Raw genomic sequence first — 62,921 nt, forward strand, 5'->3', positions numbered from 1 at the left:
ATTTGAACTGTCGGTAATCTTGCCGAATCTACAAGTGGATTGGTATATATAGAATGCGCAAGCGTCAATAATGTCATTTCACAGTTTTTGTTTCCAGATTGTGCACTCATTTCAATCTTAAACTCAGCTACCTTTTGGAGTTCGTGCAAATCCATTGATATCCGTACCAGCAGAGCAGTCACTTGGAGGTAGGGATGGGAATACCGGTTACTCACCAGTCGCGTTACATAAGCGACCGCTCCAAAATACCGCGATTTTGTAACTGTGGTTACAGGTAACAAAACAGTAGGCGATTGCAACTAAGTTGAGTACCAGCGACGGAGGAACGAAGGAAACGAGAACGTTGGGATACCTAGACTATTTGTGGACTGTCCTGTTGAAAGATAATAATTTATTGTTCAGTGAGTTTCTACGTAATTCTAGAAGAACGTATGCAAGCATAACAAAATCATAAAACCATAAAAATTTTTTGGTGGCTCAGAATAACAACAAAGGTTAGAATCTTCGAAGGGCACCTCATTAAAAACAGATAGTGTAAACTCCAGTGGAAATATACCATCATCGGATAATGTAGGTATTACGTGAAAGAAATTATATCTATGTTTATCTGGAATTTCATTGGCAAATTATCTGAATATTATAAACTGATAGATACTCATTTCAAGGTAAGGTTCAATTGTTGAAAGTAATCTCGAATTTACATTTGCTGCAACCAATTTTTATCGAAGAAATAATCAAAAAATATAAAAAAAAACATCGAAAATATTGAAAATCATGAATCGAATTGTTTTGTTCTAATTCTGAAAGATACTATAGGCACTAAAAACACAATGGCATATAACGGCAGAAATGATTTTTTTCGGCAACCGTCCGGGAAGTGCTCACTTCCTGGACGCTTTTTCTCTGAGAAAGTAGCATTTCCCGGCCTAGTCCGGAAAGTACGTACTTCCCGGACTAGGCCGGAAAAGAATCATAGAATCCATAGCAACCGAGATAACGGCTGACAGTTCATATGAAATTAGTTGTCAAAAATTTGCATGTTTTTTGATCGCAATCGCAATAAAATATGGAAAGCAGCAGCAATAGTGTTATTTTACATGGTTGCCGAAAAAATATTGTACGCAACACGCCCGAAAATGGTTTTTTTGGACTCACAGACTTCCAGGACTCGCTTACGCTCGTCCTGGAATTTTGTCTATTCGTCCAAAAAAACCCTATTTTCCGGACTTGTTACGTAAATTACTATTACGAAGTTACAGGTAAAAGTATTTCTCCTCATTGAACATGGCGCAAATGAACGTAAAAAATTATAAAAGCACTCACAACAGGAGTTTTTGAGCGATCATAAATGAATTTAGTTTTGTGAAAGGCACTGGCGTACTATTTTTTTTACAAATATGAAAGTCAATGCCAGTACGCACAACACTGTAGTTGCTGAAGACGTCACAGTATATGAACTATATAATATGGTTCCTATACTGTGAAGACGTGGTATTCAACGTGAAACCTTAATGGAATTCTTAAAGGAATTCATATTTACCAAACCTCGTTCAAATATCCCAAACCGTTTCGATGTTATTATTCGAAGTCCGGTGCCGGTACGCCGTAACTATCGTTACTTTGGAACCGGTTACTTTACGTTTGTAGAACGCGCGACTACGTTACTCAAAAATACCGTTCCAAAATCGCGGTATTAAAATACCGTCCCATCCCTACTAGGAGGGAGGCAGGGTTCCTAGGCTTTCGCCTCGGGTGCCAAAAGTCAAGGGCGGCATTTCAAGCTTGAACAACAAAAACCACATGTGCAGAAATTCAAAGTACTGAATGAGGTTCAAATCGGTCAGATACAACAGGAAGGAATACCGACAAATTTAATTGACATCAAAGCTATCGAATTATGCATAATACTCATAAATATCCAGATGTCGCGTAAGCCCCTCATAGTGCTGTTTACAAGTTTTTGACACTAAAAAAACAGATGCACTCATCAGCCTTGTAGGCGTTCGCTTTGCTAAACGTTGCTGAATTTTATTGCCTATTTGGGGCGACTTCTGAATTATTTTTCTCTTCAATTTTCCAAACAGAATGTTGATTCCTCAGAATGGAATGCAAAATATACGATAAACGATTCCATTTCACCATTTCCAACTTATCCTTCTTAAGAAATATAAGGATTTTTTTATTTCATACCTCATTCCACTATATTATATAATATTTCTGCGATTATTGTTTATGATACAATAAACTACATTATTATTATTATTTTTTAATCGTTTTGTATGTGCAAAGTGGGTGTTCACATATCCTAAATTTTTCGATTTGCTTTTTGATTTCGGGACTAAGTTAAAAAAGGTAAGCTCTATAATGTTTTATTTTTCATTCATCTTTTCTGCTCTGGGAAATACCTACGGTTTCAAAAAAAAATACAAAATATGAATATTTCTTCGATCCCATCCAACATGCGAATGAAATTTCTTGACAATTTGATGAAAACTTGAAATAGATAAACTTTTAGATTCATCTTCGAGATCCACAAACTAAAATGACCCCGATTATCCAATATTAATGTTTTGCAGTCTGCAGAGTTAACTTCTGTTAGGGCGGCAAATTGGAACTCTGCCTAGGGCGGCAGTTTCGCAAGCGACGGCCCTGAAAACGCCCGTTCAATCGACGTATCCTTTCTAAAACCTCAAAAATTGACTGGCAATCCTAATTTCCGCCATTTAATCCTTTTCAGATAGGGATAAAGGAACCTATAACTCGTATATTCCAAACAGTAGGTTAGGTTTTGTGAGTAAGAATCTCATACTGTTCGACCTTTCACAAGGTAGTTCGTACATGCTTCAACAAAAAAATTACCCCAATTTGTAGATTTGCTAATCCTTATTTCATTTTCAACGATTAGTCAAAGAAGAAATCTCAATTTTCCAGAAACGAAAATCTCTTGGATCAATTTGCGTTGAAGAATGTCCAATATCTGGGATTTGCGGTGTTTCGTCCCGAGACCGCTGGTGGACTCTTCAGTTGGGCTATCCAGCGATATGTGCCTAAGACACCCTCTCACACCATCGTAGAGAGGAGACTCTGCTGCAACGCGGCGACCCTCATAAACCGGGGCCGCACTTGGGTGTGGCGCGACACTCATATCGCCACCTTTTGGGTAGACAGAGTCACTAAAGTCCTATTAAAATTTCAATTGGGGAAATACGCAGCTAATCTGGAAATCTTTAAAAACATCATGTATTAGTGGGCGACTATTGACGATATATTCTACCCCAAAAAAAAATGTTTGTGAGACCTCTAAATCGTTCCCAGATGCAACATTTGAGTAGCAGAAGAGGAATTCAATTTGTAGCATTTGTAGGGACATTTTTTATCTTTTTTATACAACTAGAAATTCGTAATATCCCAGCATGTCGGGGTTGTTATTTTTGAGATAAATTTTGTCAGTCACAAAACAAGATTATTGAATCAGTGTCCAGTTCTCCTCAAGTGATTTAATATTTTTTGGAATTTTAGACCAACTACTACTCTCTGGTTCATGAAGAAAATTATATTAGACTGGTTTTTGAATTATCGAATGCTTCAGACAAAAAAATGCTATGTTCAGCGAAATCCTTAACACGTCTGCATTTGATATATCTCTTCCATACTCTGCGTTTGTGTCGTATCATACAACATAAATTGTTATCTCAGGCTTGGTCAGGTTAACCTTAACAAATTTAGATCTTCTGTTCTCTTGCCGACTCAATTACATTCTGATTTCCAAAATAAGACCTTCGCTGTATACTATGGAACTTTTCTCATTGACTTTCTTCTATTTTTTCCTTACAACAGTTTATCTAAATGGAGAATGTATAAAACGGTATCTTTTATTCCAAACTGATGTGATTCGAATTTTCAAATGGCAGTAGATGCTCAATATCTGCATGAAGGTCAAAATCCTTTGTCAAGAACAGATCGAGCGGGAGTATTTGATTAGGACGTAATCTTAATAGTGACATATTTTCCTCATATTGCCTCTTTTTGTCTCGAAAATTCACCCGATGAATCCAACAAATTAAGATCACAATTTGGGAGTTGCTGGTTTAAGTGATCTCCGCCACCGCTGTTTTTAGAGCAGCTGGAATTCTATAAAATTTCATATCGTCTCTTTATCCTAGCATGAAACAACCAACTACTGCACAAAATGCAAGCATTTTTACACGTAGGATATTAATTAAACAGGTTTTTCTATCATAATTCGAGGTACTGCCTGCTAAATGAACTTATGATTACCCCACGGGGCATTTAGACACAAGCGATATGGCGTCAGCTCAAAATGCCTATAGATTTTGATTTCAGAGAATAGATAGAAAAAAACAGTCCATCGTATTTCATTTTTATTACTCTGAGCACGAACCTGAATAACCATAGAACTTGAAAAATAATATGTCGTACTCAAGATGCGAACCATAGACTATTTAAACGGAGAATAGATGAGACACTAGTAGAACAAGCTTCAACGCCATCTGTTTTTGTGGAACATTACCAATTCGTGAAAAAAGCTCAATTGAAAAAGGAATCTGTATCGTAAAGCTGCCTCAAAAAGAATTCTGTAGTGCACCTTTTGAATAGGTAGGTACACCCATATACAAGAGGCAAAAAGTTTTTTGAAATTCAAATTCCAAAAGGAAATCAGAAATGGATTCGTGCAAGTTATCGATGAGTGAGGAAATTTATTTTCATGAAAATAATACCTGCAACGAACTTTCATCTGATTTTCTTTTGGAATCGAGAAATGAGGATCAATAATCAAATTCTGGATAGAATAAAAATTTATTAACTGAAATATCACCAATTGAAAATACAGATTTATTTCATAAATATCTAATCAATAAACTAATAATTGCATTGAAAACATTCTCAAAAACTAAAAATAATGAATTCAATAATACAAAATACAAAACTAAACTTATTCAATACATGAAAAATCCTAAATTCTTATAGGTAACAGAACTAATTAACTTATAATAGGGAAATAATTAATAATATAAACTATCTAGATTCTAGAATATAATATAAAATTTATGAACCAAAAATAATCAATTCATTTCTTCTTCTTCCATTTTAAATATTTTTGGAAAGCCAAATTACAAACCGCATCGAAATTTTTGTGTCTGAGATCTGTACCCTTCAGAACTTTATTGACTTTTTTAATATAAAATATAATGAAGAAAATAATAGTTTTTTTGATCAGAAAATTGGAAAAAGATACATGATTTCTGCAGAAAATTGTTTCAATATTTGGAATATTAATTTGATCAGCTAACTTTTCCAAAATTTTGAATGAGTTTAAACATAATGGTAATAAGAAAATAGTTTCAGAAATCATTTGGTGAAAAATATTCAAATAAAATTCTGAAGGATGCATCATAGTACAATTTGCATAGGTTTTTTTTCTTATTAAAATATTTGTGTTCGAGATTACACTGGACGTTAACATATTTGAGCAGACATCGCAATTCAATTTGGATATTATTTTTCGTCCTATATATCCTGCAACGTAAGGGGTAGCGAAATCTAATTTTTTGTTGAATACTTGTGCCTCCATTGCAGGATATATAGGAGGAATGGTATTGTAAATTATTTCATCAGTCCTTCTGTTTGCGGTGATGAACTCTTTGAGGTTGTCAAGGGCCCCGCAAGTTTCATCCTCTTCGCAATTAGCATTAGGGGAATGAGGAGACATAAAATTATTTAAAATCAGGGATTTGAAAGAAGTAATAAATGAAGAACATGTAGGATTTATGTTTCTCACTCCATGGCTTCTTATCAGTGAAAAAAAATTTTCTAAGGGGTCTTGATTGAAAGATCTTGTTGCCATGTGTTTGAAACCAATAGATTTCAATTTATCCCATAAATATAAGAAACCATGGAGTGTGAATATGAAATTCGAAATAGAAGGGATCTTTTTCAGTGAACCAGAGGTTGTGAAGGACATCGAATTTAAAATCTGAATTGCGGATTTCCAGGTATTTACATGGGGAGATTTTGAAGTTATCATTCCCCTTAGCTGTTTACCTGCCGGGGGAATGAAAAAGCTTCCATTGACACTGTCAAAGAGTTCATCAAAAAATAGTAATAGATCAGCCGTATCACTAGCAGAAGGACTGATGTAATATGGTGAATTTACAGGTAAGTCTTTGCTTATTTCAGCCCTAGTTTTAAGTGCCACCGCCACTGTTCTGCTGAAAACTTGTGTGCAGTTTCTTACCTTCATTTTCTTAATTTTGTGTGGTAGTACGTGTTCATCAGTGAGTTTTGAACATTGGCTAAAAGCTCCCATATTTTTATCCTTTACGTATAATTCTATTATGTGTGACCAGGAGTCCATTTTTAGTTGATTATTCTGTGTGAAAACAATATCTTTATTCAACATTCCATTTCTTATACCTTTCAGTAAATGGGGGCAATCATATAGATGGACTATTTCGGTACCATCTATAAGATACCCCTGATAGATATTTTCAATGTTATTCCTCCGGCAATATTCATTTGTTTCTCGTATAAGTTTATTTATGGCCCCCCTATTAGTACCCCCCTGGTCACTTACCGTAGCTACAATATTCAAACCACACTCACGAACACGTACTACAATATCTTTTAATATGCCGGTTAATTCTATTGACGGAGTTGTACCCTCACAGAAAAAGAAACAAAGTGGTTGTTTCCACTTTCTGTGCACACCTTTCAACATAAAAACTAGAGCATGATCTGCAAAGACCGCCTTTCTATTCCCATTCCCGAAATCTACCAACCCCTCGATGAAATCTTTTTTTTTGTTGTAAGTGAGACCTGGACTCAATGAAATTTCGTCAAACATAAGGATACAAGTTTTATCCAAAGGTTTCAATTTGTCGACTGCATTCTGCAAATTTTGAATAATTGATTCATCTAAACCACAATTAAAATCTAATTTTGATAAGAGACGTCCCAATGTCTTGCGAGATGGCAAACTGAAAACTTTGGACAAAAACTTGTATCCTTTCCTGCAGTGTTTTAACGTTGTCAACGCAAATATTTTATCGTCCAGTGTGAATCTTCGTCCTTTTGGTTCCAAAACTTGATTTTTAATTTGGCATTCCAAAAATTTTTGAGTTAATTTATTCAAAGAATTGTTATTTTCCAAAATTCTTCTATTGTGTCGGCTTTTTGACTTTAAAACCATCCCCTTCGCTCGCTGTAGCTTTCTATTGAAAATTTTGAAGGATGTCCTTCTCTTGCCTTTAAACAAAAACATCATTTCAGTTTTTTTTGCATACAGCAAAACTTTATTCTAAAGACAACATTTTATCCTCTCCGAAAAGTCCGAGTAATTACATACATACAGGGTGTTCCTAAATTGAACAACAACAAACGAAAAGGGGAGATTCCTCAAGTGAGTTTAAGAAAAAAAAGTCCCATAAACATGGGGTCTCAAACGTTTCGTTTTCGAGATAAAGGGTGTTAAAACTTTAATCAATAACATGTGTTGATTATACGAATTTATCGAACCTTTATGAATCATCGCCACAGATCAGGAAAATTTCCATGAAAACTGACACTGAATTCATTCACCACAGATTACAAAGTGGCCTTCCCATCATAATTTGGATTTTCACAAGGATTTCGAGAGAATCGTTCAAAATTTTTTTTCTCGAAATCGTTGGTAGATACGACAAAACTACAAGAGACCGAAAAGTTTAGTATAAGAACAAAGCTTCTTTTTACATTTTTTCAAATTAACAGTTGCTCACCAAAAAAAAGTTCTGCAGAAGAACAGGTGGCAGTATTCCAGAAAAAATATCACCCTGTAGATCTTTTATCGAAATTGCCATGTCACATGGTGTAGATACTATGAGAAAAAAACTTGAAAAAAATTCAAACTTCAACACTCTGTATCTCGAAAACGAAACGTTTGCGACCCCATGTTTATAGGAATTTTTTTTCTTGAACTCACTTAAGGAATCTCCCCTTTTCGTTTGTACGTTCAATTTAGGAACACCCTGTATATAGACATCTGTCCTTTATTTTGAACAAGGCATCACCAATCACCAACTTAGATTTTTCAGACTTGTAATAATTCTGAATGTAATTTTTGCATGTTACCGATGTCATCTTTTAACTCGTGTTGACATATTAATTTCAATAGTGATTCTTTAAATCTCACCTTCTGACCGCTCCCTCCTGGAAACATTTCCAGCAGAATTCACACATTCTTCCTCTCTACTTATCATTTCTGAGACAGAACCAACAGATATATCCTGGATTGAATTCTCCTTCTCTAACTTAATTTTTTTTGTATTTCCATAGGTCCGGTCAGGTACGGTAACACCTCGTTTAGGACTCAACCCAAATGACGTAGAAGGTCCTATTTCATAAACGTCCTTTAGAGTTACATCATGAGATATTGTGTTTTTCGGCTCTCTAAAGAAAATGTCCTCGTGATCTGCAGTATACCCTAGAATATATTATCTATTACTTTTACAAACTTCAATAAAACCAAAGCAGAATTTTATAGACTTTTGCGTTACGCGGAATAAAGCTCCTTCAGTTAATTACCTGGCAAATCAATTGAGGGCAAAGAACCTTTTTTCAGTCTTCCATTGCTTTCCAAACAATCACCATGAAAATGGCACTGGCATATTCTTACATTATTAATTTGGTGTTTCTCCCATTCCAAAAGTTTCCTATTGCCGATGCGCTCAAGCCACAACTTTCGAATTTTCTCATCGGTAGTGATGGCATATCTACGAAAATAAAATAAATATATTCTTTTTATAGGTACTGCAAATCTTGTGTTGACGTTAAAAAGTTTTCTATTGGGTTTTGAATTCATATTTTATAATTACCTTCTTGCATCTCGATTTTCACATCCAATAACACAGCACGTCTTCACTCTTGCAGGCATATCGAAATTTATTATATTTCAAAAAGAACGTGTCAAACAACTCCTTGTGTCAGTTGACATTTCAAAGGTTTTTTGATAATAATGATTATACATTATACTTACTATTTTCATACATCTCCCCACACAAGCTGCATATAAACCTGGAGACTTTCCTCCCAATAGACCGTAACGTGTATGGGAGCCACTATTCACGAGTGATCTCCATGAATGCAACGACATCTAACTATCAAATTGAAAATAATTTTTTCGTGTATTAGTGTCCCACTCCGACAGATGGCGCGGAATGTACGAGTGGCTCATCTATTTTTTTAGTTTGTCTATGATGCGAACGGAAATATTCGAAAACGTGGAAATTATGCGGTTGCTATGATAGTATTTCGAGGTGAAAAGTACAAACAATTACTGCGTTCGGTATATGTCATACCGTTCGCACCATTCCCACCGTAAGCTGCCTAAGCGTTCGGCAAATCACACCTTTCGCACCGTCTGCACTTTTCTGCGTTCGGTAAATGTCAATCGAATGAACCGGTGTAAGATGCATAGGTATTCTATGCATCTTAAACCGGTGCTTAACCTTTCGCACCGCCTAGGTAGACGGAGAAAAGGGTGCGAACTGTGGACCATAGATTACAATAATATTAAAATCAAAATGAAGAAAAGAAGTACAGCGAAGAAATCATTCATCCATGTTCAAAGAATAGATTATAAAATTCCTTTTACTCTCTTATTCTAATTGGTTCCCTGATTGATGATACATATTTTCGATTTCTACAAACTTTTCAACTTTTTCATTAAGTGGTTCATCAACAATATCCTCAGGATTATCCTCTTCCAACTCTTTCAAGATGAACACATTATGTAGAATACATCCTGATATCACGAGGAGACAAATTAGATCTAGTCTGGCCGTCTCCAATAATTTCAATCGAAGAAATTGCTTTTTTTCTTTTCACAAAACACATTCAAAAATTCTTCGATATCAGCTCCGTAAGCTCCGTCATCGTTCGGCAAATCAAGTACGCACCTATTGCTCCGTGGTCACGTGACCTATCAACCGTTTACACCTTACACCGCACGCTCCGCACCGGTGGGCATATACCGAACGCAGTATATATTGGCTTCAGAAGAGTTGCGAAAAAGCATATCGTTGTATTTTATGATTCTAAGGGCCAGTTGCACCATTTGCCTACACATTGATTAAAATTTAAACATTGATTAATTTCTCATTTCTCTTGAGAAATCATGGAGTAATCAACGTTTAAATTTTTAATCAATGTTAAAATAGTGCAACTAGCCATAAGGCCGAACCTGACCACGAAACTTCAAAAACTCAAATGCATCTTGATTATATTCTATGGTCATACAGTAATCTGTGGTTATACTAATCTATGACAAGGAACATAGCAGTAATAACTAGGGATGGGAATACCGGTTACTCACCAGTCGCGTTACATTCGTGACCGCTCCAGAAAAATACCGCTCCGAAATACCGCGATTTTGTAACTGTGGTTACAGGTAACAAAACCGTAGGCGATTGCAACTAAGTTGAGTACCAGCGACGGAGGAACGAAGGAAACGAGATCGTTGGTATACCTAGACTATTTGTGGACTGTCCTGTTGAATAATAATTCATTGTTCATTGAGTTTCTACGTAATTTTAGAAGAACGTATGCAAGCATAACAAAATCATAAAACTATAAAAATGTTTTGGTGGCTCAGAATAACAACAAAGGTTAGAATCTTCGAAGGGCACCTCATTAAAAACAGATGGTGTAAACTCCAGTGGAAATATACCATCATCGGGTAATCTAGGTATTACGTGAAATAAATTATATCTGGAATTGCATTGGCAAATTGAATATTACAAATTGATAGAAACTTATTTCACATATAGTAATATCTAGAATCGATTTTTTGTTTACCGTTATTTTACAGAGAATTTTTAAGTATATTTGCATTTCCGATTGAGAATAAGGTTCAATTGTTGAAAGTAATCTCGGCCTAACTAATTTACATTTGCTACAATCATTAATCGAATTGTTTAGTTCTAATTCTGGAAAATACTATGGAAATCAAATATATTCCATTAGGCACTGAAAACACAATGGCAAAAACGATTTTTACGAAGTTACAGGAAGGTAAAGTAATTTCTCCTCGTTGAACATGGCGCAAATGAATGAAAAAAAAATTTAAAGCACTGACAGCAGGAGTTTTTGGGTTATCATAAATGAATTTAGTTTTGTAAAAGGCACTGGCGTACTATTTTTTTTTCCAAGTTATTAAATTCGAAGTCCGGTGCCGGTACGCCGTAACTATCGTTACTTTGGAACCGGTTACTTTACGTTTGTGGAACGCGCGACTACGTTACTCAAAAATACCGTTCCAAAATCGCGGTATTGAAATACCGTCCCATCCCTAGTAATAACAACAAATTATATTTTGTGATATTTTTAGGATTGTATTGTATTATAAAAAAAAATAAATCCTCCTAGGGATTACCTATATTCCATTTACGGCTTATTATATATTTTTATTGGAGATGGTTACACATTTATGTATTGAACCAATCAATTTTGGCGCATAATGCAAGTCGAATTAATTTACCTGGAATTCAAATGAGGACAAAAAATTTTATTTTCATTTTATGTAGTGTTATTATAATTAGCGTGGTCTTAATTGCTTTCGGTCAGAATAAGCCGGACGCAATTCAAAATATTGTCTCAACAACTCATCAACAATTTCGCCATTTCCAGGTTAATTTTTTCCTGTAATTATGCAATAGTTTTTGGATAAAATGTCTTGTTTTTAGGATAACCTTCGTGATGCTGAGGCCAAAACATTAGTGGCAGATGGTAAATACTTGAAAAGATTGGGATTCATACAATCTCCAAGATTGTATCCCAATGATATTTGGAGAAACACCTCATTACCTGTTATAGTAACAAGTGTTCGAGAGGGACAAGAAAGTCAAATTTATGGACTTATCAATAATATTGCCAGATTATTTCCTAACAATACCCTCTTAGTGTACGACTTGGGTCTCAATGTATATACCCAGAAATTTGTGAGGAAACAAAGTTTCTTATATAATAATTACTATATTTATTGAATGTTTTCAGCTGCTCAATTTTTGTAATAGCAGTAGATGTCAACTACAAAGCTTTTCATTATCTAATTTTCCATCCCATGTGGGCAAAGAAGATTCTCATGCTTATAGGCCTTTGATCATTCAAGTATGTGATATGGGAAAATTTCTCAAAAATTCTGAGCACTGTATATATTTCTTTTGATATATTCTAATTTTCAGGATGCATTACAATCTACCGGAGCCATTTTTTATATAGAATGTAATTATCGTTTCTCAAAACATACAGCAAGCGATAAAGTATTTGCTCTCTTTGAAAAACTTGTGAAAGATCCACAAAGAGCTATAGTGACATGGCCAATGAATTCCAACAATTCTGTGTCCAGTTTAACACACAAAAAGATGTTCGAGTATTTTCACACCAATGCAGAAAACTTCTTTTTTCTTCGTATGGTTTCTGCGGAAACACTGATGGCTGTTAATACAGAATTTGTGCATCAAGAGATAATGCTTCCATGGGTACAATGTGCATTGACCCAAGATTGTTTAATACCTATTGGGGCACAATCTGGTGGGTGTAGGTTTGATAAGAAGCCACTATATAGGTAAGGAATTGATTAATAAGAATTTTCTGTTTGAAAATCATAAGTCTGTGTGTGTTCTTTAGACCTCTCATAGGCATTTGATAGGTCGATCATGATGTAATGCTGATTATTTCGAAAAACATCAGTGTATTTCTTCAACTCTTCAGTATAATAATAATAATAAAGGTCTTTATTCAATGAGTACAGTGTTAAAAAACAAAGCTCAACTACATTTTTAATGAATTATATCCTGGGAATTATCTGCTTTAAGATGTTAGATCAAGTGCAAGTTGATAGAATAAAAATTATGAATAATATACTTAAAAGTATTCAAATGCAGATACTTGACAATGAATGAACAAAACAACCAAATACTTACCATTCACACACTATACTCCAATAACTTACTAACTTTTTTAAATTGCAATAGGTCTTAAAACCCTTAAAATTTCGTTTCCATAAAAGATTTCATGACAGCTTGGCAACATCAAAACAACATTCTGCAACTTGTTATTGTGCAATATGCTGCAGATTTCACTGGAAACTTTCTTTTAATACATGATAATGCTTGCCTCATATAGCGTACACAGTTGCTAGTTCCTTACATGGACAGGAAATTGAGGTTTTGCTGTGGTCAGCAATCTCCAAACCTGACTCGCATTGAACACATATGGGATATATTGTAGAAGCATGTTTTGAACCTTATGAAGGTGTTTCAAAAGTGAAATGAATGTTAGGGTCCATTTGCTGAATAAAAATAAAATTAACTAGCATTATTTTGAGGTTTCAACTACCAACTTTGCTTAAAGTATAAATACTTGCATCTGCATATTTGCTATTAGTCACTGTGGGATCGAGAACCAGGATACTAGGTTGGTATTCACAGATAATGGTGAAGTGGTATATTATCATATTTATATCAGTATGCGCGATGATATAATTTGCTTCTCTCCTCTTTCTTTCTATTCGAAGTTTATTTATTTGAGAATAGAAAGGGGGAAGCGCAATTTTTTTGGCTTTCTTCATGCATCGTTTTGTTATGCAGAATATTGTTTTTCTCAGATATTTCTTTCTATAATCGTCCATAATTTCAAATTAAAACCGTTGAATCTTTCAGGTACTCAGGTTGCCATAACTATGATGTTTCAGCACTGAATGTTGTTCTAGGAGTGAAAAATAAATTTGATTACGAGCTCTATACTTATTTAGAGAGTGACATATCATTTAGTAAAGTACCTCTTGAAAAAGCTTTATCTTTAATGAGGGAATGTGAACAGAATACTACAACAGAAACAAGATACTCTGATAATTTATTTTGAAACATTTCTATGAAATATTTTCATATGATTTCAACCATGATTTGTTATCATTAAAAATAATGATGAATGATTTTTTTCTATTTGTTTGTTCCAGAAATAATAAAATGTATAAAATTATATTGTAACTACCTTAAATATGAACTGTTGGTCATGTCTATAAAGTGTAGTATCTGTGATTTCTTTCATGTATTTTGTTAGTTGTTTGAAAAAAGATGGTAGGTTAATAAAAGTGATTTTTCCAAGATCTGATACAAAATAAGTTAAGAATATCATGAACTAAATTCTTTGAACTGCACATACTCGAAATAACTACAAACTCAAAATAGAGGCTTTCGATATACGTATATAGTTAATAGCCAAAATAATTTTTGTTGTGAATTTTTCTAGTCATAAATCTTCTTTTCATTTTGGCATTTTTCTCTGCTAGGTTTATGAAACAATATTAATGTATGTAATGACGATGACCAATTTTATTATGTGATATTTCAATTATTTCTGTGACTAGGTATTTAAATTTGTTTCCTGAACAAAATCTACTTGTGATAATTATAATATTTTTTAATAGATTATATATAAATTATCATTCCAGAAATATTTTCAATATCTTCCAGTAATAATAAGAAATACTCAAGTTTCTTCAGTTCGGTAAAATAATCTCCTTCAATTTGGTTAATGCAAAATTGTCATTTTATATTGCTTGTATGAAATGTTCTGATTTTTGTACATGGATTGCTGGTTGATAATAATTTTCTATTTAGTATTGGACTTGTTATTCAAATAATGGACAATTCAAATGCTCCAAACAGAAGATCTCTAACACCCTTCCCTAAAACTTTCAGTTTATTGGTGTAGAATCTTATATTGCATTGTATTAAAATAAAACCAAAAATTTGTATGGAATGAAACCAAATTTTTGTATTATTTTCTTCCTTATTCTCTCATTTTTTTTTAATGAAATTATTATTTTCTGCTTTTCACTTACAAAACATACATAAAAACAATCATTAAAGTTGCCTGAAGTGAAAGTGTCTTTCCAAAACACGTCAAGAATTATTATCAGCAAGATGGAGCAGGAATATCTATAAAAAAACCAGTAGCTGGGTGTATTGTTGTAGATCAAAACTGGTGGAAGCTTGTCGTAACATGAAGGTGTGTATTCCATTGGGCTTGGGGATTTCGAATTGTGAGTGTTTTTCAATATTTCATGCAGTTCTTGACTCTAGAACTAACCTTTAGACATCTACAAAAGTCTTGTGAATACTAGATCTTGATATGATGTGTGCGAGGAACAGAGATGAAAAATATAATTATGCAGTCATAAAATTTTGGAAACGAAGTCAGCATCAAAATTCTAAATTAGTATTTTGTAGGAAACAAAAGTAATCTATTCTCATTCTAATTTGCGATATTTTCACGGCAACGTTATGATCATAAATCGACAATATTGATCACTGTTGTATTCAAGGATACGATACAAATGTGATTTGAAAATTCTGAATTTTAATTAACTTTAAGCCTAACAACAAAAGCATGATAACATTTACTAACACTTTAATGCAATTGGATTTTGCGAAATGATGACAAATATTAATTATAATAATAAGTAGATATATTTCAGAGAATGTTACAGTGTCATACAGATGTTAATATGGTAACATTAAATGAAACAATGTCATATAACCAAAAACAAAACAAAAAACCGATCATCCTCACAATGCATATACTATACGCGCACAAAGTCCTCTATAGAATAAGGCTCTAAATGAATCAATAATTCCTTAATTTTTCTCTTGAACACTTTCATACTATTACACATTTTTAGGTTCTCGGGAAGTTCATTAAACAATCTAATACCCTAATAAGAACGGTGTTTCTCCGTTATTGTGAGTCTATGTATCAGATAACTGATATTGAATTTTCTCGTACCATAGTTGTGCATAGAACCGCACTGCCCATAATGTTCCAAATTCTTAAACATAAAAACTAGCACTTCGTAAATGTAGAGAGCATAAACAGTGAGAATATGGTTCCTTTTGAAGACACCTATGCATGATTGACGGTAATCCAGACCAAATATAGTTCTGATAACCCTCTTCTGAATACGAAAAATCTCCAGAGTGTTTGAGTTGACACCATAGAACATCAAACCGAACCTCATCAAGATCTCAAAGTTGGCGAAATAAAAAATCTTGAGTGAATTCACGTCTAAGTATCGACCTATTATTCTCAGACTATATGCGACAGAATTCAATTTCTTTCCCAAACCAATTATATGGTGGTGCCAATTCATGTGTTCATCTATGGAGATGCCTAAAAACTTAGTAGTCCGATCAGTGTTCAGATCTCTATTCAACAACCTCACAGTGGTATGCCAAACTGGTTGAACAGGCAAAACTTATTGATCGAGATAACCAAAAATAAATCAAACAATTATTTCATCTGTGCTTTCGAATACTATTCAATGAGAGTAATTTTCTCTTAACGTGATAATTTTTTTTTTTTAGAATGACAATTTTGACTACAAAATGCATGTTATCCTGAAAATTTGGTTTTATACGCTCCTCTTCTTTTTACTTAGGCTTTCACTTCTTGTCCAAGAAGAGGGAAGAGAGAAAAACGCGCGCTCAGTTTGATTTTCTGTTACCTTTATGCATTTTTTTTCAGCACATTGATAGTACCATCCCAAACTAAAGTCTTGTATTAAAAATCTGGAAATATTGTTAAAATAATATTCAGAGAGAGAGAGAGAGAAATTAAATTTATTGATAAATCAAATGGCTATCGACCACAGTCTTCCAGCCAGTTGCATACATTTTTGTATAACATATTATTTATAAGTATTAAAAAAATAAAAATAAATATCATCCTAGTGATTCCAAGTGTTCGAAAAGTGGCAAAGCTGGCAACTTTGCCTTTGGTGTAGTTGGTCTGCTGTAATGTTGTATCAATGGCTCCATTATATTGATATTATCTTGGTTATTGATGAATTTTTTGCTTAGTTTTTGCATTCTTTCCAGTATTGGTTCTATTCCCGTTGTCTGATATAAAAGCTGATTGGATGGATTGTGCAGTGGGTTGTTGGGATGTCTCATTTTTGTAATCTTACGTAAGCAAGTTCTTTCCGCTACCTCAATTGCATTCAGAGCTGTTTTTGTCGAATTTGAGAAGATTATATGTCCATAGTCCAATAAAGGTCTGCATATCATTTTATATATGGTACTAGCTGTTTTACTACTGATTCCTTTGTTTTTATATGTAAGAGATCTAAAATGCCCAGCTCGTGTTATCGCTTTTTTCTTTTGAAGTTTTAAGTGTGCTTTGAAGTTCAACTTGTTATCAATCTTTATGCCTAGGTATTTGCATGAATCTGTTGGAGTTATTGTGTCACTTCCAAGTTTTATATTAGGAGAGTTGGCATTGATTTTATGGTTAAAAATGACTAGTTTTGATTTCCTTGGGTTAGGTTGTATTCTCCAACGTCTCATCCATGCCACTGTTATATCCGCCAACTTCTGTAGACCTTTCATACACTCTTTCAGTGATTTGTGGTGGGATATTAAAGTTGTGTCATCAGCAAATTGGAGAACATACTGTAGACTGACGATGTCCTGGTTTCTGAAATTAGATTGTCTGTACAAGTCACTGCAGAACAAATTGTAAAGTAGAGGAGAGAGTGGTGAGCCTTGTGGTAGTCCTTGTGCTGTTGTAAATTTTTCTGAGGTTTCACCTTTGACCCGGACTTGTAATTTTCTGTCTAGAAGGAAATTGTTTATAATTTTTATCAAATAAATGGGACACTTTAAATGGAAAATTTTGGAGATAAGACCGGCGTGCCAGACACTGTCGAAAGCTCTTTGAAATAATATTCATTAACCTCAAAAGATTCCATCGATAATACTTTATTAATTATAATACAGTGGCATATCTTCACAATTCAATGTCAGGAAAAATGGGCTTAACACATTTAGCAGGTACATATTCATTAAATCATTATGAAAATATTCATTTTCAAAAATACTGTATTCTTCCTAGAATATGAAATTACACTGAATTTTAATTTATTCTTGAATTTTCTACTGAATATTAGCTGGAGAGAATGTGAAAAATGAAACAAATGATTCAAATGATCGTCAACAATGATAAAATTTTTTTGTAAATTAATATTATAAATAAATAATTTCAAGATTATAGAAAACATTGAATATCTTATCTAGCTTGATCAAAAGAGAAAGACCTGAATTCTAAGTACACAAAGATAAAACTCACTACTTTGAAAAATAATACACTATTTATACACTGTCCTTCAATTTCGGTGCTTCTGATGGACAAGTCCCATTTACAAGCTTCTTTCCATATCCATTCACTTTAACCTCAGTGCCTGTGTATTCATTGGATGATACATCGCCTAGGAAAAAGAATCTCACATAATGGCTTCTTCATTTCTTTCACGATGCCCGTGCAAAGAAATAAAGGGCTTACCTATGGAGGAATTCCAAAAGTTATTGGATGTTGTCCAGTCTTCTCTCAGAGATAGGTTGTACATTGAATAATCTGGATTTCCTGTAACCTCTTTCTCTATGTCCAAAAATTCTGGCAACGAATCAAGCAATGTTTGCTCTTCTAGTGTAGAATATGTTTCTAACAGCACAAGTCCTCTGCATCTGAAGAAAAAAATGATTAATTGAATATTTAGGTTTAAAACAATATGAAGATCAAGAAAATTTTTTGAAGATAAGTGATGGATAATAGGTAAATTATTCTAACGTAAATGAACAAATTGCAATGGCATTAAGGTGGGAATAGTTCAAAAATTTTTAGTATACATGTTTTTTCTTCCTAAAAACCAGGGAAGAATATATAATTTAGCATTGTCTCACCATAGAAAATTGGGGATAATATATTAGCCTCATTTTCTTTTGAATGGTTGAACTAATATTCAAAATTACTTGAAGGAAGTAAATTATTATATCCTAATTACCTTGGATGACTAGGTTCCTGATAAATATCCATTTGAAAATATTGATTGTTCACAAGGAAGCATCTTCTTTGCTTAAAAATTGTGAAATGACTATCATCTTTTTGGGTCAATAAATTGATGTAGTCCCTATGCGTTATTTGAGTTTTCACTTCTATGATTTGTCCACTGGGCATATTTTTTCTTCTTACAGTGTGTATGTAACTGTAATGTCCTGAAACATATGAAGTATTGTAAATTAAATCTAATAAATATATGAATGAAAATATGATTTTTTTCTCAACCCAGACGTGTCTCAGAGAGTTGCACATCATTATTCATTCCCAAAAACCTTGCTCAAGAATTTATAGTGGACTTCTCCACCGAGCACACAATGCAGAGTTGAATGGTCTAAGCTACCTACGAAAAAAAAAACCCAGGAGACTCCTAAATAAAAAAGACAGTCCAAAATTTCGCCGACCAGCGACAGAGATTACTCAGACTTTACAGTGGCCAACAAAAAGGACACCGGAAAAGAAGAACATCAATATCATTATGATATATGTGAGAGAGAAAACTGAAGTCAACCAATGAACGCCAGGAACCAAGGATACTGCTAACCAGAAATGGATTAGGAACAATGATCTACGTAAAACAATCAATCAAGTCCTATACACAGACAGCATCGATTCTACGACAACTAGAAGTAATTAGTATTGTAATAACATCGTTAAATGGCCCTCGTCGCCTTTTTTCTTGTTATACTAAACCCAGCAACCATTATCCATAACTCGGCGCGCACAACATTTAGGCCTATCTTACGGCACGATATGGCGTATTTTGCATCTTTATCCTTATAAAGTTCAGTTGGCACAAGATCTGAAGGCAGCTCACTGAAATGCGAAGAACATATATGGATTGGGTGCTTGAACAACGTTTGGATGACGATTTTTCTTCAACGACAAAATACATTTTGCACTTGATGGCTATGTAAATAAGCAAAATTGGATACCAAAGTTTGACTGATACGCGGAAAACAACGTGGTGCTAATCCTTCCTAATTCATTTTCAATCTTATCTTTCGAGAACACCTTTGACCCAATATCAAAACAAATACACACATTGAGACGAAACTACGCCCCGAGAGTAGAGCACTAAAATAATAAAAAAAATTTCTATCATACAGATCTAATGATAGTATCAGGTCGTATTTGGCCATGTTAGTTTTTGATCTGTAATATCAAATATTTCAAACATGTGTTGTTGCATACGCTCCTAAATGGAACAATAATAATTTATATTTTCAATTATAAAACCTTGCATAACTCATGCAAAGCGATATAATTATTTAAAATTGAGGCCTATTGTGAATATTTATACATATGTTTAAATTCTCCTACCTTTCTGTCCCCTTTTCCTCAACCTTATCTGATTAGGACATTTGGAAGTCAAATAATTATGAATAACCTCGAAATCTTGATAAGGTGGAAATACTGAACTTCTTGGAAGAGGTCCACGAACCAAAAACTTTCTTTTCCTCGAGTTTTTCAACAATCTGTCACCAGTATCAAGACCCACTTTTTGACAAACCGATCCTATCATTCTTCTTATTTTTCCTTCGAAATCTGTGGAATTATCTACCACATCGAAGTACGGATGACCAATCCAGGCAGCTGCTGCTTTAGAGTCCAACTCACGAGCCAGTTCAACTCCTTCAGAACGACAACTGTGTTCCTGTAGAAAAAAAAACACAAATTGAGCTTGAGGCTTACTTATAATGTTCAATAGTAGAGAATTGCATTTGTTCAATTGAATTAATAATAAATATATATAAATGTATAAATGATATAGAACTCGCTGAGGTAAACAAGGTCAAATACTTGGGACTAATACTTGATAGTGGGGTGACTTTCAGTTCACATGTAGAAAATCTGATTGCAAAGTTGAATTATATCAGATACAACATCAGACGTAACTCCAAATATTTAAACACCACTACCAAATACAAAATGTATAATTCTCTTATTGCTTCACATCTGAATTACCTTCCAGCCTTCTGGGGACAAACAACTGCCCAGATAATAAATAAACTACAAATAGCACAAAATAAAGTCATCAAGGTAAGGTACTATTTAACAAACCACCTTCATCAGACACCATGCAACTTTATAATGACATGAATCTTTTGAAAATTAAGGAGTTAGTTTACCTGGACAGTGTTAAGTTAATTTACAAAATTAAAAACAACTTAGTGGATACTGGCATTAATCTTAGATATGCCAGTGATGTGCATACCCACCATACAAGATCCAGACATAACATCTACATATTGCCAACTGCCAGAAACATTCCTAGGAGGAAAATAACTTATCAAGCTGCCACCTGGTTTAATGAATTGTCAAACAACATCAAGGGCTCAGATACTATCAAGGTGTTCACAAGTAAAGTGAAAGATCAATTGTTCCAAAGAAGACAGAATAATATTTGATTTATTGAGAAATTGTTTAGTTGTTGAAATTGTTATTGTTACTATTGCTATGTTGTATAATATGCCTGTTATGGATCACTCATGATCCCTTTGGGTTAATAAATAAATAAAAAAAAAAAAATAAATAAATAAATATAACCTATTTGAAAGAAATTTCTATGGTTGCAATATGATCTATCGTTTGATTTCTCGGGATTTGTAAAGGTAAGTCTGTGAGCTAGGTATATCTGCAATGCGTACTAATATGTATTTATTTTATTATCATCAATTCTTAGTGATACTTCAACTATTTGTGTCAAGGTTTCATACAATACATATATTTAAAATTGGCAGTTAATTTCAAATCGATCAAAATTATTGATGATGATTTATTTACCTCAGTTGAGTAAAACTCTTCGGCTCCTTTCGCTGCAGATACCATGTGGATAATTTGATGGTATCGGTTATCCCTCAACTCCACATTATTCCAGTCATTTTCCCTCATTATGGTTTCCCACTTGTCCTTGGAAATGAAGGCCGATGCATCCATTGTACCACGGTCACAAATGATGAGACAGTTTCTGGATGAACTACGTCCCAGTTCGAAAAATGTATTTTCGATTTGAATCATTGTTTTCAAGAGGTTCTCTTGAAAATGCACAGCTGAAAATAAATCAAAATGCAAATTTAAAACTGATTACGAAGAGTTAAGGGTCATTCATTACATAAGATTTTTCAAATATGCGAGACAAAAAAATCCACTTGAAAAAAAAAACAACATAGAATAAGTAAATTAAGGTCAATAGGAGAAAGCCTTTATGGAGAAGGCATTCAGTCAATGATCTGTCATTGATAGATTAATTGTTCAATGATTAAGCAATACACAAATATACTTATTAACATGCGACTTGCAGCACCAAGATATGAGACTTTTTAGACGCTCTTAACAATAAGTATTAGAAGATACAAAAAATGATAAATATTATCCCATTCTATCAATAATAATTGATTAGTAAATAATTTATTTATGAGAATTATCTATTGTCACTAGGCAATAGAGTATATAACATTATTATTTTAACAACAAGTGTATGTTTTCGCGAGGTTCTGTTTGGTGATCTTTTATTTTTGATTTTGATACATATGCGAGTGACTTTCGTTAATGTAAATAGTTACAGGTAAATAGGTACAGACTTGTATATTTTTTTTATTTTTGGATGGATGAAATATAGTAAGTTAGTAAACACAGCTTTAGTGAAACATTGACGACAATTAATCTAATTCGACAAGGGTATGTTTTTTGAGCGGTCGTCCACAAACAGATCGCTCTATCATTTGGTCATGTACTAATGACGTATTCAAGGTCAAATTCGAGCATGTCCAGCCCTAAAAACGATAACTCTCGGACGGAAAGACCTTGAAACTAGAATTTTCAGGGTAGCTTCGGATCTAGAATGTCGGTTAAATAAGTTAAGTTGGTTAATGTGTTGAATCCGATTAGGGGTTCCGTAAATATAGTCGTTCGAAATCTACCTGTTAAATTAAAAACCGTCAATTCGATCAAAATGAAATATTGCATTTAGATGTGGAAAAACAATTTCAAGTTGCATGCAAAATTTTGATGTTGATCATATCTCCAGAAGTAGACAAAATTCAATTTAAATTAAGTCCTTTTCAGAATATTCAGTTTTTTCGTATTAATACCACAAATACCACTTGTTTTCATCTTCCTTCGTGCAGGTTTTACTTATATAAGTCGGCAAATAAGCTTCAATTGCGATCCTGATCAATTCTACATTGGAAGGGGAGAGAGAAAACCTTTCAATATCAGACAAATTGAATTTTTGATTATCCATCGAGAATATGTTATTTTTCATGTTGACTGACAGGCCGATCGTCGTAATTCTTCAAATGCATTGTAGGTTTCGTATTCCACAAAATATTCTCTGAATCTGTATATACAGAGTGTTTCATGAATAACTAACTGTGCATGCTTTGAGTGCGAATACAGGATAATTTTGTTAGTCTGAATCAGTGTTGCAGATTTTCCTAGATCTATTATTCATTAAAAATAGACTTTCATTTTGTTGATCATCACCACAACACACTATCTAAGGTTAATGAGATACTTCGAACCCAATATGCCTTAAAAACGATATCCCAGCGGGCCTTTAAGTACTTGGCGGGTGAAGCTCTTTCTGATGGACCAACCTTGCCACAGAATATCTGACCTTTTCAAATTCGGTTAGCTCTCTGTTACTACATCTTCGTTTGTCTTGTTAGAACTTGTCTTCCCAATAGGCTTGAAAGAATGTTGAAAGAAGGAGAAATATATTTTTTTATTCAGTTGTGTGTCGTATATATTGGCTTTGTTATTTTGCACTGTTCATAAAATTGAGAAAAAAATTTAATTTGGTTGTTCACCCCACGGACAGGCTTAGCCTTTGTGGGAATTTTGTTTGTTTGTAGATTGTATAATATTTCTGCAAATAAATTTATTATTATTATTAGAGATACAGGGTGTTTAATGTGTTTCATCAAAAAAATTAATCCCGTATAGCTCTTGAAGGCTTCCATAAATTTTCTAAACAATTCAGTCTACGATAAAGATCAATAATCAGTTTGAATTAATAATAGCGCAGGCCTGGACTGAGAAAATTACTCTCTGAATCATACGTTAATCTATTTTACACAATAATTAAATGATTAAGTCTCCAAGTTTTAGATTTTAAAGCATGTGCTTCATATCTTATTCAGTTCAAATAAAAAATTGAGATTACAGATGTATATGATTTTTCTGCATTAAAGTATCGAATGAACTTCGATAAAATAATAATCATATCAATTGTGAACTACAAATAGAGAAAACTGGCGTGCAAGGTCCCATGATTTCGTATGCTTGGATCATTTATTGTGGGGAGAATTAGAAAATAAAATGTTCCAAAACATAATAGTTACTCAGACCTTGCTATTGAAACAAGTGTTATCTTCTTGGAAAATTCTTTTCGCTAATGTAATAATAATAATAATGTGAATAAATACTCTCTCTATTTGACACAAGCATCTCAAATTTTGTGTATTTGACTAAAATAAGATATTCAACACATTCGTCAAGAACTGTTACTGTGATATTCAATCATTCAATTCTTGTGCAAAATGGTTCAACGTATTCATAATGACTTGAAGGATATGCGATATTTAATTCTACTTAAAATGCAAATACAAACTATGGCAGTATTGCCAAAAAGGTTTATTTGATGAAATATTTGATTTAGTCTATAAGTGTACATTTGTTTTGGAAATAATTGATGTACAGAGTGTAATATCAAAAATATAATTTTCTCAGTCCGAGCTTGTGCTACTGATTAATAACAGGAACTGAATATTGGCCATTATCCAAGATCTAATCACTGATATTTTCATGGAAATCTATGATAGCGTTTGAAAGTTATATCGGTTGAAAATTTTTGATGAAATTCATAAAATATCCTATATCACATAAACAAATATATTCGAAACGATTTCCAACACTGATTAAGATTATTCAAATTGTCCTGCGTTAGCACTAAAAGATTGAACACTTATTAAAAAAACACCCTGTATGTTCACGAAACAGTGTTCAATCAATCAATGGTTTTTTTTAATGCTCTTAATTTTAGCGTTAATGATGTTAGGACGAAAATAACCGAGCTTTAAACTTTACATTGCAACTCTTACATACCATCGCCCTTATATTTCGAAGGTTTGTCCAATTTGCTTAGTTTATGACGATATTCCATTGCTGTACAAAATTATATAAAAAAAAATTGAGAAAAAAATAATAATAAAAATTAATGTTAATGTCACAAAAAAATCGACCAGTCTGGATTGGCTTTATTATATACAAAATTATCACAAAAAAGTTAATTTCCAGTTACTTTTTACTTCCTTTGTGCTTATCCGAAGTATAACACTTGTTCAAGGATTAAGTACTAACATTCTTGTTTATAAGACATTTTTTAGCATGTTACCACCTGTTATAACATACCTAAAAGATCGATCGTTCTCCGAAGACATCGATCTATTATTTTTCCACGAAGGACAAAATTGGACTAGGAGTTCAGTAATATTTTCGTTCGAAATTTTGTTTTCCTGATAGTTCCAATTCAAGAAGAACATCAAAAAAATATACCCAATTTTCGTAACCACAAAAGAGATAAGGTTGAGATTTTGCGTATATTTATAATAAATAATTCAAAGCTTCGTGCCAACTTTCCTGTTGATAGCATCATCGAACCATATAAAATTGAAGCAGAATACCAATAAAATATTCATATTGAAATTTAAATTACTTATCGCTTACAGCCCCGATGAGGTTGAGATTTTGGTTGTATGAAATAACCATTTGGAGCTTCGTGTAAAAAATCGTGTTGATAACGTCATCAAAATCATTGAAAACTCAGGCAGCCCAATAACCCATTAATTCCCTTAAAATATATACTACTAGAGATTTTGCAAGAAAATATAAAGAACGTATTGACCGCGTCACCAGAATTATAAAAATAGAAAATTCAAGCATCTAAAACAAATTGATACGAGAAGTCAAGAGCTTTTGGTAGCCAGTTTTTTTTACACGAGTTTTCTATATCTTGATTTTCAATAATTCATTCAGTTAAATGAGTTACGGCATGTACTTTTTGTTTTTATTTGAAAAAACTTTAAGCTGTTTGTTATTGATTTTCAATAACAAAAATATTATTTCGTTTGATCATTTGTCTAAAAACTTCGAATCTATTTAGAAGTAAACTGAAATATTCCTATAGAATTGTATGATGTGAATTTTTAGTCTACGCTTCGACTAGTGAACGATAAAAAAATTCTGTCTGTTAGTATTTTGAAACGTCACTAAACAATTTTAAGCAACTAATTAAATTTTTGTTACAAAAAATCGTTATACTGTGTCCCAAATTCCATCCTCACTTAAAGCATATCGAAAACTATAAGAGAAAAAATCTACAAGACACCCGAGCTATTTTTTCGAAATAATCAGATACCAGAAAGGAGATCATATAGAGATATCTTGATTCGTTCTGAAAAATTCGTTTCTGAAAAATGAATGATTTAATTCGCTATATCTTAGTTTCTGTTCAAGATATTCATAAAATTCTACCACTTTTTTTTCAGTAATTTTAGGGTTTTTATGATAGTCATAAAATATCATTGAAAATAATTACGTTTTAGAGAAAAACTCAATATCTTCGAAACAGATGACATTGATGATGAAAAACCGATAACGGAATAGTTTTCGACAAATTTGCGGAAAAAAAATTTCGTTGAAAAACATAGGGTGTCCCATTCAAGAAACACCAACTGTGTTCCATATCTCTGAAACGATAAACCATAACAATTATTGAAAAAAAAACTTTTAAAATTTTTTTTAATATCTGTAACAGAAACTAAGATATAGCGAAATATTTGAAACAGTCATTTTTCAGAAACCTGCTTTCCGATTTCAGATTTATTCGAAAAAAGAGCTCGGGGTTCCTTGAAGATTTTTACTCTAAGTCTAATAGTTCTAGAGATGCTTTCAATGAGCATAGAATTTGCGACACCCTGTACTTTTTATTTTTATTTGAAAAAATGTCAAGCCTTTTGTTATTGATTCTCAGCAACAAAAATATGATTTCGTTTGATAATTTGTTAAAAACTTCGAATCTTTTTAGAAGTAAACAAATTGAAATATTTCTATAGAATTGTATGATGTGGATTTTTAGTCTACGCTTCGAATAGTGAATGAAAATTCTATCCTAGTATTAGTATTAGAACATCATTAGATAATTTTAAATACGAATTATTGGGATAAAAAGAATTAAAAAAATTAGTTAAATATGAATTGATTTATAAATGTTATTATAGTATTAAAGAATATTTGATGGATAATAGCTTCCTGGTTGGATAGATTAGAAATAGTTTTTATAATTTTGTATAATACCGACTTGTCTCATACATATTTTGTTATGTCTCAAGAGATCAATAAAATTTTTATTATATCATTATTACTATTATTAATTAAATCATTGTTCTCTCTTATGTTCTCATTATTTTAACAATATCAGGGCTTCAATTCGTTCGAGTTCAAATTATGGAAATTTAAGGAAGTAGTTGAATTTTAACAATCTATTACGAGAAAGATAGCTTAACCTTGATCAAATCCGAAATTTAGCAAACGAACTGAAAAATGAAGACGCAGTTTGCATTGCGTTCTATTTAAACTGAAGCCGCAAATCAATACCTAGAAGTTAGCAAGTAATTTGAGCAAGGAATATTGTCATTCATTCCTTCCAATGGAAGGAAATTTAAGTTGGCAGACATGCAAGGCAATTCATTTGATTTCCTAATCGAATGACACGCAGTATAAGCCGTATTGTATTCAATTGAAGACCAATATTAAGCAGTTCGATCTGGAAAATTTAGTTAAAATAGATTAGATATATCATTAATATGATACAATTGTTGTATCATGAATATTAAACATCGTTAAAACCGCCATTGCCATTTTGTTCCGTTTGGAATTTTGTGAAACTGTTCGGTATCAGATATATAACTAGTTCAAGGTTAAATTCTGATTATTTAGTTAAAAATCTTTTCGGAAATAATAATAATTTTAGGTTTTTGAGCGATCATACATTTCGTCATTATGTTTGAAATTGTCTAATTTTGTGCATGCAATTTTCTCAAATGCTAAAATTGGACTCATTGATGACGAATACATCCTAAAATTCGTGCATGTCTGTCCTTTAGTCAACAGGGTGGTCCAGATTTCAGTTCAATAACTTTGGCGTTAGATAGAACAACTTTTTTCATGAAAGAAGTTCATATTAACATATATCCCAACAAGCTTTGTTTTCGAGATACAAGGTGTTGAAGTTATTAAAAAAATTAGTTTTTTACTTATAACTCTAGTATGTATTATTAAATTATTTGTTCTAATTTTTAGATTCTGAAGTCTAGATAATGTGATTCGAATAAGGCAAGTGTATCATGTCAAAATTATCTAGTAGCGTAGATATTGGGTTACGATGATCATTTTCCTACCGAAAATCTACAACAGACTCCACTGTCTTTTTTTCGAGAAAATTATTTCTGAAATCAAAAAAGTTTCTCTAAAAAAATGGTCTCTTCAATGTCTTTCATAGAATGTACCGTTTTAGAGACCATTTTTTTGTGAAACTATTGATTTCTTAAATTAAATAATTTTCTCCGAAATAAGACAGTGGTGTAGATATTCGATAGGAAAGGGATCGTCGCACCCCCAATTACTACGCCACTGCAATATTTTGGCACGATACACATACCTTATATGAAACATTAGATTATCTAGACTTGAGTAACTGAACAGACAAATAATTCAATAATACTAGAGTTATAAGTAAAAAACTATTTTTTTCAAACTTTAACACCCTGTATCTCGAAAACGAAGCTATTGAACTAAAATCTGGACACCCTGTATAAACATGTTTCCAATGTAATCCAAAGAGATTCTTCTAAGATTTTGTTCATTTGTCCACAATATTCAAAACACTGTAAATTAACTTATTATTAATTTATTTTCTAAAAGTTTTATTATTGAAATTAAAGAACCAAAATGTGTTAAGGTGACAATGAAACACAGGCTGCTGATTTTCCACTTGTCAGTGATTGCACATTGATTTGAAATGATGCAGACTGATGATAATGTAAACTTTTCATTGGAATAAAAAAATTTATGGTATTCTTTTACTTAAGGGAGAAACATTCATCTCCATTCACGACTCATATTTCATAAATTATTGGATTTGACATTTAAACATGATATACGTATTTGCTCATTCAAATTTCATTCAAAATTATGAGTTCAGAAATGATTTAGAGAGAAGAAGTCTTTTAGTTACACCTGAGATGGTTTTTGTACTGATGACAGTTTGTACAAGACCCTGACAAATAATTCAGAAGGAGCAGACGAAGTGAAAGCAAAGTAGGATTAGTTGACATAAAGGAAAACTAAAATACCTATACTGAAAATCTACCTGCCATTTTCAAGGACAAAAAAGTAAAATCCTTCGAAAATATATACTGCTCACGTGCAAATACCGAACAATAAATAAGCAGTGGCAGCTTTATGAAGTCACTGAATAGAAATTTCGGTTTAGGGCATATCGAATCCGAAATTTACCTGTCTCAACTTTTAACGCTTTAAGGTGTTCCAAATACAACACATAGAAGGATTGCGTGTTCTTTTTTTGTTATATTTATTATTGAAATTGAATTATAATATCAATATTTCAAAGACGAAGTAGTATGACCTGAATGGGGGCGGGTATTGAAAAGAAATTTTTGTTTTAGATTTGTTAAAAATAAATATAGGCACTTTTTAATCTCCACAGATTTTAATTATTTCCGACAATTGCTTCGCCGTCTAAGCTGCTTCATCAAGGTTACATTGCAAAGTGTTATATTTTGAAATACATTTTCAGCTATATATAAACGAAAAATGGGAGTGCCTTTGGAGCAATAAAATGTTTTATTTATCGTTTCTTTAATGGGTCTCCGGTCTTCTCGGTTTGGGGAACTTTATGAGTTTATTTGATGCAATTTGGAATTTCCAAAAATTTCACTCGAAGATGTTCAAAAGCGGCGATTTATTTACATCTGTTTGGGAATTCAATAAAAACTGTCTAGTATTGTACCTGTTAATCTCACGTGATTCTAGTAGATTCAAACGGTTACTTTAATTTTCGATATTGTCCACATTCTGTTAAATTTTGTGCATATGACGAAAAGGTTTTATCACTTTTATCACTAGTGTGACTCCTTAGGTGTTCGTGTATTCTTTTCTTGAATGTTCTTCCAGTTTGTCCAATATATTCCATTGGGCAATCACTACAAGTTAACTTATAAACTCCTGATCTCATATCTTTTTCGATCATGTCCTTATTATTTTTTATTGTTTTACCTAAATTATTTAATGTTCTATAGGAAATAAAACAGTTATAATTCTTTCTAAAATAATAAGCTATATTTTTGGATAAGCCTTCTATATATGATAATGTTATATATTTTTTTGTTTTTTCTATTTCGAAAGGGTAAGATGAACTTCGCGACTCTTTTTTGGTTCTTTTCTAACATTTTGTCAATTAACATTGGGTTATACCCATTTTTAATTGCAGTTTGTTTAATTAAATTGAATTTTCTTGATTCATAGGTACATTCACCAATCTATGAAGTATACTATTGTATGCCAACAACTGTCTAGACAGTTACGATGCTTTTTTGAGTTCTTGAATGAAGTACACTCAAAAATTGAATTTATTTCGGTTGACTAGACTGTTTTTTCAAATCTAATTTCTCTTAGATTTCCTAGTCCGGACATAGAAAGAAAAGTTAAAAAAACTGATAATTCTATATGCCCCAATGTTTTACACCCACAAGAGAATTATTCAATTAAGATTTTGCTTCAAAATAAATTAAATTTAGGAAGGGGTCCGAAAAAGCTCTCATACTATTCTACAATGCTTCGGGTCACCCAAATGAACAAAAACTCAGAACAAATGGACAGATTAAAACCATGCAACGAACTGAAAACCATGGATCAAAAAGTATAGTCCCCGAATCAGTTCAGCAACGTTTCGAAGAATTTAGGAATTTACAATCCAGTGATCTGACATTTTCTAGTTTTGAAAAGTGACTCTACATACAGAAAAAAAATTGAATCTAGAATTGTGAGTTTGAAAGCGGATATTTTATCGACATCTTAACTTATCGATTTAGTTTTGAAACGTATTATGGATAATGATGAAATTGAACACACAAATGAATTAATCATGACAATAATCAGAGTACAGAGTACCTACAAGTATAACGATAGCATTTTCTATTTATGTGATGAAGAAGAAAAATTTTACGTCGCCAATGAGTTTTGTCAAGATCGGTTAAATAAAAACATTTTTCAAACCTCTACCGATAGAATTGAGTATAAACAGAATCAATCGATAATGTTCTAAGTATAGACACATTATAAAAGAAGGCAAATGAAATTATTAAGACTCCCAGTCACGTAATGTGTGAGAAACACTCTTTCAGTCATTTTTATTAAATCAATTCAAAATATTTCTGTTCTGCTTAGCATCGATTGAATTATACCATCCAAACCAACACAGGAAAATTAGCGAGAGAAGCTCTAGGAAAAATAATAAAAGTTCAATATGTAAATTTTCCGAATCGAGGTTTTGTAGAACAGTGCATCCGGTTTGATATAACTATACATATATTGAAAATTCACTGGCCTCAGAATGTAATGATATAAATACGAATGTATCAGCATTTTATACCTAGTACTATTAAGTTTGTCGATTTCTCTCGATCCTGGAAATTAGGTATTCCACAATGATTAAAGATTTTTCATGAGCGAAATTGGAATATATTTATGTGGACGTTTATTTCAAAAAGACGCAAGAAAAGTTCCCTGTCGTGTTATTTCTCGAAAAGGTCTTGTAATATTAATGTAACACCTTTAGTTTTTATCTTTGGGGCCACGTGAAAGATGAGGTCTATGCCATAATTGATTCAAGATCGTGAAATTATCGAGACCACAAATGTGGGAATTGGTCATGGAAAATGCCATGAAGAATATACAGGTTGATTCACCGCGATGGCCTATTAGACTTTTATGGAAAAATAGTCATATTTTTGTGCTGCAAATTTGCATTTTAGGGTTTGAGGCAATGATCTTTCTCCTTAAAATATTTTCAGATCTCTACAACTTCCGGTTATGTCAGAAACAGACTACTATTTCCTTATTTCAAATGGCACACCCAAATATTATTGCATCATTAGATAGATTCTTTTATGGCAATTTCGGCAATATGCCATACCTTGGGTAAAAGCTCAACGGTTCATGAGTTAATGGGATTTTCATAAAAAAAAATGGCTTCTTTCAAAAATTTTTTTTTTCTTTATCGAATTCTGCACATACGTAGTATTTTAAGAATGTTTGCGATTTGGACCAAAAATGTACAGGGTGTTCATAAGAAGATCATGAACTTGGACAACTCAAATTCATCAAAACTCAAGATTTTCAAATTAGGACCTATATTTTTAATTTTTTCAGACAATTCTACGTATAAGAAGAGGGAGGGTTACTCAAACATACCCAATACCTAAAATACATATACTTCAAGAGTTATCGAGGAAGAACTTCAAATGAGAAAAAACCGCAAATTCTAACTATGTGGAGTAGTCTGTGACTTCCGGAAATCACAGAAAGTAACTAAAATTTGATGTTTCGATAAATTAGACACTTCAAGAATTGTAATTAATTGTTCGTTGGGATTGTTGAGAAATAAACCAATAACATTTTCAATTACGCATGATTGATTACAATTCGTGAAATGTCAAATTTAGTTATCCAAACATCAAATTCTTTCTGTGTTTTCTTGAAGTCATAGACTACTCCACGTTAGAAATTGCGGTTTTAAATTAAATTAAAAGATCTTCTTCGATAACTTTTAAAGAATTCATTTTAGGTATAGGAATGTTTGAGTAACCCTCGCTCTTTTTATATGTAGAATTGACTGGAATATAAAAAAATATAGGTTCTTATTTGAAAATTTTGAGTTTTGATGAATTTGAGATGTCCTACTTCATGATCTTCTGATAAACACCCTATACAATATTTTTCCAACCTGGAACAGTCTTATATTAGTACGTATTCACATAATCGAAAATGAAAAAGGATTTTTTTTATACCCAAGGTATGGCATACTGCAATAGAAAAAGCTATCTAATGATGCAATGATATACTGGGTGTGCCATTTGAAATAAGGAAGTAGTAGTCTGTTTCCGGTATAATCGGAAGTTGTAGAGATCTGAAAAATATTAGGGGCAAGATCATTGTTTAAACCCCAACGCGTAAATTTTCAACACAAAATTTTGATCAGTTTTCCATAAACTCCTAATAGGTCATGGCAGTGAATCACCCTGTATACGTCATAAGTATTTATTTTTGATTGAATAATTTATGTGTACCTGAGGAAATTTTTTCTCGATTAGCTAGTTTTAGAGATCTAAAAATATCTTTGAGAGAAAGATCATTGTCTCAAACCCTAATATGCAAATTTTCAGCACAAAAATAATGATTAGTTTTTTCCATTAACGTCTAATAGGCCATTGCGGTGAATCACCCAGTACGTTGCAGCAACCGTAGCAGCCATTTGGCTGATATTGTTCTTCATCGTTAAGACATATTCTTTACAATGAAATAAACTTTTTTGTTATATCAGAATATAAAAATAAATTTCAATATTATTCGCCATAACTTAGTAATATGAAATATACCTCTAGTGACTAATATTATTGAAAAAGCTTCCATTATTCAAGACATGCATCTTCGGGTTTTTCTAGTTTTCACTTGATAGATTTCGATAATAACCATTAAAAAATTTAAACTTATAATTCAATCTCTTTAGAATTGAATAAGTGAAAAAATGAAACCAGAGTACCAAGATTACAGGAACAATGCCTTAAGTTTGCAACATTGTACAATTCATAATAAATTTCATAACATTATTTCAAGATCTAATATAACAGAATTCGAACTCAAGGTATTATAAGGCAACTTAACTACACGATATAAATAAGTTCCTATATCCTATATATAATCATTTCAATCGAAGTGTCAGCAAGTGCAGAGTACAATTGTTTGATTATATACTTTGGACAAGTGATATCGAGACGGTGACTAAACAGGTTTAATATTTGCATCCATTCAAAAATTGAGCTTATGAATCACTAATAAGGAATATTCGACTAAGTATTTTCAGTGTTGAATCACGTTATAATTCCTACTTTCATGAGAATGAGGGAATATAATATTTGGAAAAATAAGCCTTAGATGGAGAATTTGTTGCAAAGTTGGGAACAAGGAGGTTTTACACACGAGACCTTAAGAGCTCATGTTGACTAGGTAGTCGATATATTATATAAAGAGTTTTTCAATTAGAGGTTTCATTTTCAATAGCCCGCTAACTGGGCAGCTGTCATCTTTTGACATTTGACAATTAAAAACTAACCTATTCCCAAAAATGGAACGGTACGTTCCATTTTCATCAAAAACTTTTCTACTTCAAATGTGAACCGTAATTTTCAATCGCTTAACTCATAAAAACAAATAAATTATATCCTATCAACCATATGCGTTAAATTGAGCAGTTTCCAGATATTCAGGAAATAACGAGTTTCTAAGGTCAGTAACGCATTCAGCTGTTATTATTTATCATTTTATAATCAAATAATTCAATCTTTGAAATAGTAAACATTAGGAGTTTATATCTTAAAAATTCAGTCTCATTAGTGTTCACTGTTTACTGAAGTTTTGACAAAATGCCTGATTTAAGGAATTTAGATTACTTGAATCGCATTCTTATTCATAACAAATGTAATCAAGTTGAGAAAAGAGTGATTATATTGCATTGATTAATTTCCTGACCGACCTAGAAAATCAAGTTACCATCAATAGAATAATGACCAACATGACAAAATATTGGATCCTTTCATAACAAAATGGACAGAAATATTTTGCTCTAAATGACGCTGAAAGAGATCTAGAATTATGTTGTTCAAACGTCAGGAAAAGTTCTAAAAACGAAAGATGCATACTCAACAAATATAATTTGGAACATTTGAAGGAAAATCATTTTGTGAAAATAATGTAATTTTGAGAGAAAAATACTGATTCGAGTTCAAAAAGATGGTAACTTTTTTGGACTAAAGATCTCAATCAACATCATTAGAATAATTTGTGTTTTACACATTTACACCAAAAAAAGTAACAATTTCGACTTTGTTATGATCAAAAGCGTTACATACATTAGAAATGTATAATCTCTCAAATATCTTGCGAATGATCAATTTCACACAAATGAATGATACCAAGTAACTTATATTTTGTTTCAAGCAATAGCATCGTAATTCGATAAAAAAATATATGTATATGGGTGTCCATTTGCAATAAGAAAGTATTTGATGACAACACGAATCGACATGTTTTTGTGAAAACCTTGTAGCATTTTTCGTCAACATCTAAACGGAAAACGTACAACATAGCTTCAATAACACTGAAAAATTCATACTTCTTACGTTAGTCTTAATCGCAATCCCTGTGTTTTTCGAATTTTGAACCGGGAAATCTCAAACAATATGATTCGACTCCCTGATGACGAATTCGTCCTCAAATACGATTCTGTCCGTCCGTGTAAACACGATAACTACCGAAAAGAAGGAACTAGAAACTTTAAAAATTTAGGGTATGCCTGGATCTCAAATGCCTATGTTGAGTTTGTTGACCCTTTGACGACAAAATCTAACTAGGGGTTCCGTGAATATGGTCGTTCGAAATTTTGTGTTTCTGTTAATTTCAAACTGCAGATTCGCTCGAGATGAAAATTTGCATTTGGATGTAGAATATCAATTATTTGAAGCCTCATGCAAAATTTGAAAATTTGGGGTAGTTGTTTATATGAAATACCAATTTCAAGCTGATCATATCATCAGATCCACACAAATTCAAAAAGAATATTGGAATAAAAAACCTTATATTTCAGTGACAACAGATCCGACCTAGTCGAGATTTTTCATGTATAAAATAACAACTTTAAGCTTTACTTGAAATTTCGAGTTAACCGCGTCATTAGAATTATAAAAATGGATAATTCAAGCATATTATCGAAAAAAAATAATAATAAGCGTGGCGTGAAATCAGGACCATTTGATTGCTAGTCAGTCATGCGCAAATAGCACCTTCGGACACCACATATGCATTTGCTGCCATATTATGGTCTCCAGGTACATACCTGGAGACCATAATATGACAGCAAATGCATATGTTATATCCAATTACATAATTGGAGTATGAATAAACAATCATTATGAACAAGTGCTTGAAATTCCTATGATTCTAACACGATCAACACGAAATCCAATACAAAGCTTAAAATTAATTTTATTTTTACTTGCAATATGTCAACTCAGCGAGTTCTAATTTATTTTTAATTTTCCATGGTTCAGATTCTTTCAATATACAAGCAAAATCTCATACCGATCTGTAATCTTGGAAATATTGGGCATTTCTTTTCCAATATTCTTCTTGAATTTTCCATGGTTTGATGTGATCAGCTTGACATTTTGCACGACCTTCAAGTTGTTATTTCAAATCAATGCTCCAAAATCTCAACTTTATTGATTTTGAGTTCACGGAGTAGTGAATATATTTTTTTTAATTCTTCTTGATTTTTTTCTGTTCACGTGATCAGCATAACACTTTTACGGAGCTTAAATTGTTACTTTACCATCTAATGCAAATTTTCATTTCGACAGTTTTGAAAATGAACAGAAATATAAATTAGAATGGCTATGTCTGCTTATAAAGTTTATAATAAGTATTATGAAACATGTTAATGTTTTGATTAATAATAAAGTTTTAGATAAAACAAACTGTAGTTGTTAGTATAGTCTACGCATATTTCAAACAAATCTGTTGGATAACTTTGAAAAATAGAAAGCATGTCACTTTTTGTGGCGAGTTGAAAAACTATAAGAGATGTTACAGCGGTTGTGAATTGCATACTTAGCTTTTTTACCCAGTATCTGATTCTATTGAAATGTTCGCTAATATATGGTGAAAATTACAAATAAACTCACTGCTCAAACCATGATCAGATCAAATTTTTGTCTTATGAAATATTTTCTTCAAAAATAACAATGAAAAACATTTCAATTATTGCTTTTCTGATTTTCTGTTACCTACTTCTACTTCTGAATAAACTTTCTTCTTTCTGTGTGAAATTGTGTTGAACTCAAAATTAAGTTTTGATTAATGAATTTTTGAAAGTTAACTATCGAAGCATTCACAACACCTTCAATTTCAAAGATTGATAATTCTGTTGTTTAGGGATTTTTTTCCCAGTGATGTTCTGTAAAGGTGTTGTTTCATCTTTAAAGTTGAGGCTTTTTAATTGGGAGTAAACTGATTTGTTAAAGAGAGATGCAGGTCATTATTAATGACATTGTTCAGAAGAATGAAGAACGTTATTATGAGGTAAGCACAAAGAATTAGGTATCTTTTTTTTCTTTGCCACCAAAAATTGATTCAAGATAAGAATTTTAGTTTTATTCCAAAACGACTGGGCAAAATGATTTATCATACACGTTGTGAAGTGATTTTCTATGCCTATGAACTGAGGTATCTATACTCTATAAAATTCAAAGGGTTAAAATATCATATGACACTACATAAATCCATGTTCCGCAAACAAGATTAACCGACAAAATTTTCCGATTAACAAAGTAGAAAAAATAAACACCATAGCTAAGAAAAAAGTTTTTATAATAACATATTTTCTTCACTTCTAATTAAATGTCATGAAATTAATTATTAGCGGACATTACTAGTATATTAATATTCGAAAGATCTATGCAATTGTAAATAAACCAAAACAACATTCATTATTTATAAAAAAAACTCACCCTCATCTTCACTCAAGTCACTGAATTTTATGCCACCACTGAAAAGGAGGAAAAATAATCAGTAAATTTGATTGAATGTAATCTATAAAGGTATAATATAGGGTCTTTATAAATGATCTTAGACGCCTTTGAAATATTTACAGCTTTCCATAAATATTTGAAACTATTCTGTATGATAAAATTTCGGAATTGACAATCATGTGTTCTAATTCAAATTTTTATGAACTCTGTGTCCAAACCACAAATATTTAGTATATTGAAAATATTTCAACACCTACTATGAAGTTGTGATCATTTATAACAACCTTGTATTATTTTAGTTATAAAAGAAATATTAATGGAAATACTTCAGTAGAAAAACTAACCTGAGCAAAACCGAAGCAGTCTCTGGTACCCGAAAAACCTGGGGAGAAATAAATATACCTTAGTTATAACTTGAAAACTATCCAATACGAATTATTTTAAAATTTGTACTGACAATAATGGGTATTTACCTTCCATCCAAGATTTTCAAAAAAAGTGCAGAGTCGTGTTTGTCCTGTAGTTTTACCACCACATGGACCTAAAATATAAGGTGCAAATTAATCAAAATTGATTATATTATATTTGGCACAATTACCTCCTGTAAGTACCAATTTATAGCATATTTTGTTATGCCCATTATCTCTTATATCATCCATGATTACCAAAAACTTGAAGAAAATTCGGTTGCTAATTGTTTGCGATAAGTACTATTATATATTGGAAAATTTTTATATGTGACAATCAAAAAATCAGAAACTTGTTACTCTACAGTAATCATTGTTTTGAAAATATCAAGAACTTCGAGTGGTTACGGACCACCGCACGAGGCGGACGATGTAAAAGTCAGCCTAAAAATTTTAGGAGCGACATATCATAGAAAACAAAAAACACAGAACTAATATTATTAACCACTGAGTGTTAATCTAACCTAAGCTGCAACAGTAATAAAATATAATTATATTTTATAACTCTCAAAAAAATAGCAGCAATTTTTCATAGAGAGTCTAGATTAATTTTGAAATTGATATTAGTTTCACTTAATTTTAATAGATTTATGTATCTGTGCTGGCCAAAAATTACAATGCTGAGATTGAAAAAAATCCCCTAGTAACTCCGCCAGGAACTGATGGTGTTAAAATTTAACGTAATCCCGGTAAGATAAAGGGTTAGATAAATTGTCAAATTTATATCAACAAAATTTGAATGGAGTAAAATAACGTAAGAATCTTCAATCAATAACTATACCTCTGATCTTACTAATCTTCTTTATCATTAGACAAAAGCATGCGCGTTCATAAGCGCATGTTCCAATAACTGAATTGTTTTGGGTTATGTTCAGATTTCAGAAGTTTCCTTACTAACTTTATTCTCGTTAGCTAGAGAACTGTTAATCTATAAACCTAATAAATAACCTATTAACTAATCTTATGGCATCCTTTGAAGATATCGATAGTGGAATGGAATCGCAAGAAACTTCTCAGTCTGGGCCAAGGGACTTTTCTCCTGACAAAAAACTTGAAATAGAGTCTGACTACGAGGATGAGGTAAATTGCTAAATAAATTTTCATTCAGATGACTGCTAATTCTTTTTATAATTTAGCCCGATGAAACTCTTGGAGAACGTTTGTGGGGATTGACAGAAATGTTCCCTGAATCAGTCCGTTCTGCAACACAAACAATGTCTGAAGTTTCACAGACTGGAGTGAAAAATTTGTATAGTTTTTCAAGATCTGCTATGTGGATAGTATTCAGCACTTCTATAATACTATTTGCTCCAGTCATTTTTGAAGTGGAAAGGGCTCACATGGAAGAAATGCAAAGGAGTCAACAGAAACAAGTAAGCTCCTACTAATGAAAATGATTCATTTTTTTCATCTTTGAACCAATTGGCTCATATAGCTTCTTAATTCCCATTGAAAGATTTATATTCTGGTTGACCTATTTCACTTTCATATAAGAGGCTGGGCTGATTACCTACTCTTTATAATAATGATATCAACAAAATTTTTGTCTCTGAACTATAAGGATAATATGATATAATATCTGATGATATACTATAATACTGAAAATATTGCACTTGTGTAGTATTTACTTTTGATATCAATTAATATTGTAATTGTTTAGGGAAAAAAATTTAAACCCCTTGAAATTTTCCCAGTTCATGTTTTGAAATGTATATAATCCAAAAATCAAATGAAAAAGTCTTCCCTTCCACCTTCCAGAGCTATTAGAAATTTCATTTTTTCTGAAATGTCTTTTCTCATAATGAATATTAAAAATTTTTAATTTGGGAACAAATGACCCGGTGAATATTCCTTGATATTTTTTTCGATGATATTTTCATATATATTTTTCTCACTATCCTGGAAATTGGAAGAGGAAATAATAACCGAAGTGTAAAATTTGAAGTGTGTTTCAAATTGGATTTCAGAGTGGGTTAAATTGGGAGATCTTATCTTGCATCTCAAAAATTATACATCAATCCCAGGACCGAGCCTAGCTCAGGTTGCACATCTGGCAAATATAATTCCTCCAATTCTTGTTATTGGATTTCGATATAATTGATTCAAATTGAAAAGTAAATAATAGGAATTTAAAATTGAATCTCATCATTATTGTACAGAGACTGACATTTTTATTTTACTAAATAGGTTATTCCTTAATGAAATAATAATTTGAAAAACGTATATTCATACATATATTTATTGTATGTAGATTCAAACACTAAAGTGTTTATCAAATAATATATTATATTATATCAAATTAGTACTTCTTACATATGTCATCTGATTGCTTTTTTGATTTTTTTATAATTTTCGATTTGATATCATGTTCTGTGATGTATTGATCTTTTGATACTATACTATTGAGGTATTTGTCAATAGAGCAGTTGCGAGAAGCAGGAAAGTGCTGCTGGTAGCTCTTCTTTACTAGCTCACAAAGCACATAAATGGCTGCCGAGTGGTACATGTTTGGATAATGGTAGTTCATTGAGACTTACAGAAAAAACCTTCAAGGATCCCCAATTTCTTTTTTCGAAATAATTAGATATCAGAAAGCAGATCATAGACATCTTGATTCAGTCTCGAGTTGGGCGTTTCTGAAAAATGACTGAAATATTTCGCTTTATATTGCTTTCTGTTCGAGATGCTCGAAAAATTCTAAAACGTTTTTTTCAGTGACTTTATGGTTTATATGACAATCATTACAAATCATGATTTCAATTAACGTGTTAAAGATATAGAGGAGAGTTTATTAATGGGATATGGATATATTACTCATACAATAGGCACAAAATGAATTAAATCTCGAAATAAATAAAAAATATGAGGTGCCTCATCAAAAGAATGAAATCGAAAAACTATATCTTTCAAACGACATTTTTGAAAAACCAGTAACGGAATGCTTTTGGACGAATCTGCGGCTTAAAAACTTCTTTAAAAAATATAGCGTCTCTCATTTAAAAACACTAATATTCCTCTATATCTCTTTAAGGATAATTGATTTCTATGATCTGTTATGAGTATCATATAAACCATAAAAATTCCTGAAAAAACGTTTTAGAATTTTCACAATATGTCGAACAGTTATGTTATGTTAGCCTTCCGGGAATTGGGACCGAATTGTTCTTTTGTTTATAACCCTACCTATTCATACAAACCCAGGGAGGCCGTCGATACTGTTAACGAAACCGACGACATCCTTAGGAGCCTTGATTATTACTTCGTGAGTATCCAGAACTGACTTTCCCATGTGAGAGGTTCTTAGGAGGGTAAGCCTAGGACATTACATGAAGCTTAGCTTGTGGTAGCTTCAAGAGGATCCTGGTATAGGTCGGTGAAAGCACCATACATTTTTTTGACTGAGCAAGACCCAGAGTGTTCCTCTCAAGGGTTTTTCTATTGTCCAACTCCCATTGTTGGACCGCTGTCTTCATTGGTCTTTTACAAGCCCAAAAAAGGGCTCAGCACCAACATTGATTTTTTTTGCAAGTTCATTTGCTTTTTCGTTTCCTTCAATACCACAAAGCCACGGTACTCATAGAAGATGTACTTATTGCCTCTGGCCAGTTGCTTTATGGTATTATGGCATTACCATGTCAGTAGAGACCCCTGGCTATATGATTCCAGGGATCTCAGCGTGGCCTTGCTGTCCGTAGTGATGTATGTACGCGTCCCTTTGAGATTTCTTTTGACATATTCTTGGGCGCAAGCTAGTGTCGCGGTTAGAAGATAGAGTCCACAATTCCCAGGGGATCAGAGATCCTCATTGTAGGCCCATATACCTCAATACCTGTGCCCCTTTCTGAATTTGATCTATCGGTATACCATATGGAGCACTTTTTGTCCAAACTATTTACGAAGTTCATTTAGACTGTTAATCAATGTTCGTTTCAAAGGGTACTTCGAAATCGAAGATAGTTGGCATCATTATCCTCATAAGTCCATTCCAGTTTCCTGGACGGAGATTCCAATTGCGGTATATTCTTACTGCTTCCAGCAAGCTACATTTCCTCACATGTAAGTGTAAGGGAGGCATAACCTCCAGCTTCAGTGTGGGAGTTAAGTATTTAGCACCAATACAGGCCAGCCTCTACAATTCCTGCAGCCAGCTGCGTGTGGTAACTTCTTCGGTTTTTGTCAACTATGCTGAAGAAGCATAGGTGACAATGGGGCGTACTGCTGCTATGTATAACCACAGTACAGTCTTTTGCAGACCCAAATGGTTGCAGTATATGCAAAAGAGCTCTATATGTCTATCTGAAAAGAGATCTATATATTTCTTTCAGTTGATCTTACTATCCAGAGTAACACCCAGATATTTACATTCACTGGAAAAGTTCAGAGTGTGGCCATTCAGAACCGGAACTCTGAGGTTAAGATTCCTTCTTCTAGTGAATGGAATCGGTGCTGTCTTTGAGGTATCGACAGTTAGTCCTTCTTCCTTGCACAACTTATCGATATACTGATGGAATACTGCATTTGGCCAATTATTGAACCCCCATGCTTACCTCTCACAGTCACCATCACGTCGTATTGAAATCACTTGCCGTGCGCCTCTCCATGACCAAGCTATACAGCAGGAAGTATAGTACCCCTCCTTGAGAACATCCCCTGCACGTCAGCACAATCACTGTCCCCTCAAGATAGCGGATATCCACTTAACAGTGGAAGATTTCACTCCTTTGCGTTAATCATATGGAGACATGCAGGGTGGTTTCAATTTTATCAGCTCTGGGGTCGATGTGACTTCGCGTCTTTCTCCAGCATAAGGCACTGGATATTTATCTTTTGGTTCATGCTAAGTCCCACGAGTAGCTAGGGAAATCCAATGACCAGAAGCAGAGCCCCGCATGTTTCTGGAGGGCATTATTAAAACCAGAGGTTGCCTGATATCCGGAGTTCACACATTCGAGATTTGATCTTCTCACTAGTCATGCAGACATCGGCATATGCTATTTCATCTTGTGTTGGAGAAAGTAGTTAAGCCAGAACCCCCGACACATATTCTCTGCTCGCGAGACATGACCATAGTCTGCAGAGTCCACATGGCAGTATATCAGGCATGAGTGCGCAGATCATAGAACACTTGCATGCCTGGCATCGTTCACCCTTGTGCAATACCCTAAGCCGGATAGGAGAAGTTGGTTCGCAGTACGGATTTAGTAGCTATACTCGGACATGTCCACAAAACCCGGTAGAGTACCACTAGCTACCGAGGCCTACTATCCGCCACCTGGGGATGCGCTCAGTAGGCACTCAACCCCCGAGAAATTGTATGGCCACGATGTTCGCCGGATCTCAATCTATTCGATTATTTTTTTCTTTGGAAATATTTCAAGGGGGCAATCTATGAAACCATTAAAGATGATGACGAACAATTGAGACAAATATTACAACGAGTTTCTGAAGTAATCAAAAATAATGGAAGTGCTGTACAAAATTTAAACAGACATTTTTTGATAAGATTTAGGTTATGCATTAGATCTAGAGGAAGGCATTTACTGTAGTAAAAAACTTGATGAATCATATAAGGTATCTAATTAATTGATTTTGGATATAGGTACATTTTTTGTGAATATTGTTATTGAACCTGAGAAATAGAGATCTTATCGGTAATGTTTTTTTATCTTTGTAGATGTTATTAGGGCCCAACACAGCTGTAGCTGGTGGAATTACACCAATGATGCCATCAATGCCACGATAGAGAGAGACTGCCACCATTTTGTACTAAAGATACAAATCTTTGATTGTAAATTTGTTGTTATTGTGTTTATTGCAGTCATGCGTCACATGTACATTGTTAAATTTACATTTACTATTGTAAAGTTTAAGTAGAATAAATAGAAGGAAAAACTGATCAGGTTTATTTTCTCTGATTATCAGATTTTTATAGTAGTTCTTGTAGAATTTTTCTCAGGAACAATGAAAGCTAATTGCATAAAATTTATTGAGAAAATCAATTATGCTTTGAACGTAGTTTTTTTTTATCGAGTGCTTAACGTGTACACACTCAAATATTCTATAGTGTAAATACCAATGTGGGCTCGCCAGATCTTCCAAAATCGTTGTATTCGGCGAATGTCATTTAGGAGAAAATTCATGCTAGTTGAACAAGTTTTTCAACTTAGTATAGAGTATTTAAAAACATAATTGTGTGACTTTCGACTCTAAAAACCATGGTACAATTAATGACTACAACAATTGTTCCTTAGTTTCTCGTGAAAATGACAAATTGTGCTGTTCATGGTGGTAAAATGTACAACAGCAAATACAAGCATTGATTCTGAAGAAAGTTGTCTTGTTTCATAGAACAGACATAGAAAAATGCCGAGCGGAAGGAAAATGCACGATTGTCTCGAGAATTTTTCTAGCACATAATACTTGACAGTAAAGGTCAAGGAAATCCTGATCCTTCATTAAATGTCGAAGAACATGAGCGTTTTATTCAAGTTGGTCCTCAGTTCAATAATAATGATTAATTTTCCAGCGAAAGATTCAAATTTGATTAAGTCTCAAATCTGGTTCAGCCCAATCACCCAGATATTGCTGCAAAATTTCTTTACGATTTACTTATAGGATTGAGGTATTAATTAATTCTGTTAATAGCAAAATGATGCTACGAATAATAATTTATTATAGTGAGTAAGCCTTAAATATTTGTTTTAACATAATATTAATTGTTTTCAGTCTCTAAAATAATTGTTTCCGAATGAAATTTGATGAAAAATAAAAATATGTTACCTAAAACTGTACTTTGGTTGCTACCCTAATCTGAAATGATTATTTAATGATTAACGAAGTTGTCAATGATGAATATCCGATATTCGTTTAGTTCGTTGATGCCAGTGGCGAATTCATGTTACTGTGTTTGAAGAGGAAAGCAATATTTTCTCCATAACTTTCTTAATTACAAGCACAGAACAAAATATCGAATGAGGCCACAGAAAGCGATCCCCATTTTACTGTAGTCTTCCATCAGGTGTCCATTTTTGCGAAAGACCGGATTTATTTCGAAAGAAGTGACTGGTTATACGAAAGTTTCCCTTTCTATAATTGCGCCGTTCCAGCTCCAAACCACTGATGGAATCGTCAGTTCGGCATTCAGTGATCTCTGCAAAATACACCTTCCATCTATATAACCTAACGGAGCATGGTGAGTTGGGTTTATATCACAAGTGGTGCGAATTAGGGAGAGATACGCAATTCACGACGTCATCTCTCGAGCAACCAAAGAATCACTACATACTCCCCTGCCAGTACCGACGACGCTCCGGAGGAGGAGGACGAAGGTAAATTCGAGGAGACAAAGAGAATGCGCAAGCGAGTTGTGAAGGGGGAAAAGCAAGGCTTATCATGCCATCGACGCTATCTCTGCGAAGCCACAACATTTGAGGTGCGGCGGGTCGTGCCCTTCGCTGCTTATGTTGGTCCCTTTTATCCGATCAACACGCTAGGAGCCGTGATGGAGTGGATCAGTGAGTCGACGTCACATCTCTCTGTTCCACGTCGTTGGACGTTATACCTCGTGCTAATGAATGACTCTTATTGGTAGGTAATTACAATTTTTTTTTACTTCCCACATACAACTGTTTGCCAATAAATTTAAGTGCGTCTATAGAAACTGTCTATGTATAAAAATATGAATGGTTTAAGAATACACAACCGATAACAACAACTGTATAACATTCTCTCCCCCAAAAATAAATATAATGAGAATTTTCGTGCTCTCAGTCTGTATCAAGACCACGTTCTTCCAGGTAGATAACATCTTCAACCAACAAGAATTCGGAATGGCCATGGGTTCACCATTGTCCCCGGTACTGGCATACATATAATGGAAGATTTCGAGGGAAAAGCACTAGACCAATTTGTGTTGAAACCGAAGCTATGGCGAAGATACGTGGATGACACATTCGTGTTATGGCCTCATAGAAAAGAGACCATCGCTGGATTCCTAGAACACCTCAATAACATAGAGGAATCCATAAAATTCACGATGGAAATTGAGGAAAATAAACAACTCTTATTCCTGGATGTGCTCGTACACAAACAGGAAGGAATTACTCGAACCACGATTTACAGGAAGCCAACAAACACAGGTCAGTATCTCCACTTCGAGTCTAACCATAACCTCAACACCAAATTGGGAGTAGCCAGATGCTCTAGTCTGAACGATAAGAAAGAAGAATTCGACAAGATCACAGAAATTCTCGAGAATAACGGCTACCCAAGAAGATAATAGAAATCGCCAGAACACCAAGGGATAACACAGAACCCCGACCAGGAACACGAACCGAATCAATAGAAACGATAACCACGGTCATCTCATATGTGAAAGGGTTATCAGAAAAACTGAGAAGAATTGGTAATAGATACGGCGTGAGAACTGCATTCCAAACTTAAAACACTGTCAGGGCTAACCTAACCAAGGTGAAACCTGACAACGAAAATCAAAGAACGAAAAATTGCATATAAATACCATGCCAGTGCGGTAGATCTTACTTTGGAGAGACTAAAAGCCCCCCTGGACACAAGAGTCAAAGAGCAGCAAAAACTAGCTCGACTGTAAGAAACAGATAAATCCAGGCTAGTCCAACATGCTTGGGATGAGGAACATGGGATCAAATGGGATGAAGCTTCCATAATATCAAAGGAAGAAAGATCGAAATGGAGGAAACTCAAAGAAGCAGCCTTCATGGTCATCACTCCGAATCCCATAAGCATGCCGTCTCTGGAGATCAAGGAAGTCTGGGCACCAATCATAAGATCTGATCTGAGGAAATTGAACCCGGTCCAGGTCGGAAGCATCTCGACACCACCAAATTAGAAAGGAATAGGAATTCGGGCGGATAACTGCACAACCCGAAAATTCGACTACTGCGCCGGAAGTGAGGTGTAACGTATGTTAAGCTTAATGCGTATAGATTACCACCTGCTTCGCTGTAGACTAGTGGCGAGAGTGAAGGGATTGCAACTGATACGACTAAGGTTCAAACCCCGATACCCTCACACGAATTCGAAAAAAGTATGGTGCGTACAAGTCCAGACAGACCAAGTTTGGCAAACGGTTCTTCTCAGAACCAAACAATCGGTCCTTCTCAGGACCACCACCCTGAAGACGGCACCAACTGCATAGATGATGGAAACAGCCCAAATAACTGTTCAACATATAGTATCATCAATATCAAGACAACAATATGAAATCATCCTCCTCAATACTTGACTGCTTTTCATAATGAACTAATGGGACCAAAATATGTGAAGATGATAAGGTAGATCTCCATCTATTGGGTCAGCAAAAAGCCACCACATACTCCCCTGCCACTCCTGCCAGAACCAACGGGAGTCGACGCCTCAGAGAAGAAGATACGATGAAAGAGAGCTCTAGCGAGTTTTGAGGGCGAAAAAGCATATCTTAGCATATGCCATCGGCTATGTTGATGCAAATCCGCAATATGTGGGGGACTGTGATGCGTTCTGCGCAGCACATGTTGATCCTTTGAGTCTGATCAACATGGTCGCAGCTTTCCACACCAAGTAGAGGTTACGACTTATATATATTTTCTGACTCAGCCACTGACCAGTTATCATCTGAGTGATCCCTGCCAGATACACCCTTCATAACCAGATTTTGCCGTAGACAGTTGGGTTTATGTCCCAAGAGGTATCGAAAATTGTGGATGGATAGATAGATAATTTATTCATCGATCACTCAATACAGGAGTCTTGACGCGTCATGAAATTGCAATTAAATAGAATAGAATTGAATTAAAAAATAATTCCTAATGTACAATCAATATGGTCAAACACAATATACACTAAGTACAATAAATATAATATCATATACACAGATTTTAACACAATTATTTGTATCTAAACAGCAATCAATTTCTTAATTAGATAACATACAACAGGGTATTTATAATATGAGAACAATAATCACGAAATACGTCAATGGAATAAATGGTAACAGATTATATATGGACATTACCGCATACATGGGAGATTTTTTGAACATTTCTCGCTTCGGTCGCGGCAGCGCAAAAGTGCTATTTTGTCTAGTAGAGTAGGTGTGGACATCACTGCAAACTTTGAGGGAACTTTTTTTTTCATGGATGTGGGACAATAGTTTATAAATATATATAGAGATAAGGGTTCTGATTCCATACTTCTAGAAATAATGTCTACTGAAGACTAAAAACTAATCGGATGGCTCTCTTTTGGGCGATAAAAACTCCTTATGTGTCGGTTGCCTGACCCCAGACAGTTATTGCATAGCTCAAGACAGTATGAACATACGCGTAATAAAGCTCTATCAGCACGTTAGACTGAAAGATTTTTCAGTACATTAATTGAATAACATGACCCATTAAGCCTTTTGCAGATACCATCGACTTGTGCGTTCCAGTTCAAATGTTCGTCTATTATGACGCCAAGGAACTTCTGAGTAAAATTTTATCGAATTGAACCTCGAAGTCAGCCTTTGTTTTGCACAAATTCAACATAAAAGTCTTATCTACATTTATAATGAGATTGTTAAGAGTGCACCAGGATGGACATTGAGACAACACTGCCTTCACCTTAGCCTTCAACACGTAATGGACAACTATACATGCATTGTTCGCATAAAGGAATACTCTCCCATCCTTTATAGATAATGGGGGATGATTAATGTACAGTGCATCCCATTTTGGGTGAGACAGCCAGGTTTCTCGCTTGTTATTTGAGATAGAGCCTTGCGGTTTTCACGTTCCTGTCCTACTTTTTCGTGAAACTCAAGTTGGAATCAGATTTTTCATAACTGTTTCCGTTCAAGAGATACAGGGTGATTTTGGAAATTGATACTTTTCGGCCATCTCCTTTATCTCCGAAGTTATTAGAAATAATTCTGAGGTAAAAACTACGTCTGAATCAGAATTCTGCGTAGAATCCAGTGGCGTACTCAAATTTTTTTTTCGGGTTATGGTTTTGAAGATTCAACACAAACCTATATTTTTTTTAATGGAACACCCTATATATCATTACTTCGTTGAATTAGTTATTTTTTTCCTTCAAATGATGTATGATATTATGTAGGTACGTAGGATGTTCAGAAATGTTAAAAAAACACTAAAACATCAAATAATGCGTGACCATTAGTGGATTGAGATCAGACTTTTATAAGAAGAGAAATATTTATTTTTCACCTTAAAAATAACCCTATATAAATATACATATTATCGTTTATCGTTCTTGTAATTTTTCACTCTAGTAATAACCCTGTACAGATTAATATTATCATTTATTGTCCTTGTCAAGGGAATTCAATCAAATGAGCAAGAAAGCATTCTTTCATTGCCTCTATATCTATCAAACAAAGCTATGCCATGCTCAACCAATTTTACGAATACAAACAATTCTTCTGTTAAGTCATGACAAGTGATATCAATTTTTTTCAGATTGGGAACATTTTTGAAGAAACTGGGACTAGTATCAATGTGTTTTATCCCAGTGTGAGCTAAATCTAATTCTCGAAGATTATTCAATCCTTCCAAGATATCTGCAGATATACTGGATATTTTATTACCGGCTAGTTTTAAAATTTGCAGCTTTGGTAGTTTTCTGAGAAAACTAAGATCTGTTATATCTGCGTATATAAGATTTAGTTCTACTAGTTGTGGAATCGAATTGAATATTTCATTCTTGATTTTCAAAAAATTATTCGCCATCAGGGATAATTTTTCTAAGTCTCTTATTGGTTCGAATGCATTTCCATCAATTTTTTTCAAAGTAGTCAAATCTAATTCCAAAACTCTCAAATTAGTTGCTACCTGAAAATCATGCTTTCTCAAATGTTGTATTCTCTCCGATCTTATAAGCAGTTGTTTAAGCCGGGGAAAGTTTCTCAGAACGTTTTCATCAATGTGATTTAATTTCAAATTGAAATATATCTTCAAAGTAATCAAATGATTACAATGTTTGAGTAAATTTCTTGTAATATTGGGAAATTTATTATTTCCTCTTATTGTCAGCTCTGTCAAGTTTGGGAATTTCGAGAAAAACATTGGTTCAATATCGGTTAAATTATTCATCATAAACTCCATGCTCTGAATAGAAGACATTTTAGGAAACGTATTTCCTTTGAGGATTCCATCAGATTCCGAAATTCGGATAAGTGTGGAATTTAAACAGACATACTTCTTTTCGTAGACAGCACAGTTCAAAGCTTCCTCTGTAGCAATTGTTGATATCTGAACAGCGAAAATGAGCAGCAAAATTTGCTTCATCCTGAAATTAAGATTGAAATATAGATGAAATTGAAGCAAAATAATTTTTTTCATTCTTGATTTTCGAACGATAAGACAAATTGAAGGTAAAAGAATTTTTAAAAAATTATAGAAATTCTGTTGAAATCTTTTCTTTAATATGAATAACTTTTTAGTTCAAAGCTCTCCAAATACCCCTGCTATTTCTTTCCCGCACGCAAGTATTAAAGAATATATTTATTTTCCTAACAAGTGTGGAAAGGGATACTTTTCCGCAAGAGACTGCAGACGCTTTTATATTTGCGTGCGGAAAAGTACTACTTTCCAAACGTCAATGCGTGTGGAAAGTAACACTTTCGAAACGCTAGAAGGAAAAGTTGAATTTGTCATGTCTCTATGTATTATCAAAACCAGTGATCATTTGTGAATACTGAAAGAAATTTAAGAAGAACCCATGGAAGACATTAGGTATTCAATTAATTAATTAATTAAATTATTCGACGTATTGTAGAAACATTTGAAAGTGTCTTGAGATTTTTTAATTAGGTATACCTACAATTTACATTTTACAAACGAAATCATGCTCATGAACTTGAACTAGTCAAACAAAAATATATTTGGCCAGGTGTCCATTCGAAGTAAATACCGCGATCCGCTAAATACCGGGATTTATTTTAAAGTATTGTTAGGTAATGAATTCGGGGGCCCCAAAGGAATTTCTGGAAACTTGGACAACGCTTGTATAATCGAAATATTCTGGCTTCCTCCAAGTGACTTTGGATATACTATACCTCATGGGCGCCCGCAGAAATTTTTCTCAGGGGGGGCAAAAAATGAAAATTATTGAAAATTGATAAGGCGTTCATGATTGTCGTTAGCGATATCAGTATTCCGTTTCTTTCTCTTTCTGTATTTATATTCAAAAGTGGGAGGAGGACTGTGCAAAATAAAAATTATGAAGTTTTCCACTTCAACATTTTTTTTCAACATCAACAACATAGGGTGATGTAAAATAATAGGGTAACTCTTTTCAAAAAGAGTCACATTCAATGGAACAATTTACAAAAAAATAAATATAAAAATATGGAGAACGAAATGAAATAATTATTATAATTGCTGATAAATAAAGAAAAAACAAAGAGTTATAACGAAATAAAAAATATATACATATATGCTCGATAAAACTATGTTCATAAAAATAATAAAAAAATAATAATAAATCTTGAAATATATAGTGAATGACGCAAACCATGGAGTTTAAATCATGATACTAAAATATGATTCAAAATAGCACAGAATTGCTCCAGAATGTAAAAAAAAACAAGTATATTATCAAAATTAACAAATCATAAATTGCAAAAAACAACTCATAAAAACAATATTAATTCTGAAGACAAAATACTTAATCGCTATACAACAGAATAGGCATATTTTATTCTGATCTGAAATTTAATTCTGCGCTGAAACTACGCTCTATAGCACGATTAGTACATGGAAATGTAAGGCGAAGAATAAGGCATTCTTTGACAGCAGGAGAAAATTTACATTGTCCGATAAGATCTTCAATTTTTATGTTTTCATCCATTTGTGATATAGATAAATACTTTCTAAATTTTCAATGTTATACATATTGCCGACCTTAGATGTGAAAGATTCAATATCTAGTAATTTTGAATTCTTTGGCAAAAAATTGAAGAAAGAAAAAAGCATTACATGTTCTTTAGAGAATCTCGTTTCAAGGGCTGAAATCAAATGATCTAAATATGGGATGAATATAGATTTTCGAAGTAATCTTCAGCTGAATCTGCTTCATAATTAGATCTGTATATTTGTCTACCGCAAATTCGTGGTTTTCCAATCTCTATATTGAGACTCTGAGGAATAGTTGATGCTTTGGAAAAAATTTCTGTGAAGCATGCATCATCTGAACGATGTTATCCACATATTTCTATAATTAAATTTATATGACGGTGAAAATATACAAAATTAATAGAAACACCTTGTAGTGTATTTGCTATAGGTTCCAATATATTTGGATATTTACTTGCTACCGTCAAACAAATCACAAAAGTGAAAGAGTTTATTGCAGCCCATAACTGAGCAGCTCTTTTTGTTGATGAAGAATTCATTCAGATTTCTCCAGATTTTATAGCAAAAAGAGTTTTGAATATAGTATTGAAGTTTTCGGCGAAAACTCGCAAAGATTTATATTTAGCTGACCAACGAGTTTCACAAAACAAAGGAATATTCGGAATCAGATTTCTTCTTGAGGTACTCTCTCGAAAAAAGACTATAATGTCATTAACGGTGCCAATGCTATTACGAATCTCAGTTATTTTACTGATGTCATTTATTACTAAATTCAACCTAGTGAGGCACAACGGAAATAAATTGCTTTCTTGTACTTGTCTCTTATGATATTTTGAACCCTGAGAATTTCACCAGCCATTGTTGAGCCTCCATCATAACCTTGTGCTACAAGTTTGTCCAAATTCAAACCGGCTGCGTTGAATGAATGGATCTCAAAATCTTTATTTCCAACGTCTACTCTGAATTTCAAAAGATTACTAAAATTTCCAGAGTTCTTGTTGCTCTCTCGTATGGGCATATCTTGAGTTCCGCAAAAAACTATTGTTTTTATAATCTGTAATTTTTTTTTTCTATTTTCTCCAATACTTTTTTTCTTACCTTCATCTATTCAAGACAATAGGAGAGTATATATAACATGGATTTTTTTTTTAAATTGACACGCATGGATTGCGTTCGGTTCCACGATTTTTCTCCACCCAAGAAGTGCTCAACGCGTCAAAAAAGTTTTCAATTCAAAAAATACCTCTGCCGATTATGGATATGTGTATAGTATATTATGGATGTATTCATAGTAATTCCATTGAAAACTGGAAAATTATTGTGAATCCATTACTTTCCTTCTTTCTTTGCCCTTTGGATTGAGAAAGTAATATTGAGGGTGTTGTGCTGAAAAATGAGGTAATCAAAATCTCAGGGGGGGCCATGGCCCCCCCTGGCCCCCCCCTGTGGGCGCCCATGCTATACCTATATTCATTGGTCTTGTGATATCTAATTTGAATATTGTATGTAGATTCAAGAAAAATAGAGTTCTTTTTCATAATAATAAGTACTCCTCATGTGAAATCAAATTTTAAAACTTCTGCTAGATTTCCATAATCGAACATGCCTTATCTCGAGTCTCTTGTATCTTGTCTGTAGTGGAAACAATCATAATAAATTTTATAGACACATTGTTCAGTGAAAAACAATAATAATAATAAAAAAAATAATGATGCCGAAAATCAAATAAAAAAATACAGTTCAATAGGAAATTTTTCCTACCTTCCTTGAAGTATGTATTCAATAGTCATTTTCACTTCTTCTTCTATAATGAATTAGAATTCTTGTCTGGTTAATGGTGAATCATCAACACAACCGAGATTTCCAACATTTACATTCCTTTTCAGCTATCAAACTAAATTCTGCAACTGATAACCTACTACGATCTCTGAGTCACGCCAGAAAATATTGAATGATAGTAATCCAATGAAACAAAATAATGTTAGAAAAATTTGTATATCTTATCATTACATACCCGAAAAACATTTTGATACTCGTGCCTAATGTTATTGTTTACATGTAATGTTTATCATGAATAAATAGTCAGAAATCATTTTAAAAGTAAGCTTTTTTTTATTGAGTTGACTAACGCTTCATATGTAACGTTCACGAGAGCACTCAATCGGATATCTAGAATGTTACATATCAAGCGTTTTTGCTGCAACATTTAAACCTCTGTGATAATGTTTCGTTTATGCTTTTTGCAAAACTGGATGTAAGTAAACTGATGGAAAGTGTTTTTTTTTGGCTTCTGAATATGCATTCAGGACTGACTTTCCCAAATAAGTGGTTCTTAAGCCAGTCAACTCCGGACATTTGCACACCAGGTGGCTGTTTCTACCTCCTTTTCAGAGAGGCAGCAAATCTCATCTGCTGACTTACCCACGAGGTACAAAAGGTATTCGCACCGACAGTGTCCTGCCAGCAGTCCCACCAGCTCAGCTCGTGGCAGCTTTATGAGCCTCCTGTTATAGGTCGGTGAAAGCGACAGAAATTTCTTTGCCTGGGCAACACCAACAGTGTTCCTCCACAGGTTATTCTATTTTCCCACTTCGCTGCCTTATATTGGTCTTTTTAAAACCCACAGAAAGGCTCACAGCCAAAACAGTGCAACAAGTGCTTTTTTCGCAAGTTAATCGGCTTTTTCATTTGCTTCAATACCAAAATGGCCGGTACCCATAATAGAATTAATTTTTCGCCTCTGGCCAGTTGCTTTATGGTATTGCAACAATGCAAGAGATCTTATTTTGTTTTATTAGTTATTTACGGGAATATCTCATCTGCTGACTACAAAAGATATTTGCACAGTGCCCTGTCAGCAGTCCCACCATTACCCGAAGCTCAGGTCGTGGCAGCTTCAAGAGCCTTATGGTATAGGTCAGTGAAAGCATCAGAAATTCCTTTGCCTGAACAAGACCAGGAGTGGTCCTCCACAGTGTTATTCTATTGTCCCACTCCAATTGTTGGACCGCTGTCTTATATTGGTCTTTTTAGAGCCTACAGAAACGCTTACAGCCAAAACAAGTGCTTTTTTCGCAAGTTCATCGGATTCTTCATTCCCTTCAATAACAAAATGGCCCGGTACCCACAGTAGAATTAATTATTATTATTATTAAACATCGATCAAAGTTGAGGCAATGCCAATAAACCCAAAGAAAAAAATTTTTTTTTAAAGAGGAGTACAAGGTAAAGTGCTTGAAAAGCGAAAAATAACAAAGATTATCTGTAGAAAAAAAAATAACACAATAAAATTACACACTTTCACTTGTATGACAAGGAGTTGAAGACTGGAGCGAGAAGGAATTCGTGACCAATTGTAGATGTGCTGTCGTAACTCGGGATTCACGGGTGAAGCTAGGATTCAGCAGGCTAATTTAGTTTTTTGGCTGTGTGGTATCTGATATATTAGTGATAACAGGAGTACCAAATAGATATTTTATGTTAATATTAGATTCTCCTGCATTTATCCTGCGCTTGAGTTGTTCACGTAACTCGCTAAGTTCCTTGATTTGCATAGGTGTCTTGTCGTCCGAGATACTGCAATTTCGGCAATCAGGTTTATTTTTAATCATTGTTTTATTCTTCAGGATCTTAGCAGCAATCATTGGGTTAGTAAATGAAACTTTTAAAATCCTTGGACCATCGGTAGAAGGGGCGCCAATTCTTGCAACTGAGATTCGGTGCGAGTTTGCATCAGGAGCTACACAATCAAGAATCCTCGAAACAACAGAGGAATCCTCATTGAAATTCGTCTCAGGTACACCACGGATCAAAACATTGTGGGATCTCCGAAGACGATCAAGCAGTTCGGATGGTTGCATGCTTGGATTAGGACAGGTACTAGTGGAGAGCTTAGACTTCTCAAATATTGATAGCCTTTGATTAGTAGAATCTACAACGTCTTTGAGGGACCTGTGGCTCTCAGTCAAGAGATCAATCCTGGAGGAGCAAGTGACAATATCCAAACCATGCTGATCAATGGTTTGAGAATGGGTGGCCAAAGTATCGTTGTGACGAAGTATTTCAGACGAGTGCTTCTCAAGTATGGATTTACACTCAGAAAGATCTGACTGAAGGATTTGTTGATTAGCTTTAATTATGGAAATATCAGTAGATATCTCATTTAGTTTTCTCATGAGTAAAGCAAACTGATCTGAGCTCAGAGAAGCCGGCTTTAATTGTTGAGAATCGACCTGCGCCGACGAGGAGGATGATTTACCACGAAGAGATCTAACCTTAACTTAATGTTTTGCTTCTGGCTAGTTGCTTTATGGTATTATCACAATCCCATGTCAGCAGAGACCCAGGGACCTCAACGTGGCCTGGCTATCTGTAGTGATATAAATATGCGCCCCTTTAAGGTTTATTTTAAGACAATGTTGAGCGCACGTGTCTCGGTTTATTCGATAGGGGATATTCTTATTCCTTCCATCAGGCTACGTTTCACCACATGAATGTGTAAGGGAGGTACATCAAGAATAATCCTAAGGTCATAAACCTGAAAACTGACTGACAACCCCTGAGTCTCAACACAAAGAATACCGAAACTGATCCCCAAATATGCGAACACACTGTCCGAATTGTCATATTAGCACGCAGCCCAATGTCGAATGCTGCACTCCATCATCTCGCATAGTGTTTTTCCATATTGGCAATCAGTTTCGTTTTTTTTTTTTTTATTGAGGCCCAGGTGTTGCAAATCCGTCATTTAAGGTTTATGACCTGAAGCAGGTCTCACTTCTAGGTGAGAATTTTGTGGGCAGCGAAGTTGGTCGTTTTACTTGCGTTAATGCAGTGTTACGCTCATGTAAAAATTACTGTACCACAATTTCAGATTTGTTTATAGAGTTCACGGACAAGGGTCAATTTAATTCAGCGTGAGTCACTTACCCGGACTATCTTCATGCGATTTACCAAGAATACATCGAAATCGAAAAAGTACTTTGCGAACATGGCATTTATCTTGAAGACCAAATCTCTCATACCTTCCTTGTAATATTTTCTCTGTTGTTGCCAAGTTCACTTTTATTTGCAAATGGGGAGGATTCACTGATAAATTCATCATAAAAAATGGACCAATTAGTTTTCCATTTGCAGATACTCCATCATTTTTGTCATTCTTTTGTTTAGCATCTTTTCGAATGGTGAAGAACATTGTTAATTGTAGCAAGTAACCATTTTCTATATCGACAGGCCAGAGTGCCTATCTAGGCACTTTATAATTATCCAATAATCTTATTGGTTATGGAGTTGAAGCTGTTTTGAAAATTTTGCGAGGAATTTTGCTATTTGGATTTTCAGTCCCTGCTCTACATTTAGCGAAATTATGTCTAACTACCTATTTGGTAATTTCCATATTGTGTTGCATAAGGATTCTCAATGAACCATAAATTCTCGTTACTTGGTAGTTTGATCGGCTCAGGGGCGAATTCAGACAATAATGTTTCAGGGGGCCTATAGAAAGTCGACACGGCTCATATATGTAGGTTAGCAAAATAGCGGAATTGTTTGTTGGTACCTACTGAGTCGAGTTTTTTCTTATAGAAAGATGTATGTATTTTAGCAAATCATATCATATTCAGTTTCCAAAATTTCTGAAATACAAAAACAAGTTCAAACAATTTGTCATATTCCATAAATATATGTAGATTTATCTAATGAGAAAACTCGGACACAAGGAAGTATAAGGTATAGTAAAAAGAAATCCATTATTTTAGCATGAAAAACAAGGCTTCAGGTAATTACCATAGTTATGATGATCCAATTTTGTTCGATAATTTGTTACCATTTCGAAGATTTGTGTATGCCTTTCTCATAGAAGCTCTCGTCCCTATTGGCAAAAAATTGGTATATTCGATTTTCACAAGCCTCTAGTGAAGCGAATTTTTCCCCAGCAAAATTGTTCTCCATAGTAGACAGGAACAGATGGTAATCACTTGGTGCCAGGCCCGGACTATACGGTGGATGCATAAGAACCTCTGGTGAGTCACTATCCATGTGTGTGGCCTTCCGTTGTCTCCATGGAACACAATTCCTCTCTTATTGGCTTCTGGGCAATTTTTCTTACATCAGACGGTCCGATTGTCGACAGTATAGTTCCGAATTAACATTAGTGCCTTATGGGAGCAGCTCATAGTAGATAATTCACTGCCAATCCCACCAAACACACAGCAGAAACTTTTTGGCTTCTTGGCCGTTTCTGACGGCTCATTGCAGTTTTACCACAACCATTTTCACTTAACGTTACCGTAAGTGATCCACTTTTCATCACCAGCCACCAACCGTTTCAAAATAGGCGTTTTGTTGCTATTCAGCAATGATTCGCAGATGGAAATTCGATTTAAGAGGTTTTTTGCGGTAACTCGTATGGTACCCATACATATCTGTATGGGTCAATCGATCGTCTAGAAGTATGATTCGATTACCTGGCCTTTCCACTTCTTCTCAGTGACTTTGTCGGATTTGTAATAATTGAACTCTTTTGAATTATTTACATCTATTTACAGCCATACTTATACAGTACAAACTCAGTATTGAGAAGGTCTTAATTACAAGTTTCTCACTACGGTACTGAATTTCATCTTTAATTAAATTTAATTACCCGAAACGTTTTCGAGTATCACGTCTTCGTCGTACTTCAAGTTTTCGGTCGTCTCGTCTCTAATTCGTTCGCGTCTCGTCTTATTCTAACTCGCGAACCGTCTTAGGCCGCACCTACATTAGGTCCGCATTTCATCCGATCCGATCCGACGTTGTCCGATGGTCGGACGACGTCGGAAGAAAAACAAACACCTTTATCTTAATGTTAGTGCCTACATTAGAAAGATGATTGATCGGCCGTCAAATCGGATAGTGTCGTGAGTCGTCGGGAATCGAGAATTCGGAAGCTTCGTTTCAATTGTAGGCACTAACATTAAGATAAAGGTGTTTGTTTTTCTTCCGACGTCGTCCGACCATCGGACAACGTCGGATCGGATCGGATCGGGAGAAATGCGGACCTACTGAAGGTGCGGCCTTACGTCGTACGTCTTAAGTCTTGACCGACCGTACTTAGTCTTAACTCAACTTAGACTTAGACCGAACTTGAACTGTCTCTCGACTCGAACTTACTCTTCTTCCGGCTTGGCCACACCCTTAGCACCACCCCGATATCGGGGGAAAGTACCAAGTACCACCCCTAGTCCAATAAGAGTTTTGTCGTACAGCCAGGATTCCTGGAAATCGAATATTCCCGAAGGACTAGAACCTGATACGCAGATGTGAAACATCCGGTACAACCGTCTTGTTTTCGATCTTTCCTAACCCCAGTAAATCTCCTAAGATTTACAACCGACATGGCATGTCTTCGACACCCCCAAGAATTAACACTTCCCTTTTTACGTTATGTACAATAGCATTTCGTTCCTTGTAAATTCATTGAAACTGTCATGCCCTCGACACTTGAAGAAACTAATAGGTCTCCGAGCATCCTTTTGACCATGTCAATTATTTACAATTTACAGGGAACAATGACTGGATCCTACATATCTAGCTTCTTCTTGAGACCAGCCTTATGCAAATAAAAAACTTAAAATATTAGGGAGTGTTTCAAAGTCACACCGCTCTGCCGTACTTATTTACATATTTTCAAAAACAAACAAAACATAATCGAATAGATATAAAACAAATGATTAAATATTAAAAACTAAATAACAAATTCCAGTCTCCTATTCTTTTCACAAGCGTATCTTTGGATCATATTATCAATATTCAGACTGCAACAAATGTTCTTGTGTATAAGCCATAGAGATAGAATAGAAAGAGGCGCTATGAGCAGTTATCGTGCTAGAAGAAATGTGTCCACTAGGCAAGGCTACTTCTATTACTAGAGTGGGGGAAAGATCAGGGTCGGATTAAGTAAACTTTCACGAAGAAATACAAAAATAAACCGTGTTCATCACTTTTTAAACAGTCCAAGCATTGTTCAGAAACAATTTTCATTTCAAATAATACAACATATCCTGCCATATAAATTTTAATATATTTAGAGTATGGTGAAGATGGATATGCAAAACTTGTGAATACGGATCTATTCACTACTATGAAAAATTATTGGTCAAAAGTTAACTGAGATCTACATCCAAAATGGCGTACTGGCACCGCTTTAAGTCACGTGATGTCGACTCCTTCTCTATTCTATCTCGATGGCATAAGCATTAATGCCAATCTATTTATCCTGTCTTCAATAATTCTAGATCTTATCCAATTTTTCACCCTTTTCTGTCTGAGTGTTCACGATTTTTTTTTGGTAATTCAGGATACTCTTTTATATTTATAAGGTCTGCGAGGGAGGGGGACCATGCCTCCCTCTGGATCCACCCTTGGTTCTGCCGCAGGTATTCTATTAATTCTAAATAATTACATATATTCAATGCATAAATTTTCGAAAATATAGGGCGGGGGATGAGCGCCACCCTGATGTCCCCCATAACCTTGAACGACGATGCACGTTGAAAAATGGAAAACAGACTTCTTTTTTTAATTTTATGTGAATTTGGTACTGGAAGAAATCCTGGATCCTCCCCTGACAGTTTTCGAATACTCGCCCCTATAAGCACCATTCCTTCACTGAATTGATCTACCGTGACTTCGTTCATTTTATTTTTTTGTGCCAACGTCAGAACAGGTGTATCAATCTAAAACGAACATAATAACGAGCTCAACTACAACTAATACGAATTCAGAACATACCTGGGCCCATAACCTGTGATGGTAATCCGATGGGTTTCAAGCATATACAATCTTCAGTCAGGATGTTCGTTGAAACGTTGAACATACGAAAAAGGCAGGAAGGTGGAATACCTACTCAGCCCCAAGTATTTTCTTTTCTGTTTTTTTTTTAATTTTCGGAAGTTCGGAAATTTTTGTATATTGACGATCCATTACTTTGTTTCTAGCAATTACCTGCATCAAATATAATTTTAAAAAGACATACAATCAACTTCGCCTTACATTAAAAAGAAAAATTTGGGGCTAAGTAGGTACATTCATAGAGTAATGAACATAAATTACTCTGAGGTACAGTGATTATATTTTTACAGTGGCGGGAAGGCGTCATAAATCTGTCATTATTTTATTTCATAATTGTATATCGGTGTCGTATGGGGATTCTCGCTCAGGCTGTTGACAGGGCAACATATTTCGGTGATTGGAGTTCGATTAACCTTAATATTTCCCGTTTTTCGTGCCATTGTGAGTGTGATTATTATTTTGTTTGTGGTGTGTTAAATACCTACCATTAAATTAGTGCTGATCTTTCATTATATAAGGCCATTCTGGCCGTTTGATTTATTTTCTTGAATTAACCTTTTTTTTTGCCTTGCTGCGCTACGATTAAGATAAGCTCCTTATCTCATAATTTGTTATTATGAGTAAATCAGACCTCGAGGCATGGCCTCGGGTTCTGGAATAATTATCCCCTAGGGCAAGTATTACGTACTCACGTACTAGGGATGAGTGGAATTCAATAAATGTAGGTCTACTCAAAGATGAACTGACTGTATTTAGATCAGAAATGTTGAAATTAGGTAATAGAAATGTCTTGGAAAAGATGAAATTCTATTAACTATCTCACAGGGTAGCTCAAAAGTTAAGAAAAGACAATGTTTCTATTCTGATGGGCCTTTTGAGGTTATTATTGAGAGTGCGATATAAGAAGTTAAAAATTTGAATCCCATGAACATAGGTAAACTAATTTTCAATAACATTAAATATAAGGAATTTAAAATTTTGAATATTAGTCGAAAAGGAATTAAAAAAGTAGGGATTAGGTTTATTTCAGCGAAACAAGCTAACAGCTTCGTCAGGTACAATGACTTTGATCCTAATACGTATGAAATATACGTTCCAGGTAGATTTGTTTCAATAATGGGAATAGTTCGTGATATTGGTCAGGACATTACTGGTGAAGAAATCATTAATATGGGTAGGGGGATATGTCCAAATGTGAAGTGTATTAGGGTACGTAGATTCAATAGAAGGAAAATTACAGAAATAGGTAACATTTATGTGAAAACTAATTCATGTGTTTTAACATTTGAGGGTACTACGCTGCCAAAACATTTTGAACTGTACACCACCAGGTTGCCAGTAGAATTATACATTCCACCGGTGGTTCAATGTAATAAATGTCTGAGATATGGACATGTTAGGAATCTGTGTAGAGGAAGACAAAGATGCAAAAATTGTGGATCTCAGCATGAAGATGACAAGCCGTGTGATGCAGAGCCCTGCTGCATTTATTGTCATCAGAATCATAACGCGATGGACAGGAGATGTCAGGAATATCTAAGGCAGGTAAAGATGAGGGAAATCATGGCATTACACAATGTGTCTCTATATGAGGCCGATAAAACCTGTAAGAGACAATCAGCCCCCAGCCCTACAGAATTTCCGGCTCTCCCTTACTCAATAGATTTAGTTAATCATGAATTTGCTGTAAATATAACGGTAGAAAACCTCTCAAAGAACTTATATTCTTTATATTTGATTCTGTTTTTTATACCTGACCAAAGGTCATATAGAATAAATTTAAAATATTTTATAAATTATTGTTGTCTGTTATACTGTTAAGATGATTAAGATTCTCCAGTGGAACATCAGAT

At 33.9% G+C, this 62,921-nt stretch overlaps 4 protein-coding genes and 2 long non-coding RNA genes across 9 annotated transcripts; 2 read left to right on the plus strand and 4 right to left on the minus strand.

Annotated features, from left to right (window-relative positions):
- Window positions 1-1,567: 1,567 nt before the first annotated feature.
- LOC123680578 lies at window positions 1,568-13,132 on the minus strand. The gene is made up of 2 exons (XR_006747531.1): window positions 12,981-13,132; window positions 1,568-1,781 (listed from the first exon to the last, which is right to left on the minus strand). It is a non-coding gene; the product is annotated as an uncharacterized LOC123680578 (long non-coding RNA).
- Window positions 11,356-14,830, plus strand: LOC123680560. The gene is made up of 5 exons (XM_045618520.1): window positions 11,356-11,685; window positions 11,742-11,996; window positions 12,052-12,165; window positions 12,240-12,622; window positions 13,719-14,830. The coding sequence occupies exons 1-5, from the start codon at window positions 11,548-11,550 to the stop codon at window positions 13,918-13,920; spliced, it is 1,092 nt and encodes a 363-aa protein (XP_045474476.1). The 5' UTR covers window positions 11,356-11,547; the 3' UTR covers window positions 13,921-14,830.
- A 2,973-nt stretch (window positions 14,831-17,803) lies between these two features.
- Window positions 17,804-38,764, minus strand: LOC123680556 (TRPL translocation defect protein 14-like). Of its 2 annotated transcripts, XM_045618509.1 has the most exons (10): window positions 38,497-38,755; window positions 38,372-38,439; window positions 38,243-38,280; window positions 37,878-37,915; window positions 25,063-25,122; window positions 21,739-22,004; window positions 20,275-20,608; window positions 18,899-19,109; window positions 18,400-18,581; window positions 17,804-18,325 (listed from the first exon to the last, which is right to left on the minus strand). In XM_045618509.1, exons 1-10 carry the CDS (start codon window positions 38,555-38,557, stop codon window positions 18,210-18,212), a joined length of 1,374 nt encoding a protein of 457 aa, XP_045474465.1. In that variant the 5' UTR covers window positions 38,558-38,755; the 3' UTR covers window positions 17,804-18,209. The 2 variants fall into 2 exon arrangements, with proteins under 2 accessions (XP_045474465.1, XP_045474466.1); XM_045618510.1 differs by lacking the exon at window positions 25,063-25,122 and having other exon boundaries at window positions 38,497-38,764.
- Window positions 38,765-38,985: 221 nt separating this feature from the next.
- Window positions 38,986-44,261, plus strand: LOC123680571 (mitochondrial import receptor subunit TOM22 homolog). Of its 3 annotated transcripts, none has more exons than XM_045618538.1 (4): window positions 38,986-39,119; window positions 39,345-39,445; window positions 39,502-39,738; window positions 44,040-44,261. In XM_045618538.1, the coding sequence occupies exons 2-4, from the start codon at window positions 39,359-39,361 to the stop codon at window positions 44,106-44,108; spliced, it is 393 nt and encodes a 130-aa protein (XP_045474494.1). In that variant the 5' UTR covers window positions 38,986-39,119; window positions 39,345-39,358; the 3' UTR covers window positions 44,109-44,261. The 3 variants fall into 3 exon arrangements, with proteins under 3 accessions (XP_045474494.1, XP_045474495.1, XP_045474493.1); XM_045618539.1 differs by having other exon boundaries at window positions 38,988-39,054; XM_045618537.1 differs by lacking the exon at window positions 38,986-39,119 and having other exon boundaries at window positions 39,175-39,445.
- Window positions 40,939-41,739, minus strand: LOC123680580. Its single transcript, XR_006747533.1, has 2 exons — window positions 41,601-41,739; window positions 40,939-41,379 (listed from the first exon to the last, which is right to left on the minus strand). It is a non-coding gene; the product is annotated as an uncharacterized LOC123680580 (long non-coding RNA).
- A 5,298-nt stretch (window positions 44,262-49,559) lies between the features above and the next one.
- Window positions 49,560-54,194, minus strand: LOC123680565 (leucine-rich repeat transmembrane neuronal protein 3-like). The gene is made up of 2 exons (XM_045618527.1): window positions 54,001-54,194; window positions 49,560-50,671 (listed from the first exon to the last, which is right to left on the minus strand). Exons 1-2 carry the CDS (start codon window positions 54,027-54,029, stop codon window positions 49,708-49,710), a joined length of 993 nt encoding a protein of 330 aa, XP_045474483.1. The 5' UTR covers window positions 54,030-54,194; the 3' UTR covers window positions 49,560-49,707.
- Between the last annotated feature and the right edge of the window lie 8,727 nt (window positions 54,195-62,921).

Source organism: Harmonia axyridis, chromosome 5 (genome assembly GCF_914767665.1).
Source record: "Harmonia axyridis chromosome 5, icHarAxyr1.1, whole genome shotgun sequence".
In the NCBI taxonomy this organism is placed as follows: domain Eukaryota; kingdom Metazoa; phylum Arthropoda; class Insecta; order Coleoptera; family Coccinellidae; genus Harmonia; species Harmonia axyridis.

What these genes read in the sequence shown, in the direction of transcription:
- LOC123680560 (XM_045618520.1), top strand. Translation starts at nt 11,548, where the DNA reads ATGAGGACAAAAAATTTTATTTTCATTTTATGTAGTGTTATTATAATT. An exon ending in AACAATTTCGCCATTTCCAG is followed by an intron (nt 11,686 to 11,741) that starts GTTAATTTTTTC and finishes TCTTGTTTTTAG; the next exon opens with GATAACCTTCGTGATGCTGA. An exon ending in ATGTATATACCCAGAAATTT is followed by an intron (nt 11,997 to 12,051) that starts GTGAGGAAACAA and finishes GAATGTTTTCAG; the next exon opens with CTGCTCAATTTTTGTAATAG.
- LOC123680556 (XM_045618509.1), bottom strand. Translation starts at nt 38,557, where the DNA reads ATGGATGATATAAGAGATAATGGGCATAACAAAATATGCTATAAATTG. An exon ending in TTGAAAATCTTGGATGGAAG is followed by an intron (nt 38,281 to 38,371) that starts GTAAATACCCAT and finishes ATTTCTCCCCAG; the next exon opens with GTTTTTCGGGTACCAGAGAC. An exon ending in TTCGAAATATAAGGGCGATG is followed by an intron (nt 22,005 to 25,062) that starts GTATGTAAGAGT and finishes ATTTATTTTCAG; the next exon opens with CTGTGCATTTTCAAGAGAAC.
- LOC123680571 (XM_045618537.1), top strand. Translation starts at nt 39,329, where the DNA reads ATGGCATCCTTTGAAGATATCGATAGTGGAATGGAATCGCAAGAAACT. An exon ending in AGTCTGACTACGAGGATGAG is followed by an intron (nt 39,446 to 39,501) that starts GTAAATTGCTAA and finishes TTTATAATTTAG; the next exon opens with CCCGATGAAACTCTTGGAGA. An exon ending in AAAGGAGTCAACAGAAACAA is followed by an intron (nt 39,739 to 44,039) that starts GTAAGCTCCTAC and finishes TTATCTTTGTAG; the next exon opens with ATGTTATTAGGGCCCAACAC.
- LOC123680565 (XM_045618527.1), bottom strand. Translation starts at nt 54,029, where the DNA reads ATGACTATTGAATACATACTTCAAGGAAG. An exon ending in GAATACATACTTCAAGGAAG is followed by an intron (nt 50,672 to 54,000) that starts GTAGGAAAAATT and finishes TCTTAATTTCAG; the next exon opens with GATGAAGCAAATTTTGCTGC.